The sequence below is a fragment of the Caretta caretta genome, chromosome 3 (genome assembly GCF_965140235.1).
Source record: "Caretta caretta isolate rCarCar2 chromosome 3, rCarCar1.hap1, whole genome shotgun sequence".
Classification (NCBI taxonomy): domain Eukaryota; kingdom Metazoa; phylum Chordata; order Testudines; family Cheloniidae; genus Caretta; species Caretta caretta.
This window is the reverse complement of record NC_134208.1, coordinates 28,910,197-28,982,285: the sequence shown is the minus strand read 5'-3', so window position 1 is coordinate 28,982,285 and position 72,089 is coordinate 28,910,197. Positions and strand designations below refer to the sequence as shown.

Below are 72,089 nucleotides of genomic sequence, written 5' to 3'. Positions count from 1 at the left end.
GCTTCTGTTTTCTACTTGGGTTCCCCCTCCCCCCCTTCTTCTTGTCACCTCTTCCTGAGATGGTGGCATCTCCTGCTGGGGAATAGATAGTAGCATTGTATGGTATGAAAGTTTTAGCAGCAAGAACTTGGAATGGCAGAATTACTCACAAATGAGTCGGTCTGCTTAACCCAAGAATTCTTATAACACCTTCATAGGTGCCAACTCCATGGGTGCTCCCTGACGTGTCCCCACTCCTCCGCCTACCTCCCAGCATTTCCCGCCCAGCCGCTGCCAAACAGCTGTTTGGTGGTGTTAGCAAGCTCCAGGAGAGGGTGGGAGGAGCGGGAACGTGGTGCACTCAAGGGAGCAGGTGAGGAAGGGGCGGGGCCGGTGTGGGGATTTAGGGAAGGAGTTGGAATAGGGGCAGGGAGGGGGCGGGGACTATGGGGAAGGAATTGGAATGGGGGTGGCAAGAGACTGGGCAGGAGCAGGGCACCTCATGGAAGGAGTGGAGTGGGGGCAGGGCTAGGGGCAGAGGTGGGGGTCGAGCACCCAGTGACAGGGGAAGTCAGCACCTATGAACACCTTGATACCAAACCACACCATCACATGTTCTGCATATGCCATACCTGTCTCAGAAACAAGAAAGGATAGCAAGACACTAGCTCTCACAAAAGGGTCTGTTCCTACAGCTCTGTAGTGGTCCCTTGTGTTCTGGCTCAGAGGGAGGCCACATGGTGATACTGTATCAGACAAAAAACAGTTGGTTAGTGATCTACAGCTCAAGCCCTCTGGATGGGGCACTGTCCAGAGCAGGCTTTCGCCTAAGCCTCCTGGTGAAGGCAGCCAGTAAACAAGCAGTCTGGGGGTCAGGCCCTCAGGCAGGGTGGAGCACCAAACAGTCCAGGGGCGCAGACAGGGCAGAGCACCAACCAGAGCATTCCTGTTGGCAAGCAGCTCTGGCAGCTCCTCTGGGTCCTCAGCGCTGTAAAGGTCTGTGTTGGGCTCCTGCTCCAGCAGCGGGTGAGACATCTGTCTCCCTCAGCATCTCCCCAGCCTAACTGAGCTGCAGGGCCTGCCTTTCATACTTCCTGTCATAAGGGCTGGAGCACCCATGGAAAAAAGTTGGTGGGTACTTAGCACCCACCAGCAGCCAGCTCCTCCCCCTCCCCCCAGCGCCTCTCACCTGCCAGCAGCCCCACCAATCAACTCCTTCTCCTCCGTCCCTCCCGCTCGTCGCAATCAGCTGTTCCATGGCATTCAGGAGGCACTGGGGGGAGGGGGAGGAGAGGGGATGGGGAGCACTCAGGGGAGAGGACAGAACTGGGCAGGAAAAGGCAGAATGGGGGTGGGAAGAGGTGGGGTCGAGTGGGATCAGGCCTGGGACATAGAGGGGGTTTGAGCACCTCTGAGGCCCGGAGGAAGTCAGTGCCTGTGCTTCCTGTCACACCCCTCTGCTTCAGGCACGTGAGCAGGGGTCCTTCTGCCTCTCCCACAGGGGAAGTGTAGTGATCCCTCTGGTTCTAGCTTGGAAGGAGACCATTCTGCCTCACTACAAGCTCTTCTCAGTGGTTTGAGCGTTGGCCTGCTAAACCCAGGGTTGTGAGTTCAATCCTTGAGGGGGCCATTTAGGGATCTGGGGCAAAAATTGGGGATTGGTCCTGCTTTGAGCAGGGGGTTGGACTAGACGACCTCCTGAGGTCCCTTCCAACCCTGATATTCTATGATTCTAACAATCAAGTAGCCTCACTGAAGTGTAATGGGGTTCCATACACGAGCAAGGACTACTTGCATGAGCAAGGATTTATAGAGTTGGACAACAAATCCAAAACCATTTCACTCACCACTAAAATGCAATCACTGCTTGGGATGCAATTCAGCAGCTGTTCAACAGTGTACAGCAACGTTACCCAATAGTTTCGGCTCGGACATGAAGAGTAGCACCATATTCCATTGAAATTGTGGCCACACAGAAGAAACACAAAAGAAAGCATTTCAATATAACTCGCCACCCTTGTGAATTGCCTAGTTCTGTTCACTCCCTCTGCATTGCAATTGCATCCAAAAAGTTATATTGCCAGTTTCTCTGAAAAATTGGTATAACACCAAATCAAAAATCACTAATTTCTCCATTACTGAAGCTTTTGAGTAGCATCATTAGAACATGGAGTGACCTATTCTATTCTGTTTGCAGTTAATAATGTGAGAGCTAAAATGGAGCTTCACTCAGTTCCTTAGAGAACATTATTTTACATGTCACATTCACAGTTTACTCAAACCCTTTGGAATGAATTTTGTGGTGCTTTGGGGAGCTGATGGCTTACTATGGGCCCAGATTCTGATGCCCTTACTCACACTGTGAATAACTTACTCCTCAAATAATTACTTCCAGAGACAGGGTGGTCCATTGTAGTGGGAGTCAGCAGAACAGACTCTGTTCCTGATTCTGTGACCTTGGGCAAGTCACTTTACCTTTCTCATTCTTTGTACTTCTGATCTATTTATATTGTAAGGGCTTTGGTGCAGGGACTATATCTTACTATGTGTTGGTACAATGGGGCCCTGATCAAAGTTAGAGCCTCTAGATGCAACTGTAATGTAAGTAATTGCATCCAAAAAACTACATTAAAAGAACATTATGCTTTTTAAGTGACATTTTCCATTTTTAGGAAATGTCAGAATTAAGGATGCCTGTGCAACCCTAATTCAGCCTCCTTGAACATATTCACTAAGAACATAAGAATGGCCATACTGGTTCACACCAATGGTTCATCTAGCCCAGTGTCCTGTCTTCTGAAAGTGGCTGGTGCAATATGTTTCAGAGGGAGTGAACAGAACTTAGCAATTCACAGGGGTGGTGAGTTATATGGGCCTGTGGTGCCTGGGGTTCAGCCAATTCAGGGCCTGGGGGGCCCAGCTCCACCAATATTCAGGGCCGGGTCTCTCCCCTGGCCGGATTTTAGCATTGAGAGGAAAGAAAACAAAGTAAGAAAGAATACAGCCGTGGGTAGGAGGAAGGGCAGTGTAGATACTAGTCTAATAGGTTATACTGGCTGTAGAATGACCATGCCTAATAGGGTACAGAATGTGAGTGAGGCCAAACAGCAAAAATTAAGATGTTTGTACACTAATGCGAGGATCCTAGGTAACAAAATGGAGGAACTAGAGCTACTGGTGCAGGAAGTGAAACCAGATATTATAGGGATAACAGAAACATGGTGGAATAGTAGTCATGACTGGACTACAGGTATTGAGGGGTATGTGCTGTTTAGGAAAGACCGAAATGAAGGTAAAGGTGGTGGAGTAGCATTGTATATCAATGATGAGGTAGAATGTAAAGAAATAAGAAGCAATGAAATGGATATGACTGAGTCCGTCTGGGCTAAAATTACATTGGGGAAGAAAACTATTAGAGCCTCCCCTGGGATAGTGGTTGGGGTGTGCTATAGACCGCCGGGATCTAATTTGGATATGGATAGAGCCCTTTTTAATGTTTTTAATAAAGTAAACACTAATGGAAACTGCGTGATCATGGGAGACTTTAACTTACCAGATATAGACTGGTGGACGAGTGCTAGTAATAATAATAGGGCTCAGATTTTCCTAGATGCGATTGCTGATGGATTCCTTCAGCAAGTAGTTGCTGAACCAACTAGAGGAGATGCCATTTTAGATTTGGTTTTGGTGAGTAGTGAGGACCTCATAGAAGAAATGGTTGTAGGGGATAGTCTTGGCTCAAGTGATCATGAGCTAATTCAGTTCAAACTGAACGGAAGGATTAACAAAAATAAATCTGCAACTAGGGTTTTTGATTTCAAAAGGGCTGACTTTCAAAAATTAAGGAAATTAGTTAGGGAAGTGGATTGGACTGAAGAATTTATAGATCTAAAGGTAGAGGAGGCCTGGGATTATTTTAAATCAAAGCTGCGGAAGCTATGGGAAGCCTGCATCCCAAGAAAGGGGAAAAATTCATAGGCAGGAGTTGTAGACCAAGCTGGATGAGCAAGCATCTCAGAGAGGTGATTAAGAAAAAGCAGAAAGCATACAGGGAGTGGAAGAAGGGAGGGATCAGCAAGGAAAGCTACCTTATTGAGGTCAGAACATGTAGGGATAAAGTGAGACAGACTAAAAGTCAAATAGAGTTGGACCTTGCAAAGGGAATTAAAACCAATAGTAAAAAGGTTCTATAGTCCTATAAATAAGAAGAAAACAAAGAAAGAAGAAGTGGGACCACTAAACACTGAGGATGGAGTGGAGGTCAAGGATAATCTAAGCATGGCCCAATATCTAAACAAATACTGTGCCTCAGTCTTTAATAAGACTAAAGAGGATCTTAGGGATAATGGTAGCATGACAAATGGGAATGAGGATATGGAGGTAGACATTATCATATTTGAGGTAGAAGAGAAACTCAAAACAGTTTAATGGGACTAAATCAGGGGGCCCAGATAATCTTCATCCAAGAATATTAAAGGAATTGGCACATGAAATTGCAAGCCCATTAGCAAGAATTTTTAATGAATCTGTAAACTCAGGGGTTGTACCATATGATTGGAGAATTGCTAACATAGTTCCTATTTTTAAGAAAGGAAAAAGAGTGATCCGGGTAATTATAGGCCCGTTAGTTTGACATCTGTAGTATGCAAGGTCTTGGAAAAAATTTTGAAGGAGAAGGTAGTTAAGGACATTGAAGTCAATGGTAAATGGGACAAAATACAACATGGTTTTACAAAAGGTAGATCATGCCAAACCAACCTGATCTCCTTCTTTGAGAAAGTAGCAGATTTTTTAGACAAAGGAAACGCAGTGGATCTAATTTACCAAGATTTTAGTGAGGCGTTTGATACTGTGCCATATGGGGAATTATTAGTTAAATTGGATAAGATGGGGATCAATAGGAAAATTGAAAGGTGGATAAGGAATTGGTTAAAGGGGACTACAACGGGTCCTACTGAAAGGTGAACTGTCAGGCTGGAGGGAGGTTACCAGTGGAGTTCCTCAAGGATCGGTTTTGGGACCAATCTTATTTAATCTTTTTATTACTGACCTTGGCACAAAAAGTGGGAGTGTGCTAATAAAGTTTGCGGATGATACAAAGCTGGGAGGTATTGCCAATTTAGAGAAGGACAGGGATATCCTACAGGAGGATCTGGATGACCTTGTAAACTGGAGTATAGTAATAGGATGACTATGAGCCGCCAATATGATATTGCCGTGAAAAAAGCTAATGAGGTCTTGGGATGCATCAGAAGAGGTATTTCCAGTAGGGATAAGGAGGTTTTAGTACCGTTATACAAGGCACTGGTGAGACCACACCTGGAATACTGTGTGCAGTTCTGATCTCCCATGTTTAAGAAGGATGAATTCAAACTGGAACAGGTACAGAGAAGGGCTACTAGGATGAGCCGACGAATGGAAAACTTGTCTTATGAAAGAAGAGTCAAGGAGCTTGGCTTGTTTAGCCTAACTAAAAGCAGGTTGAGGGGAGATATGATTGCTCTCTATAAATATATCAGAGGGAGAGGAGTTATTTAAGCTCAGTACCAATGTGGACACAAGAACAAATGGATATAAACTGGCCACCAGGAAATTTAGATAAGAAATTAGACAAAGGTTTCTAACCATCAGAGGAGTGAAGTTTTGGAATAGCCTTCCAAGGGAAGCAGTGCGGGCAAAAGATCTATCTGGCTTTAAGATTAAACTCGATAAGTTTATGGAGGAGATGGTATGATGGGATAAGATGGTTTTGGTAAATAAATATTCATGGTAAATAGGCCCAATGGCCTGTGATGGGATATTAGATGGGGTGGGATCTGAGTTACCCAGGAAAGAATTTGTAGTATCCTGGCTGATGAATCTTGCCCATATGCTCAAGGTTTAGCTGATCACCATATTTGGGGTCGGGAAGGAATTTTTCTTCAGGGCAGATTGGAAGAGGCCCTGGAGGTTTTTCGCCTTCCTCTGTAGCATGGGGCACGGGTCACTTGCTGGAGGATTCTCTGCTCCTTGAAGTCTTTAAACTACGATTTGAGGACTTCAATAGCACAGATATAGGGGTGAGGTTTTTTGTAGGAGTGGGTGGGTGAGGTTCTGTGGCCTGCGTTGTGTAGGAGGTCAGACTAGATGATCATAATGGTTCCTCCTGACCTAAATATCTATGAACCTGCTGCCGCTCGCCTCCCCTGGAGCGTTCCCCGTCCCCACCTGCCACCCCCAAGCACCTCCCCCGAGCGTCCCTGACTGCCCTGGACAGCTGCCCCCTGCAGCTCTGCACTGTGTTCCCTCGCTGGCCATTGCTGCTGCTGCTGCTGGCTACAATGGAGCGGCGCGCTGGGCGTAGGCTGAGGTGGCTGCTGTGCCTGAGGAGGGAGGAGGTGCATGGCAGTCCCCCACCCCCAGCAGGCAACTCTGAGTAGACTCCAAGGGGGGCAGGGGGCTTATCCCAGCTGGACCTCTTGAGCAGCAGCCTAGGGGGCTTGGGTGAGTGTCATGCCAGGGAGGGGGCCCCCTCTCTCCCAAAGCTCACTGCTGCTGCCGGGGAGAGGGATGGAGGGATTCCTCCTCTCTGGTCCCCAGCCCCAGGGCAGCCTGCCTGCTGCACCCCAAACTCCTCATCCCTGGCCCAGCCCCATGTCCTGTACCCCCTCCCCCACACCAACTCTGTGTCCCAGCCGAGAGCCCACACCCAGCCCCCTTCCTGCACCTAGCATCCCAATGCCCCTCCTGAACCCCAACCCAGCCCAGAGCTCACACCCAACAATCTCCCAGAACCTCCACCCCCTCCTGCACCCAAATTCCCTCCCAGAGCCTGCACCCCCTCCTGCACCCCAACCCCCACACCAGCCCAGAGCCTGCACCCAGCACTCAAACCCCCTCCCAGAACCTTAGGCAGGTGTGGGTCAGGCAGGACTTGGACCTGTTCAGGGCACCACCAAAAATTATAGAAACCTGCTACCGCTGGCAATTTATCATGTGATCCATCCCCTGTCATCCAGTCCCAGCTTTAGCAGTCAGGTTAGAGACACCCATCGAAGGAGGTTCCATCCCTGACCACCTTAGCCAATGGCCACTGATAGACCTATCCTCCATGAACTTATTTAATTTTTTGAACAGTTATACTTTTGGCCTTCACAACATCCCTTGGCAATGAGTTCCCCAGGTGGTTGACTCTGCATTTTGTGAAGTAGTACTTGCTTTTGTTAGGTTTAAACCTTCTGCCTATTAGTTTCATTGAGGGGCCCCTGGTTCTTGTGGTATGTGATGGGGTAAACACTTCCTTATTCACTTTCTCCACATGATTCATTATTTTAATACACCTCTATCATATCTCCCCTCAGTTGTCTCTTTCCTCAGATTAAAAAGACAGACTGTTAATCTCTCTTTATATGAAAGCTGTTCCATACCTTTAATAATTTTGTTTCCTGTCTCTATACTTTTTCCAATTCAAATAAAAAAAATGTAAGATGAAGCGACCAGAACTGCACACAGTACTCAAGGTATGGGAGTACCACAGAGTTTTATAGTGGAATTATATTTTCTGTCTTATTATCTATCCCTTTTCCAATGGTTCCTAACATTGTTCGCTTTCTTGACTGCCGCTGCACATTGAGCAGATGTTTTCAGAGAACTAGCCTGGGTGACTCCAAGATCTCTTCCTTGAGTGGTAGAGAAGAGAGCTTGGAAGAGATGGGATCCACCTAAATGAAGAGAAGGAAGAGTATCTTCGCAGGCAGGCTTGCTAACCTACTGAGGAGGGCTTTAAACTAGATTCTCTGAGGGGATGGAAACCTAAGCCCTGAGGTAAGTGGGGAAGTGGGATACTGGGAGGAAACACAAGGAGGGTGCAACAGAGGAGGCCTCCTGATTCATACTGAGAAAGTAAGACAATCAGCTAGTTATCTTAGGTGCCTCCACATGAATGCAAGAAGCCTGGGAAACAAGCAGGAAGAATTAGAAGTCCTGGCACAGTCAAGGAATATCATGTGATTGGAACAGACTTGGTGGGGTAACTCACATGACTGGAGCACTGTCATGGATGGGTATAAACTGTTCAGGAAGGACAGGCAGGGCAGAAAAGGTGGAGGAGCTGCATTGTATGTTGAAGAGCAGTATGATTGCTCAGAGCTCCAGTATGAAACAGGAGAAAAGCCTGTTGAGAGTCTTTGGGTTAAAGTTTAGAGGCAAGAGCAACAAGGATGATGTCATGGTGCGCATCTACTCTAGTGGGCATCTGCTATAGACCACCAGAACAGGAGGATGAGGTAGACGTGGCTTTCTTCAGACAGCTAACAGAAGTTTCCAGATCACAGACCCTGGTTCTCATGGGGGACTTCAATCATCCTGACATCTGCTGGGAGAGCAATACAGCAGTGCACAGACAATCCAGGAAGTTTTTAAGGGTGTGTTGGGGACAACTTCCTGGTACAAGTGCTGGAGGAACCAACTAGGGGCCATGCTTCTCTTGACCTGCTGCTCAAAAACAGGGAAGAATTGGTAGGGGAAGTAGAAGTGGGTGGCAACCTGGCCATCAGTGACCATGAGATGGACAAGTTCAGGATCCTGACAAAAGGCAGAAAGGATAGCAGCAGAATATGGACCCTGGACTTCAGAAAAGCAGACTGACTCCCTCAAGGAGCTGATGGGCAGGATCCCCTGGCAGGCTAATATGGGCGGGGGAAAGAGTCCAGGAGACCTGGCTTTATTTTAAAGAAGTCTTATTGAGAGCACAGGAACAAATCATCCTGATGTGCTGAAAGATAGCAAATATGGCAGGTGACCAGCTTGGCTTAACAGAGAGATCGTTGGTGAACTTAAGCACAAAAAGGAAGTTTACAAGAAGTGGAAACTTAGACAGATGACTAGGGAGGAGTATAAAAATATTGCTAGAGCATGCAGGGGTGTAATCAGGAAGGCCAAGGCACAACTGGCATTGCAGCAAGCAAGGGATGTGAAGGGTAGCAAGAAGGGTTTCTACAGGGTTTTTAAGAAGGGTTTTAGACTGGCATTAGAAAAGTTTCAGAAAAGGGCAACTAAAATGATTATGTTTGGAACAGGTCCCATATGAGGAGAGATTAAAGAAGCTAGGATTTTTCAGCTTGGAAAGAGGAGGGGATACAATAGACATATATAAAAATCTTGAGTGGTGTGGAGAAAGTGAATAAGGAAAAGTTATTTACTTGTTCCCATAATATAAGAACTAGGGGCCACCAAGTGAAATTAATGGGTAGCAGGTTTTAAACAAATAGAAGGAAGTTCTTCACTCAGCACACAGTCAACCTGTGGAACTCCTAACCTGTGAAGGCTAGGACTATAACAGGGTTTAAAAGAGAACTGGATAAATTCATGAAGGTTAAGTCCATTAATGGCTATTAGCCAGGATGGGTAAGGAATGGTGTCCCTAGCCTCGGTTTGTCAGAGAGTGAAGATGGATGGCAGGAGAGAGATCACTAGATCATTACCTGTTAGGTTCATGCCCTCTGAGGCACCTGGGAATGGCCACTGTCAGTAGACAGGATACTGGGCTGGATGGACCTTTGGTCTGACCCAGTATGGCCATTCTTATGTTCTTACAGGTATGTTAGCAACAAGAAGGTGGTCAGGGAAAGTATGGGACCCTTACTGAATGGGGGAGGCAACCTAGTGACAGATGATGTGGAAAAAGCTGAAGTACTCAATGCTTTTTTTGCCTCTGTCTTCAGAGACAAGATCAGCTCCCAGACTGCTGCTCTGGGCAGCACAGTATGGGGAGGACGTAAGCAGCCCTCAGTGATGAAAGAACAGGTTAAGGACTATTTAGAAAAGCTGGACATGCACAAGTCCATCGGGCCATATCTAATGCATCCGAGGGTGCTGAAGGAGTTGGCTGATGTGATTGCAGAGTCGTTGGCAATTACCCTTGAAAATTCATGGCGATCGGAGGAGGTCCCAGATGATTGGAAAAAGGCAAATATAGTCCCCATCTTTAAAAAAGGGAAGAAGGAGAATCCTGGTAACTACAGACCAGTCAGCCTCACCTCAGTCCCTGGAAAAATCATGGAGCAGGTCCTTAAGGAATCCATTTTGAAGCACTTGGAGGAGAGGAAGGTGATCGGGAACAGTCAACATGGATTCACCAAGGGCAAACCAACCTGATTGCCTTCTATGATGAGACAACTGGCTCTGTGGATATGGGGAAAAGCGGTGGACAGGATATACTTTGACTTTAGCAAAGCTTTTGATACAGTCCCCCACAGTATTCTTGCCAACAAGTTAAAGTAGTATGGATTGGATGAATGAACTATACAGTGAATAGAAAGCTGGCTAGATTGTTGGGCTCAATGGGTAGTGATCAACAGCTCCATGTCTAGTTGGCAGCTGGTATCAAGTGGAGTGCCCCAGGGGTCGGTCCTGAGGTCAGTTTTGTTCAACATCTTCATTAATGATCTGGATGATGGGATGGATTGCACCCTCAGCAAGTTCACGGATGACACTAAGCTGCACGGAGAGGTAGATATGCTGGAGGGTATAGGGTCCAGAGTGACCTAGAAACATTGGAGGATTGGGCCAAAAGAAATCTGATGAGGTTCAACAAGGACAAGTGCAGAGTCCTGCACTTAATATGGAATAATCCCATGCACTTCTAGAGGTTGGGGACTGACTGGCTAATCAGCAGTTCTGCATAAAAGGACTTGGAGATTACAGTGGAGGAGAAGCTGGATATGAGTCAGTGTGCCCTTGTTGCCAAGGTGGCTAATGGAATATTGGGCTGCATTAGTAGGAGCATTGCCAACAGATCAAAGGAAGTTATTATTCCCCTCAGAAAGAAAAAGGTTGAGAACCCCTGATATAGTCTTTAATTACAAGGTCACATGCTGTTTTTTTTCCACAGCACTTCTGCTTCATTCAGTGAATGGGTAGTCGCTATTTCTTTTCAACGTTCCTCATTCAGCATGTGTCCCAGGTATCATGTAACACACACAATCCAAACAGAGTATAATACTATTCATTTCCTCCTGGTGCTTCTCTCCATGTATTTGAATGTTTCACAAACATTAATGACCTTGTCTTCACAGTCCCCCTGTAAGAACAGTAGTATTATCCCCCTATTTCCATTTCACTAGGGCAACTTTAAGAACAAAATTTTCCAGTCATCTTCTCAGCCTGAAGTCCTTTAATTAAATTTTCATTAAGGCAACAACAGAGCAGAACTCAGTCTCAAAACAAAGTATCTCCTCAGTTCCAGCTGACTAGTCTCCTGTACTGGGCCTCCCTAGCTCACTACATGGCCTCCTGCCTCTGACAATCACAGATACTTCTCTAAACTATCCACTCCCTTTCTGAAGCTTCCTGCTGCCTTTCTACTGGAATCCCCAATTCCTTTCAGGTGGTCTTATCTCATCAAGATTGGCTTAGCTCCATGCTCTCCAGCCCAAGGTCAAGCCAGCCTGGATAGGGGGGCAAATTAAAGTGGCACAGGCAATCTGGTATTTCCTAATTTCTGAGTGCTTGACTTTGCAACCTTGATGTTTTTAACATAGCTCTTTTTGGATGTAAATTCCTAATTTAAAAAGATAAATTTAGAAATTGTTCTATCATGGTGATCCATACTAACCCCAACTTGGCTCATCAGCAGAGGCTGGACTTTTAGATGCATAGCACAGATCTCTACCACTTGGGTTAATCAAGTAACTGGTAGCAGTAGTTATCTTCAAGGTGGCCAGCCACTAAAGGGTGATGAGAGAGACACTGTCAGCAGGTATCACACCTATTTGCTAACAGCAGAGGAATGTCAAGATGGGACTCTGGTTCAGTGTCAGGTTCTAGAGGGGAGTACTCTAGTGATTAGAGACTTGTGGCTCCAACCTGTCCCCCTGTACTTTTATCAAACCCATCCCCTTGCTCCTTCTCTTATCCCCTCCTACAACTAGTACCCCATCTTTACTCCTATGCATCCCCATTGTGCCAAACACTGGCTCTTGGCCCCCTCTGCATTTGAGTCACACAGCTTCCTCCTCCACTCTGCCTCAGTGCCACAGAGAGCATAGTAGACATCTTCCTTGCTCAGTTCCTGTAACTGGCACCACAGTGGTCCCAGCTACCAGGAGGAATAATTGCAGGGAAAGTCATCCCTGGGCTGGAACAGGTTTACTGCAGACAGAACCTTCCATGAACTTAGCTACTAAAACTAACAAATCTCCGTTGAGCATGAGAGATTTTTTTTCAGAGGCTCATAACTTGGAAAATGTTGCCAAATTTGGCCATTCCCGTTAAAAAGGCATACCCAACATCAGAGCAATACCTCTTCCCCCAGTCAAATTTCAAGCCCTTGTTCCAAACACGGGGGAATTAGTGTCTCAATTATATGGTTGTAAGCATGTTGTGTTTTTTTTTAAAAAAAACACATGGGCAAAACAAATGTATTTTTCATAATCTCATTCTCAGAAATGGTTGAGCCATTTTAGCTGAAACTTTCATAATAATTATGAATAAGTTCAGCTCGAAGCAGACATATGGGAGGAAAAACTTCATCCCAAATGATCAAGTTCTGCAATACTATAAGTAACTGAAAATGGTCTTACAATGAAAAGCATTAGTTAACCTTAATTATAGTGTACCAGCTCCACTGATAATTATAATCAACTATTCAATGTAAGTATCAGAATCCTGCTTATCAGAATCTAGACCATAATATTTAAGTTCAGTTAGGTATCTTGAAACACCTTTACCCTCTTATTGTCTAATTTTGGTAAGGACAAAAATGTTTTAGATAATGAATGAGGCTTCATTTATAAAACAGCAGCTGAGAGGGTAGGTGGAGGAATAGCTGTTCCTACTTCCAAGCATTCATTTTTCATTTTTTTTTAAGTTGACATTTAGTTCTGATTGCTTAAAAGTCATCTACATGGACACTTAAGGGGTTGCTTACTGTTAAACCTTTCAGATTTTTTTCTGATTAACCTCTAAAGGCTGATGTGACCCACTCCAATTGCCTATCACATCTGTATTATTCTTTATAATCATTTGCTTTCTTTTTAATTCTCTAACATGTTGAGCTCTTAATTGAAGGCGTAATCTTCTTAAGGTGTTGGCAAGAGCCATAAAATTTGATAAAATTAAAACCAGTTTCTAACCAAGTACCTCATGCAAAAGACTTCCTAGGAGACCCACATTTGTCACAGCCACAGTATGTCGTTCAATATTATTCACTTGAATTAGCAAGGAAACAGAATTTGGGGGCTGGTGTACTTATTCAACTCCACAAAGGGGTTATGGAGATTGATCTCCTACAAATAATACAGTCTTTTGGCTATTTCAGGGTATGTCTACACTACGAAATTAGGTCGAATTTATAGAAGTCAGTTTAGAAATCAGTTTTATATATTCGAGTGTGTGTGTCCTTAATGCTCTAAGTGCATTAAGTGCATTAACTCGGCGGAGTGCTTCTACAGTACCGAGGCTAGAGTCGACTTCTGGAGCATTGCACTGTGGGTAGCTATCCCAGTTTCTGCAGTCTCCGCTGCCCATTGGAATTCTGGGTTGAGATCCCAATGCCTGATGGGACTAAAACATTGTTGCGCGTGGTTCTGGGTACATATCGTCAGGCCCCCGTTCCCTTCGTGTAAGCAAGGGCAGACAATTGTTTCGCGCTTTTTTTCTTGAGTTACCTGTGCAGACGCCATACCATGGCAAGCACGGAGCCCGCTCAGCTCACTGTCACCGTATGTCTCCTGGGTGCTGGAAGACGCGGTATTGCATTGCTACACAGCAGCAGCAACCCATTGCCTTGTGGCAGCAGACGGTGCAATAGGACTGGTAGCCGTCATCGTCATGTCCGAGGTGCTCCTGGTCGCCTGTGTGAGATTGATCAGGAGCGCCTGGGCAGACATGGGCGCAGGGACTAAATTTGGAGTGACTTGATCAGGTCATTCTCTTTAGTCCTGCAGTCAGTCCTATTGAACCATCTTATGGTGAGCAGGCAGGTGATATGGATTGCTAGCAGTCCTATTGTACCATCTTCTGCCGAGCAGCCATGAGATGTGGATGGCATGCAGTCCTTCTGCACCATCTGCTGCCAGCCAAAGATGTAAAAGATAGATGGAGTGTATCAAAACAAGAAATAGATCAGATTTGTTTTGTACTCATTTGCAAACACCCCCTCCCCCCCCGCCTAGGGGACTCATTCCTCTAGGTCACACTGCAATCACTCACAGAGAAGGTGCAGTGAGGTAAATCTAGCCATGTATCAATCAGAGGCCAGACTAACCTCCTTGTTCCAATAAGAACAATAACTTAGGTGCACCATTTCTTATTGGAACCCTCCGTGAAGTCCTGCCTGAAATACTCCTTGATGTAAAGCCACCCCCTTTGTTGATTTTAACTCCCTGTAAGCCATGTCGTCAGTCACCCCTCCCTGCGTCAGAGCAATGGCAAACAATCGTGCATCTGAGTTGAGAGTGCTGTCCAGAGCAGTCACAATGGAGCACTCTGGGATAGCTCCCGGAGGCCAATACCATCGAATTGTGTCCACAGTACCCCACATTCGACCCGGCAAGGCCGATTTAAGCGCTAATCCACTTGTCAGGGGTGGACTAAGGAAATCTATTTTAAGAGCCCTTTAAGTCTAAATAAAGGGCTTCATCGTGTGGACGGGTGAAGGTTTACATCAATTTAACGCTGCTAAATTTGACCTAAAGTCCTAATGTAGACCAGGGCTTAGTGTTTGACAAAGGAGCAAATTGATGTAGACTTGGCTCAGATGTTGTGGCAATGATACTGATGGACAAGGAAAATATCAGGTGAATGAACTTGGACTGAGAATTCAGAGACTCCGTTTAAGGCCAGAAGGGACCATGAGATCATTTGGTCTGACCTCTTTATATCAAAAGCCGTAACTGAGAAAAGTTTAATACCTGTAGTGAGCCCAATAATTTGGACTGTAGAACAGTGGTTTTCAACCTGTGTTCTGCAGACCCCTGGGGGACCCACAGAGTATGTCTAAGTTTTCCAAAAGAGTCCTCACCTCCATTCAAAATTTTTTAGGGATCTTCAAATGAAAAAAAGATTGAAAATCACTGTTGTAGAATATGACTTCTACTGCTGATGTATAACCACCCTCTGACCAAGCTTTCTTTGGCCAAGATGATGATACAAAACATGAGTTCTCAGGTGAGGTGGTGGTATATAGTGCCTGAAGTAGCTCTGAGGTAGATCTTGTTCCAAGCCATTGTGATCTGAAGGTAAAATTACTGTGATTTGTTTTCACTATGGCTATGTAACAAGCTGGAAGTGTTTGCCTGTGTGATGGCCACCATCTTGATTAACACACTGGGGATTGAACCAGAACTCCATAACTTTAAAATTATGAGCTGCCCCAGCTTGAGCCAAAGCTCTAAAGCTGGGGTCTGTAACAACTCCTATCCCCTGTGAATCAGCACAGACGGGGGACCAGTAACAGACACTAATCAGTGACTTACGCCTGGAACACCCCACCTCTTTGGGAAAAAGTAATTGGCTCTAATGACTTAGAGAAGCATTCTGTTCTCCCTCATATCCTGCTTCTAGAGTGATGATCTAGGACAGGAATCTGCAGCCTTTGGCATGTGGACTGTCAGGGAAAGCCACTCGCGGGCTGGGCCAGTTTGTTTACCTGCAGCGTCTGCAGGTTTGGCCAATCGCAGCTCCCACTGGCCATGGTTCGCCATTCCAGGCCAATGGGGGCGGCGGGAGGTGGCAGGGGCTGAGGGATGGGCTGGCCACCACTTCCCACAGCCCCCATTGGCCTGGAATGGCGAACCGTGGCCAGTGGGAGCTGCAATCGGCCGAACCTGTAGACGCTGAAGGTAAACAAACCATCCTGGGCCGCCAGTGGCTTTCCCTGATGGGCCACGTGCTAAAGGTTGTCGATCCCTGATCTAGGATGTGGGCTGAGCAGTCCTGAGGTAGGAGCCATTGAAGTAACTGAGCTGATTTTAATTGCTGTTAATTTCGGTTTTAATAGAGCCAAACCCCAGGAAGTGAGAGAGTTTGGACTCTGTAGTGTGTAGAGTATTTCAAAGCAGATTGGGAGTTCTACTTGCTTACAGGCTACCCACTGAAAAGGTCAAGAACTTTACCTACTGCAAAATATAATGATTTATCTCTTTAATAGGATGAGCCTTTACACTACACAACCCTTGTTACATGCTTGTCTCTATTGGCTTCCACATTCAGTTGAAGTTGTAGCTACAACATATAGAGCTATACAGTAGCTGGTACCCATTTACTGCCAAGATCAATCTTTTGCTGTATCCTACAGTGTCATTTGCTGGGGCTGAACTCTCCACAAGTGGCATTACATCATACTTGGGGGCTCCATATTCCGGAAGTCAGCCAGCGTCATGTTGGCAAGCTTCAGGGAGCAGAGTTATACTCTGCCATTCAACTAGACTCCTAGGACTTATCCACATGGTGGGGTAATGCAGATTAGAAATCTCACTGTCTCCATAAAGTGAACTGACATTCTGTGTATTAACTGCTCCATTTAGACCCTGATGGTGCACACTAAAGATTCTGTACTCAGCAGATAACCTTCAGTGAACACCAGCAGGATCCACATGGATCAATTAGTTTGCAGCATGTTAGTGCACTTTAGAAATCGCATCCCCATAGTCTGTATTATCCCACCATGTAGACAAGCACTTACTGACTGTTGCATCATTCTTGCAGCAGGATATTAAAAGCTCTTTAGTTTAATTTATGTACATCTTTTCAATGGTAATGATTTCTTACATCTATAAAGAAAAAGCAATATTCTTTCAGCTTCATAGCACTGCAAAAACACCGATTCTGACAACTGTCCTCTATGATATTCTTATCCACACCTTACAGATGGGCACACTGAGGAACAGAAGGCAACATAGCAAGTAAATGTCAGCTGGGATCAGCATGGAGGACTAGGTGACAAAAGTCTTTTAGCAATGTCTGTTTGAGACAGACCAAAAAGTGGTGTTCACTTCCTCAAACCACTCCATTTCTAAAGTTAACTGAAAGGGTTCCTGTAATAAACAAGTTATTTTAAGATCCTGAACTTATAGCTCTAACATCTTCTCCAAGTGTAAAAAGCCACCTGCTGCAGTATCAGATATGTGAACTTCAAAATAGATACAAATAAAAAAATACATTCTCTACATTTCAATCTAAAAATGCTTTGTATTTTCTCAAGTCAATGAAAGTACCACAGGCTTGTCCAGGATCCTAAGGTGGGGGTGGGAAGGGAAGGTCTTGTGTATTTAGTTGTCGACTAACTTGCAAACAAATGCTTATTGTGACCTGAAGTCTCCAGTCTGAGAGATGGAGTTTAACAATGTCAAAACTACAGTATCTTGATCATTTCACAGGCTGTTCAATGCTAGAAACATGGAAACTATCACTGAACATTGTGTTAGAAATCACATTAATTGTCTAGGAATCCTCAGCTTATGGTAACAGCTGAATGAAATGTTGCTACTGAAGTAACAATTTTCAACAACTTAAAAGACTTAATGGGTGAGCTATTAAAAAAATTATGGGCAAGTCAATATTTAGAGATCAGATGCATAACCACAGGAGTGAAACAACTGCTGTAGATGTGATTCAGAAAGTCTGTAGGGATGGATAGGAAGAAAATCTTCCATCAGCCAGTGATGCTGTGCATGAGTCACTTTGCTACTAGGAATATACTACAGCTCAGGACTCCTTAACCCCTGCATCTGCTGCACCCACCTTTCACCTTGACAAGGATCTGGGAACCTCACCTGATCCCCTCTGCAACAGTGAAGGAGTCCTTTCAAAGCAATACTTAGCAGCACACAGGACCAAAAGCCCTCTGTGCAGGTTTCTTGCATCTACCACAGTGGAATTGCATTGGTTCCACGGCACTTGGAGCTTTTTATGTCCATGGTGGGGAAATAGGGTTTGTCTTATCTTTAATATATTCATAAAATATTCTTGTAGGACATTGATTAGCAAGAGGACTGAATCATATCATAAACCTCCTATTCAAACATTTGTTTTATATGGCAATGGTATTAGCAACGTAAGTTTTGTGCACGGTTACTTCCTCACACACCCACTGAAAACTGAAAGCCAGCCTGTCAAAATAAGAATGTAAATTATAGATCAGCTATACTGCGCTTCAGACAGACAGTGTTCCAATTTAGATGATACATTATACTGTAATCCTGCTTTCCCTATGCATGTAACATTGCAGGCAGGGCCTGTGGCTCACTGCAAGCACCCAGGAAACTAGAGCTATTTCTGAAATTTTATAAAACCTTGTAGTGATATTTAGCTCTCTTCCACTCTTGCTCATTCTTTTGGCTTCTCTTGGAGACCCTTTAACAAACACTTTCCAATGAATAAAGGAAGAGAACATAAGGGGAAATAGAAGAGAAAAAAAGAAAGCAATGATAAAGCAGTCTCCCATGGTGCTGTCGGTTATAGCCAGGCTAGACTACGGGGGAAGGATAGCTCAGTGGTTTGAGCATTGGCCTGCTAAACCCAGGGTTGCGAGTTCAATCCTCGAGGAGGCCGTTTAGGGATCTGGGGCAAAAATTAGCTTTGAGCAGGGGGTTGGACTAGATGACCTCCTGAGGTCCCTTCAAACCCCGGTATTCTATGATTCTAGATGATCACAATGGTATCTTCTGGCCTTGGAATCTATAAACTGGTGGTAGCACAAGCAGGTAGTTTGCTGATGCATGAACACATCACTGCAAAAAAGTGCTTCTAGACGTGCCCCATATGTGCAGTATGCTGTAATCCAAACACCCCTGTACATGCTACCAAAACACAGATGCTGGAGTGGAAGAAAAAAGCAATAACTCTTCTCATGTTTTATTTCAAAAGTAGGGCGTATATATTACTAGAAGATGGATGGGATGTGCATAGTAGTATAAAAACCCATTTCACTGCTGTGTAGTAACAGTCCATAGTGGTGGGCTATAATGGCAGAAGTTGTAAGTTCTCACACTGGTAATGGATTCTAACCTACAGGTGAAAGCCTCAGATGATCAAATTCAGCCCAGGCCCCTAATTAAGAAAGCCTCCCTGTTCTATTGACATTAAAGACTCTAGTCACCAGTGCTAGTTACATTAGCAATGAGACAGATGCCAAATGGCGTTGAAGAAGTGGAACTGTATTAAACCCTGTGCATGACTCTGTCCATCTAGCTGAGTTGCTTCCAGCTTAACTCCCTGTTCTGGTGGTGTCCTATCCGTAAGTCTCTCCAGCAAACATGAGCCTTCTGACTCCAGTTCCATTGATCATGATATCGCCTCCCTATTTTACATACATTTTAATATAAACATTAAAAATAATTGACACTCAAAGCTCCCCTGCAGGTTGCTAGCACATAGCAAGTGGGAGTCTCAGTCTTTACTAGAGAATCAGCTTTGAGAGAGTTTGATCTTGTCAACAGGAGACCACGCTGGAAGTGACCTACCTCTGTCGGAGTCTGGCAAACTCTCTCTGTGAAATCTTTCTCCCTGTAGCGTTGGCCTCCAGATGGTTCTCGGTCTCTCCAGTCTGCAAGGATCTCTGCAGGCTTTTGCTGGGTGTTGTCTCTACTGGATCATAAGTGTCTCCGGTTGCTCTGGATGAGTCTCCAGTGAAAAACCTCTGTCACACCATAGTTTTGTTCTGCTTCAGGGAGCAATAGGTCCCCAGGGCTCCTAGGACTGCTGGGAGACTTGAGGCAGTGTTGAGCTTCATAGTAGTGCAGATCTTTCCGCTTTGCTCCCCAATAAAATAGGAGTTTTACTTTCTTGCAGTTCTCATCCTCCTGCATGGCCAGGTCTGTGTACAGCTCACAGTCCTTCCTCTGGGTCTATATCACTGGGCTAGATTTGAGTCTACAAAATCCAGAGCTCAGGAGGGGTTCAGACTGAGTTCCATGGCTTAGAACTGTTGAGCATCAGAGGATTCAAAGCTCAGATGCTGCCCCCATGTTCCATTCTGAAAAAGAAGGATGCTGAATGCAGGTTAAATTGAAAAGTGAACTTCTCTGTCCATGTGGCTTAGCTGCTTCCAGCCTAACTCCTCACATCCCTTGTTCCACTAGTGACCCATTAACAACAGTCCCTCTACACATAGGCACCAACTCCATGGGTGCCCTGGGCTGGAGTATCCACAGAAAAATTAGTGGGTGCTTAACACGCACTGACAGCCAGCTCCCCCCACCAGTGCCTCCCACTGATCAACTCCTCCCAGCACCTCCCATGATAAGCTGTTCCACAGCTGGGGGGGGGATGCTGAGGGGAGGGGGAGGAGCAGAGACAGGACACTCAGAGGAGGGGGCAGAACTGGGAAGGAAGAAGCAGGGTGGGGCCTTGGGGGAAGGTCCTGGGGTAGAGCAGGGGTTGAGCACCCCTAGGGCAAGGAGGAAGCAGGTGCCTGTGCCTCTAGGGAACATTGGCCTGGTCACAGGGCACTCACTCTCTCACCTAACCAACATGCCACTCTATCAGACCCATTTCTGTCACCTTTTCTGGGTCAAACACACCCAGGCTGTTCTTTCACCATGTGTATCTTCTACTCCTCTGCACTTCCACACACAATGTAACATAAGCCTCTTGTAATAGCAGCTTTGCACATCCTCCTTCCTCCACACTACTTACCTTCTGAGCTCCCTACCTTGCTTCCTGTTCCTCCTATTTATAGCCCCCCAATTACATCATTACTTCAACAATTGCCACCCAGGTGCTCATAATCCCCTAACAGAAAGTGCCACCAGCTGGGCCTACAGCCTTCTTCATGCTGGAGTAATGTCTGTGATCATGGTCCTGCTCTAACATTCTGTCACAGGCCCTCTGACTCCAGTTCCATTCATCATGATACAATGCTGATAGCCTCATATGATGGTAGGTACTTATAGAAGTTAATATAAGGTGTTTTATCCCAAATAACAATGGAAGTGGTTCAGATAGTCAACACCGACTGCTTCTGGATGTAGTATAACTTTCCAGATTAACCCTTTGAAAGCCTTTCACTACCTCTGACACCTTCAAACTGAGCAACATATGCTGGAGTTCTTCTGTAACCAGTACTAGTACTTGACAGATAAAGAGGAACTGACCACAAAACTAGAAGTTACTGGTTCCTTAGATGCAAATGATCAGAACTTGATTACATTTGTTATGTGCAAACAGAATAGAGTCCAAACCAGTAATAAATATTCTTGGTGCTTTAAACGGGCCAATTTCACAAAGCTGAAAACAGCTATGAGCCAGATCAGCCAGTAGAAAGAATTTAAACAAAAACATGTGAATAATAATCAGGAATTGTTCAAGAACATTATATTAGATCCCTTGAAAGACACAACTGAGAGAGAAGGCTACTCTGATCTAAAAAACAAACAAACAGCTTTGAGGGAAAGTGAAAGTAGCAATAAAAATAATTTTAAAATATTGGGTCGGGGAAAGGGAAGTTGATAGCAATGAATATAAATTAGAAGCAAGACACTGTAGAAATTTGATAAAGAAAGCAAAAGGACATAAGGAGAGCAGAGTGACCAGCAAAGTTAAAGATAATAAGAAGGAGATTTTGAGTACACAAGGAACACTAAAAATTGTATTGGTCAATTACTAGACAGAAATGGTAAAATGATCCCATAGTGCAGAAAAGGCAGAGGTGTCCAATAAATATTTCTGTTCTTTATTTGGGAAAAAGCCAGAGGATATATTCATCATATACGATAATTAAATACTTTACATTCTAACTGTGACTGAGAAAAATATTAAACAGAAAGCACTGAAGTTAGACATTTTTAAATCAGCAGGTTCAGGTAACTTGTATCTAAGAGCTGGCCAAGGTGCTTTCAGACAGATAATGTTGATTTTCAATAATTCTTGCAACACTGGGGAAGTTCCAGAGGACTGGAAAGAAGCTAATGTTATGCCAATATTTTAAAAGGGTAAACGGGATAACCTGGGTAATTATAGGCCTGTCAGCCTGACATCAATCCTAGGAAAAATAATGAAACTGCTGATACAGGACTCAATGGTACATCTACATAGCAACTCCAGCCACTTTGGCAGCAAGTCTCAGAGCTTGGGTCAACTGACTCAGGCTCATAGGGCCCATGGTATGGGGCTCAAAATAGCCATGTAGATATTTGGGCTGGACCCTGGGCTCTGAAATACAGCAAGCCCATGCCTGAACATCTACATGGTTATTTCTAGTCCTCTACCATGAGCCCAAGTCAGTTGTTCTGGACTCATACTTGCTGATGTGGGCTTTTATATTTGCTGTGTAGATGTATCCAAAGAGGGCAATATAATGCCAATCAACATGGGTCAGCTGGAAAACAGATCTTGTCAAACTAAGTTGATATCATTTTTGATGATGTTAGAAATTTGGTGGATAAAGGAAATTAATTATTATTATTACTATTACATCCTTCTTATGCCAATGTTGGCACAGAAGGTGGAAACCAGTCTCCTCCATCCCTCTCTGTCATTAGCTACTGCTTCAATCTGCTCTGTGGTATTGAGATCAACTGTTCTGTCCTACCTACCTGCAAAGGGTCCTTCCTAAGATCTCTCTTCGATGCTCTCTGTCTTCACACCAGTTGGTTTCCACTTGACAGCTTCATGTGGGTGTCTGTGTGTTGGCATCCAGATTACACAACTCAAATATGTCCAACACTTGGTTCTGATACTAGTGGAGATAAGTTGGTAGTTGGTAATTTGTCGGATCTCTTTGCTGGGTATAAAGTCTCTCCATCCAATGCTCAGAATCTTTCATAGACACTTATTTTCAAAGGCATCTAGTTTTTAGCTAACATTTTAATAGCTCTTCAGCTCTCACAGATGTATGTTAGCACTGAGATTACATTTGAGTTGTTTTGGTAATGTATATCTTTGATTTCCATATATTGTTGAGTTTAGTGCATGCTATGGCTATGTACATCGATGCAAAGTGTGCTTAAGGGTGAACAACCAGACAACAGAGTGGTTCAGCATGGACACTGGCATGAAACAGGGCTGCGTTCTATTTCTGCTGTTGTCAGGCATTACCATAGACCGGATAATGAAGAAGCATATAAACAACACAAACACTGTTATAGCGTGGGTAGATGGCAAATTCCTAGAGGACCTAGAGTTTGCTGATGATGTCACACTATTGAGCAAGACCCCCAGAAAGCTACAAACGAAGATGAACAGCTTGGCGAAATAGCAAGCCAATCAGGGCTCAAAATCAGTTACACCAAAATAAACATCCTTGAAACCCAGACATAAAGCAATAACATTATGTTAGACCAGTGTTTCTCAAACTTTTGTATTGGTGATCCCTTTCACACAGCAAACCTATGAGTGCGACATAAATTAAAAACTCTTTTTTTTTAATTTAACACTATTAGAAATGCTGGAGGAAAAGTGGGGTTTGGGGGTGAAGACTGACAGGTCATGACCCCCCATGTAATAACCTTGTGACCCACTGTGGGGTCCCAACCCCCAGTTTGAGAACCCCTGTGTTAGACGGTAAAAACATCAAGAAAATTGATGTGGGCAGCACCATACCCAGCCAACAGACACTTCAAGAGAGAAGTGACATCAAGGACAAAGGTAATAGTGTTGATATATACTTAGGCTTTATTTACATATATCACATAACATTTTGATTAAGAAACTAAATGATAAAAAATCAACATGGTGCACATTAAATGGCTAAAAACTGGGTAACTGTAATTTGGGAATTGTTCAATGAGCAGATGTGTTTCTAGTGGGGTCGTGTAGGGATATTGGGGAAGAGCCAACACAGCTTTTTGTAAAGGGAAATCATGCCTCACTAATCTATTAGAAGTCCTTGAGAGGGTCAACAAATACGTGGATACAGTGTGCTTAGTCTTTCAGAAATCCTTTGACAAGGTCTCATACCAATGTCTCCTAAGCAAAGTAAGCAGTCATGGGATAAGAGGGAAGGTCTTCTCGTGAATCAGCACCTGGTTAAAAGATAGGAATAAATGGTCAGTTTTCACAGTGGAGAGAAGTAAATAGCAGGGTCCCCAAGGATCTGTACTGGAACTAGTGCTGTTCAATGCATTCATAAATGATCTGGAAAAAGGAGTAAAAAGTGAGGTGGCACAGTTTGCAGATTAAACTAAATTACTTAAAATAGTTAGGTCCAAGGCAGATCGAGCAGAATTATAAAGGGATCTCACAAAACTGGGTGACTGGGCAACAAAATGGCAGATGAAATTCAATGTTGATAAATGCAAAGTAATGCACATTGGAAAACATAATCCCAACTGTACATACAAAATTATGGGGTCTCAATTAGCTATTACACTGAAGAAAGAGATCTTGGATTCATTGTGAACAGTTCTCTGAAAACATCTGTTCAATGTGCAGCAGCAGTCACAAAGATAACAGAATGTTACAAGCAATCAGGAAAGGGGTAGATAATAAGACAGTAAATATCATAATGGCACTGTAAAAATCCCTGGTATGCCCTTGAATACTGCATGAAGTTCTGGTTGCCTCATCTCAAAAAAGATATATTATAATTGGAAAAGGTACAAAGGAAAGGCAACAAAAATGATTAGGGGTATGGAATAGCTGTCATATGAGGAGAGATTAAAAAGATTGGGACTGTTCATATTGAAAAAGAGGCAACTGAGGGGAGATATGATAGAGGTCTGTAAAATCATGAATGGTGTGGAGAAAATGAATAAAGTGTTATTTACCCTTTCACAAACCATGGGTCGTCAAATGAAGTTAATAGACGGTGGATTTAAAACAAACAAAAGGAAGTACTTCTTCGCACAACACACAGTCAACCTGTGCAACTCATTGCTAGGGGATGTTGCGAAGGCCAAAATTATAACTGGATTAAAAAAATAATTAGGTAAATTCATGGAGGACTGCTCCATCAATGGCTATTAGTCAAGATGGTCAAGAATGCAACCTCATGCTTTTTGTGTCCCTAAACATCTAACTGCCAGATGCTGGGTCTTGACAACAGGAAATGGATCACTTGATAATTGCCCTGTTCTGTTAATTCCTTCTGAATTATCTGGTATTGGCCACTATCAAAAGACAGCATACTGGGCTAAAGGGACCATTGGTTTGACCCAGTTATGCACATTCGTATGTTCTTGTGTTCTTAGGATTGCCTTTTGCCTTGGCCCTTTGCTATTTAAGATTTTTATCAACGATCTGGAAGAAAATGTAAAATTGTTTCTGATACAATTTGCAGATGACACAGTTTGGGGGAATGGTAATTAATGAAGGGGATAGGTCACTGACACAGAGTAATCTGGATCACTTAGTAAATTGGGTGCCAGCAAACGTGTTTTTTAATATGGCCAAATGCATGTCTACTTACAAACAAAGAATGCAGGCCCTACTTACAGTTTGGGGGACTCTATCCTGGAAAGCAGTGACTCTGAAAAAGACATGGGAGTCACGGTAGGTAGTCAACTGAACGTGAGCTCTGAGTGTGATGCTGTAGCTAAAGGGTTAATGGGATCCTGGGATGCATAAACAGGGGAATACTGAGAAGGAGCAGAGAGGTTATGCTACTTCTGCACTTAGCACTAGTACAACTGCTACTGGAATACAGTGTCCACACTTGGTGATCATGTGACACATTGGGCTTCACCCAGGCCAGTAAGGGTTTCAGTCATCCCCTGCTTTGCAACTCTGGGTACTCAGAATGCTATGCTGCTATAGTTCACAGTCCTGACAGCAACAGCCAGCCTGCAAGCCTGGAGCTCTCATCCAGGCTTCCACCTCCCAGTGTCTCCTTGTAGAGGGATCTCAACAACCCTTCCACCCCTGAGTTTTCCCCAGAAATGTGTTCATGCAGTGTTCAGCCCCTCTTACTATAGAACTCACAAAACCTTATCAAGTTTGCTGCCCCTTTAAAGAGTCATACCCAGCACCCTATTAACTTAACTGGGGCTAACACACCCTTCCCTTCAATCACAGGACTGCGTTGGTTTATAGTAAAACAAATTTATTATCATAAGGACACAGTTTAAGTGATACCAAGTCGAAGCAATAGGGATAGAAACGGTTACAAACAAACAAAAGTAAAAACACATTTCTAGAAGTAAAGTTTAACTTAAACTAGAGTCTTTTGTTCAAGCAGGTTTCTCACCTATATTAGGTTTCCAGAGACTTTCAACCCCTTTGGTTGAAAGGTTCCACTCTTCTCCCATGTACAAGAGCTATGGCCTCTCATATCTGCCCAGTAAAGGATGCCAAAATGACTGTTTGTCCTGGCTGGTATCTTCCAAAGTTCAATGATCTTGCTTCTGAAGGCAGAAAGGTTTCCTTGAGCTGCAGCTTCCATGGCCTGCCGAGATTGTTAAGAAGTCACTCCCGTTCTGGTTTACTTGATGGCTTTGTCTACTTTGCATTTAAATGTAGTTTAATTGTCTCTCCTTGTTCAATTTACATTGGAGCCACATGGAACCACATTTCTTTGTCTAGGACAGAGTGACTTAAGCACCTTGGAAGAACATATTTCCAGCACATAGTTATTATTCTTTCTTTAACGTACATACATACACCACACAATAATATTAAAGACCAGCATGTTACCAGTTTGCATATGATACCTTATATGACACCTTTTGGATACAGATTATGACAATATTTGAGTTGGGTTGTACTGAGCTGATCAAGCCATCTAAGACTCACTGCTAGATACCAGGGAGCCTCTTGTCTTCTGGAGTTGTGGTATTCTCAGGGTCATAGACAACAATACAAGAAAGCTGATAAATTGCAGAGAGTGCAGAGAAAAGCCACAGAATGATTAAAGCACTGGAAAACGTTGTATAGTGGAGACTCAAGGAGCTCCATCTACTTAGTTTAACAAAGAGAAGGTTAAGGGGTGACTTGATTACAGTTTTATAAGTGATCAGTGACCGACACAGAGGAACATAAAATTGATAACAGAGGTTCTTCAGTCTAGTAGACAAAGGTATAACAAGATCCAATGGCTGGACGCTGAAGCTAGAAATATGTTGACTAGAAATAAGGCACAAATTGTTAACAGTGTAGGTAATTAACCACTGGAACAATTTATCAAGCGTTGTGATGAATTTTCTATTGCTAGAAATTTTACAATCAAGATTGGATTTTTTCTCTAGAAGATATGTTCCAGCTCAAACAGAAATCAATATAGTAAAGTCCTATGGTCTGTGTTATACATGAGATCAGCCCAATTAAATTATCACAATGGCCCTTTCTGGCATTAAAAATCTATGAATGAAAACTAAATTAATTTAAATGTTAAAAATAAAGAAAATAAAACTATTAGCATTCAGATTTCAGTCATATATTTCATATATTCAGCTGTTATGGTTCAGCATGGTATTGTTTGTGAATTATAAGAGTCTATAGTTTTAGCTATGTGCAGGGAATCCTACCTAAAGATCCCTCAGTGTCACCATGAAATTGAGCATGCAAATTCTAAAAGGGAATTTTTTAGACGTTTACCTAACTCTGAGTCCTTTGGAAATTAGCCTCAAGCTCCAAGACAATGATACAGATGGAAAGAATTAATGCCGGAAGAACCTGTGCTACCTAGGGAAGGACAGCTGGTTGCACAATCCCTGTAGAAAATAGCATAAGAGAATCTATTACCAAAGTGCAAAACCAATGAACAAACTTCCCTGAAAGGAGATAATTGGTATGAACAGGCTGGAAGAAGGTGAAAGGGTAGACCGAGAGCTATTTGAGTCTGTTCAAGCTACTATGTATATTTTAGAGTTAGATAAGATCCATTAAATCGTTATTTATAATTAGTAGTGGTGTTTCATAGTTTGTCCTGAATATTAAAAAAATGGAACAAGCATAAAAGGTATTTCCCTTCTGAATTTTGTGCACAAATTTGTTGTGTTCACTTATGCCGTTTTGTTACTAATAAAACAATATTTTTTCATTCCCCATTACCTTTAGACTGATTACTAATAACTATAAAAAGTATGGCCATCTTATTAGTGAGCTGATGTTGATAATGTGCAACTATTACATCTAATATAGAATAAGCAGAGGGTACCTTTTGCTTTTTGTAATTTTACACAGACAAACTAAGAGTTTGGAGCAACATTAAAAATAAAGCCTTTTTGAGAGAAAGTTCTGTCATGTAAGGCCAGTTGCAGCTAGTAGGGGGCTGACAGTGATATGGATATACGTAGTGAAACCACTTTTTAGCAGCTGTGAATGGTGCCATATGCTGATGGCAGAGTTAGTAGAGAGGGGAGAAGGGAGAAGTACAAGCAGCTAATAGTCCATAGCGTTGATAGATTTATTTTATGTTTATTTTATTTTTATTAATAAAGGTCACTGACCACGCCTCAGATGAGATGATGATTCTGTTATTTGACAAGGTAGTTTGATCTGTCCATGCTGATACTGTCCAAGATTCATTAACATGGATCTATTAACACAGATGTGGTTCCCAAACTATCATATAAGCAGTGATCCATCAGTGGCTCATAGCAGAGCAAAACTCCAGTGTTTCAGTACATGGTACAACAATATCCACTTCTAAAATTTACATCACTGGGGCTAGGACCCAGAGACCAAGATCACTAATTCTTGGGGGGAAAAGTCGGTTTCTTCCTCCTTAGTAGGAATTATATCTTTTTTGCTTTTTGTTTTGTCTTATAGAATAGTAATGTAATGTACTTCGTATATCCATGCTAAATAAATATGTGAAGACTATCTCCTGACACTTGAGCAAATAGCCTTTTTCTTTACAATTTCTATGCAACATCAAAAAAAAGCCGTTTGGTGAAATGTTGGACCTGCTTCTCTCTACCTCATTTAACTGGCTGCAGTACATAAATTACTTTGTATATTGTTTCTTTTTTATGCTCTGTAGTCAGCTGTAAATCTTGAACGGAGTTATTCAATAACACACTTTTTATTGTTCAAGTGAAGAATGGAGCCTGAGGCTTGATTCTCACTCGAGATATGGTACGCAAGTATATATCGTCACATGCTTTGCCAGATCCTCTACTACATGTGTATACACATGCATAGTAGCTGATTTGACAAGAAATGCACCCATTCACCAGAGGATAACATACAGGCCCCTTGTTTTAAAACTGCTGTTTGTCTCCATGGCTTTGAATCACCTGTTTCTCTTGTAAACTGTGGATCAACAACTTTTTTTCACAGTCTTCATCCTTGTGGGTAATTAGCATATTAGGAATATATGGCAAATTATTTTTAAAAAAATCAAATCTGATGTGGTCTAGAAACAATGATGATCCTGTATTAAAAATTAGGCTCTTGTGGACAGGTGGGCAGTGTTTACTAGCACATTTTGGCCTAGATTTATTTATTCATTTTTGCTGGAATGAACTGCCCTTTTCAATATGCAAGTTTTCAACACCTCCTGCAGCACCGTGTATGCTCTTAATCATTGCTTGAGGTTTCTGATAGGATCAATGCCACACCTTGTAAATCGGCAAAAAAAGAAGGTATTAATTTTGCCACTTTAAAAGTTATCATCCTTCCTGTTCTTGGTTTGTGTTTGCTTGCTGAATATTCCAAAGGGATAAAGAGCAGGTCGACCTTGAAAAGAGAATCTGTGCAAAACTGTCTTCTCAGCATTCATAAGATTTGTGACCTTATCCAAAACCCATTGATGTCAATTAAAAGGGGCTCCCATTGACTTCAGTGGTCTTCTGGATCATGTCCTTAGAGAGTCCCCGTATCCAAATACGAAAGCAGATGCAAAATAAACTTCTCAAGCTTAAGACAACTGAAAATGTTCAATGGACAAGAAACTCCTCTACCTCCCTTCCCCCAAATAAAATCTTTGATTTTCTGTTGATAAAGCAGCAATACACCTTTTTGCCTAATGTTTTAAAATCCAAAATACTATAAGAAATTCCAGTTTCTACATGCATGGTGCTTTCAGTCTGCAGTGATAGAAAATTCATGAATAAGGTTCTCCTCCCTTAAGGAAAAGGAAAGGTGTATACGTCCCCAAGGCAAAGTAGGAAAATATAAATTTCCTCACACCCCTGGATGGGAATGCGCTCTGAGATTGGGTGGTGGGAGGGAAACATGTCCCAGGGAAATTCCTCTCAATAGCACACTTTTAAAGAGCTGTTATGCAGGGAAAACTTAGCATCTTCTTTGAGGAAAAGTTCTATTGGGATACAGCTACCAAAGAAGAAGTCTCCACATGGAGACTATAAGTAGTGGAACAAAGAATTGCAGAGCCTGATCTAGACAGCGAAACTGCAGACGGGAATCTCTCCGCAGGTTAGTTTCCAGACAGAGTAGATCCATGGGATAATGTCCCAAAGATATAAAGCTACCTGGAAGCTACCCTAGAAATAGTTTTATAACAGATACCATCCCCAAATTAATTTACTTAGTAGAAGGGGGGACATGAGTTATATTTTTAAAGCGAGTTATCTTCAGAATTATTAGGAGATCATGATAATCTAAATATTTTCTTACTGGGCATATAATTTATGAGTTATTTGGCATTATTGTTTCCAGATATCATGGCCTAGCATAATGCAACACTGAAAAACAATGTCTATGTTATATTGGATGAGAAAATATAATAACACACTATTACCAAACACTACGAGAGCTCCCTTCTTACAAGAATCTCCAAGGACTTTACAAAGCTGGGCTAAGTATTGATATCCCAATTTGTGTGGACAGGGAGACTGAAGCCAAGACAAATTAAGTGACTTGTCCAATGACACACAGTAAATAGGAGTACAGTCAGAACTATAACTCAGGGCTTTTGGTCCCCAGTCTCCTGCCTGTCTCACTAATAAATAAATAAAGCAGAAGTTAGGAATTGTAAAAAAATTGATAAGGGAAGCCAACGGACACAAGGAGAAATCTATGGCCAGCAGAGATAAGCACACTAAGGAGTTTTTAAAAATATATTTGCAATAAAAAGAATTCTGACAATGGTATTAGATAGAAATGGTAGAATTATCAAGAATGATGCAGAAAAGGCAGAAATGTTCAATAAATATTTCTGTTCTGTATTTGGGGAAGAAACAGATTGTATAGTCTCAACATATGGTGATGAGATCACTCTTTCCATCCCAGTAGTATTTTTGGATGATGTTAAACAGCAGCAACTAAGGTCAGACATTTTAAAATCAACAGGTAACTAGCATCCAAGAGTTTTACAAGAGTTGCCTGAGAAGCTTGCTGAACTGTTAATGTTGATTTTCAATAAGTGTAGGAATACTGGAGAAATTCCAGAAGACTGGAAGAAAGCTAATGTTATATCAATTTTTGAAAAGGGTAAATGGGATAACCCGGGTGATTATAGGCCTGTCAGCCTGACATCAATCCTGGACAAGATAATATAGCAGCTGCTACGGAACTTGATTTTTAAAGGAATAAAGCAATGTAATCAATGCAATTCAACATATGTTTATAGAAAATACATCCTATCAAACTAACTTGATATTTTTTATAAGATTATATGTTTGGCTGATAAAGATAATAGTGTTGATATAATATACTTAGACTTCTGTCAGGCATATAACTTAGTACAGCAGAACACTTTGATTAAAAAACTAGAACGATACAACTGGAACACACTAAATGTATTCAAAACCTGGCTAACTGATAGGTCTTAAAATTAAATTGCCAATGGGGAATCATCATCACGTGGGTGTTTTTCCAGTGGGGTTCCGCAGGGATCAGTTCTTGGCTCATGCTAGTTAACATACAAAACATAAAATTGTCACTGATAAAGTTTGCAGATGACACACAAATTGGGGGAGTGGTACATAATGAAGAGGATAGATCACTGGTTCAGAGCAGTCTGGATCTATGGTAAAATGGGCGCAAGCAAACATGTATTTTAATACAGTTAGATGTAAATGTATACATCCAGGAACAAAAAATGTAGGCCATACTTACAGGACTGGGGTGGAGGTGTGTCTAACCTGGAAAACTAACTCTGAAAAAGATTTACAAGTTATAGTGCATAAAAGAGTTAATGTGATCCTGGGATGCATAAACGAGAATCTCAAGAAGGAGTGGAAAGGGTATTTTACCTCTGTATTTAGCCCTGGTGCAACTGCTGCCAGAATACTGTGTCCATTTCTCATGCCCGCAATTCAAGAAGGATGTTGATAAAGAGGGTTCAGAGAAGACCCACAAGAATGATTAAAGGATTAGAAAGCATGCCATACAGTGATAGACTCAAAGAGTTCAATCTATTTAGATTAACCAAGAGAAAGCTAATGCGTGACTTGATTACAGTCTATAAGTATGTACATGGGGAACAAATATTTAATAATGGGTTCTTCAATTTAGCAGAGAGAGGTATAACATGATCCAGTGGGTGGAAGTTGAAGCTAGACAAATTCCGATGAGAAATAAGATGTAAATTTTTGTCAGTGAGGTGATAACTCATTGGAACAATTTACCGAGGGCTGTGGTGGACTCTCCATCGCTGACAATTGTTAAACGAAGTATGCAGAGGCATCAACTTTGAGATTTCTCTGGGGGTGCTGGACCCCTGCTCCACCCCTTCCCTCAAACCTCCACCCCTGCCCTGCCTCTTCCTGCCCCTGTTCCGCCCCCTCCCCACCAGCCCCTCCCACATGCTGCTAAACAGCTGATTGTGGCGGGTGGGAGGTGCTAGAAGGGAGGTGGAGAAGCTGATCGGCAGGGCCACTGGTGGTGGGGGAGGCACTGGGCAGGAAGGGGGAGGAACTGATTCGTGAGGCTGCTGATGGGGCTGAGCACCCACTATTTTTTTCCTGTAGGTGCTCCAGTCCCAGAGCACCCACGGATTTGGCACCTATGCAAGACTGGATGTTCTTCTAAAAGATACGCTCTAGGAAGTTCTATGCCTTGTGCTATATGGGAGGTCAAACTAGATGGTCAAAATGGTCCCTTCTGGCCTTGGAAGCTATAAACACCACAGCTGTACTGCTAGAGAGGCAGCACTATCAACCTGGTTAGAGTAGAGAAATAAGCCCCAAGAGCTGAGTTGTGCTGTAGGCTATTCCCTTTACTTGCTCTCCAGCATTGGATAAGACTGTCACAGAGTGGCTGGCCCTTTAAAAGAAGTTGAGCCCAGCTTCACCTGTGACAGATCAACTACCTCCCAGCTAAGACTGATTGGCTTGGGATCATGTAATTATAAAAGCCAGCAACTAGGCAAGTGTGGGTTAGAGAGTTATAACAGGCTCCTGTAGGAGACTCAGGTTGGTCTCTGTGGTATGGAGAACCAGACAGACAATCAATAAGTGGATTGGGGAAGAATTTCTGGTAATGTGGGGGGCTCTGACAAGGAAGCCCTTGGGTCAGGGGAAGGGTAGCTGTGAGATTTATGCTGAACTCTTATTTTGGGGGTTGCTACAGATTGTTGGTGTAACCAATAAATGTTGCCCTGAAGAAAGGCTCTTAATGGACCTTGAATGTGATGTTTAATCCCTCCCGGACTGGGGAGACAGACCAGCAGCTTACAAACACTCAGTCTTCTATCAGTTCCACCAAGTTTTACACAGATGTTACTCAATGGAGTAACTTTCATGTGAATAGAGATTAAAAGAACTTGTTTATTTTAGAAAAGAAACAAATAGGAGACAGGGTAAAAAAGCATTAAAACTATGGCCCAGAGGGGAAGTAGGGTGGTAGGGTTAGTTCTCTCATTTTCACTACATAAGAATTAGGGGACATTGAGTGGATTTGAAGGATGGTAAATTCAAAACTGATTAAAGGAAATATATTTTCATTCAGAGCATAAGGAGACTATGGAACTCATTGCACAAGGTATCACTGAGGCCAAGAACTTTAAATACTTAAAGAGATTAGGCATTTGTATGGCCAACACAGCTATTCAGAATGATCCGTTTTAAAGCTACAGTTTTTGAAGGAATATAAAATATCATGTTTTAGGATGTAAAACACGCTCTAATTACTAGGAACTTGATTTTTTTTCTGGGGCAGAGCATCCCACATCTACCTGCTGAAAGATTTCTTACACCTTCTTCTGAAGCTTCTGGTGCTGGCCACTCTCAAACACAGCATACTGGACTAGATGGATCACAGGTCTGATCCAGCATGGTTATTTTTATGTTCCTATTATCCTCTTGAGGCAACCCCTTTAGGTCAAGGTTGATCTGTCTTGGCTTGACTTGCGATGCTGCTCCTCGCTTCTGCATCTGTTCTGTTCGTAGAGGATACCACCACTGGGCTGTGAATTCAGAACCTTCCCTGAATGGTAAATGAGCTTTCAGGTAATTTTTTATTTATAATAGACCCTCTCCCCAAGGTGCCTGGGGTACCAAACAATTTTAAACACATAATACAAGTTGCTATCATTAAATCTTCAGAAGAGAAGAACAAACTGACTAAGGGTCTAACGATGGAACATGGAGACATTGAGAAAACTTATACGAGTGGTGGTTCTAAACTGTGCGTGGTATTTCAGGAGAAATGAGAGGTGAACTTCACAAACTGTTGCAAATTAGCGGCTATCCTCTTTTCTCCCTTACCTCCTCCCCTAAACAAAGGAATTGTCACTAGTTTGTCACTAGATTTACAAGGGATTAAGCCCTGCAGTTTCCTCAGGCCTGTACAGGATTTTGGCCCAAGGTTAGGCATATTCATTTTCAATATTTTTATTATATCTACATTTTTGGTACATTAACAGGGGATAGCTGCAGCTCAGAGCTTTTCTGGGACAACACAAGACCCAAACCACCCTGGAGGGAATAAGTGAAGCGGAAGGGGTGCTGGCTTAGAAAAAGCTCTTGCTAAAATGTTTTCCAAATGTCTCTTTCCCCTACAAATACCAACACCTCCCTGTGGATCCATTTACAGCCTATATGCTGCATTCATTACAATGTATTTCTTGAGTGCAAAAGTCAAGATAAATTCTCCTATACTGGGGTTATTTAAAGTTTGTTAGAATACCCCAAGTTTTTGCCAAGAACTGTGTCACAAAGGTCATTGCCCCAAACAGTGGATGCTGTCTCCCAGTTAATAACCCTCTCATCTGTCACAACAAAATCCTGAGCAGGATTTGAGCAGTGAATGCCCAGTTTGTATTGCCCTACATTGCATCGCCTCACTGCTGCACGGCAAAACCATTTCCATTTTCTGTTGCATGCGGCTGCCTTTCACGCCTGGATTGCACTCTTCTGCTTTTAACACTGCTCCCTTTGCTGGCTCCAGAATTCTCAGGAAGCCAAACTCGAGGGAGAAAACATTGGGCTTGGGGAGCTATTCATTAAACTTTATATACATCCAAAATCAGTTGTAAAAACAGAGGCGTTTTAACAAGGAAAAGGAACCCCACTTGTGCTTCGAGGCTGACTCATTCATAGGTTCCTCTATGTAATACAAATGAGTTTGCTCTCGCTACCTTCCCCTCCCCCCACAACACCTTTCAGGGTTGGAAAGGTGATTAAACTAGTCCTGGAGTGAGGGCAACTCCTCCCACTTAATGGCACTGGGAAGTCACTGCTGGTGCTTGCTTCAATCTGTTAAGACCCACGTTGCTTGGAAAAACTGATTTCTTCATTGAGGAAAAAAAGAAAAGAAAAAGCCTTGGGCGCCTATGGCCGCATCTAACACACACACAGCGTTCATGCTTGCAAAGGGGGGAAATGGTGGGTTCTTATTTAAGGAGCGTTTATTCCGTTTTTATTAAGGACAAAATCTATTAAAAAAAGGTTAAGAAGCCACCCCCAACCGCAAGGTTCACGCAGTTTCCAACCAGACTATACCAGATGCCAGGCAAACAAAACGAGCGGAAAGCAGAGGTCAGTGAAACTCGACAGGCCCAGACCCCAGCATTGACTCAGGCAGCTCCAGTGACTTGCCAGCCGCAGCTACAAAGCGCTCACACAGCTCCTATTTCACAGCCTGCGCTGCGGAAGGATATTTCACCTTGTTTACCCTGAAACCGGCTCATTCAGTGAGAGAGTGAGTGGAGGTGGGGAGGGAAGAGACTGGGGGGCAGGGCGGGTTGGCAGGCTCGCTCTGTGATTGATGGTGCCTTGGCTCAATGAGGAGGCGGCTCAGGGTGGGGTGGGCTTCTCCTCTGAGCCAGTCTGCCGTGCGGCGGCGGGGATTGTGCAGTCAGCCTTTGCACTGGGGCACGGTGTAAATGTGCTGCGGGAGCTGCTGACATTGAGTAGTGAGGCATAGCGCGAGCTAGAGAGAGAATCCCAGCCACGTAAGTAGCTATTAATACATGGTGGAGGGATGATGCCTTGCTGAAAGGGATCGGCCCGGCCATCCCTTTCTTCCCCCTTCTCCTGCCTCTAGGAAATATATCAGATCCCGGCAATATTTTTTTTTTGAGAGTGATTGCAATTTCTCTTCCCCCGCCCTGCACATTCCCCCACCCCAGAGAAAGGAAACCACCAGGATTTTTTCCCCCTGCAGTTTGTTTTGTTTTCTTTTGTGCGTGAATTCTGTTAAAGCGCCTGGAGGCCCTGCGAGAAAACACACGGGGGGGAAAAAACAACAAAAAACCCCCTCGTGCAATGGATATCTAAGACTCTTGATCGTGTCCTTGATTGCACTTTTTCTTTGATTAAAACAACAAAAATCTTGCGTTGCACAATTGTGTGGATATTTGTGCATATTTGTTTTTGGTTTTGCAGTTCAGTCTGTTGGGGGGAAAAAAATCCGAGGCAAACCGAAGTATTTGTGCAGGTTTTTTTATAGCTATACTGTCTCTTTTGTCGGCTCTGCTGCTGCCGCTGACCGCTCTTTTAAGTTAAATGCTCCCTCTATTTTTTGGTGAATTTCTGGATAGCCCTTGCTATCAGAGGAAAGGTTCAGACGCCATCTACAGTTAAAACGTAGGCAACTTTCTTTTTTCCCCTTTCGCCTTGTTATTAAAAAGAGAGAAAGAGAAAGGACAATCCAGTCCTTTATGCAGCACGTTACTTAACCTTTTTGGGGTTGAGCGAATTAAAAATTTTAGTGGGCGTTTAGGACACCAGAGACTGATACCGAATCAGCCTCCCCCTTCCTTCCCCCCCCCTCTTTGCTCTATTTATATTGCAGCCTCCCTGCGAGGCTGGGTTCGAAAATCGAACGTTGCAGCTCTCCACGTTCTCAAATTAGTAACTTTGTTGCTCTCTGAAAAAGACAAAACCCAACAGTCAAACGAGTCTGTTGCCGTACAAGAAACAAAAGGACCTCCGGCTAAATCCTCTTTCTCTGATCACACGGGTCTCAGCACGCTGCTCTGAAGCTGATCCGCTTGCAAAACAATCGCTTTGATATTATTGTGGGTTATTATTTTTGGTACTATTAATCTACGTAACCCACCCCCTTTAAAAACAACAGAAAGGCAGCTGCAGCTGGACTGGCAAGTGACTGATCTTCTTAACTCAGGGGTTTGGTATATAACTTTGGTTGGTTCTTTCAATACCCATGAACATACAAAGGTCAACCCCTATCACAATAGCGCGATATGGGAGACCTCGGAATAAAAACCAGGATTTTGAAGAACTCTCGTCTATAAGATCTACCGAGCCAAGCCAGAGTTTTAGTCCGAACCTAGGCTCTCCGAGCCCGCCAGAGACTCCTAACTTGTCGCATTGCGTTTCTTGCATCGGGAAATACTTATTGTTGGAGCCTCTTGAGGGAGACCACGTTTTCCGAGCCGTGCATTTGCACAGTGGAGAGGAGCTGGTTTGCAAGGTAACACCTTTCTCCATTATTATCTTTTTAAACAGATCGTGTATTGATTTATATTTGACCGGATAGCCAACTAATATCGACTAGCTCGATTGTTAGATCAGTTTAAACCCAAACCCCAAACGAACAGAATTAAACAGGCACCCAGTAACTTTCCCCCTCACTCCAGACAATGGCCACGTTATAACGGTGGCCTGGAGCCAAGCTGCCTTCTACCCAAGATGAACTGTACTAGGAAGAACCATCTTTTATATATGTTTAAATGTTAGTTTGATCATGCTATAACCTGATCCTTCCCCATTCTCTCTTCAAAATGGAGCCCCCTGCTAATTTGAAGATACTGTATTGTGTCTGTCTTTATTTCTTCAGTTTGAAACCCTTGCAAGTTGTAGACAGCTTTGTCTGAAAAGTGATTAAAAATCCACCTGGAATTAATCCTGCTGAGCTCTGAGCCTTCTTTGTTGAGGAGGTTGGTTGTAAATAGCATCCTCCCCCGTTGCACAATTCAGCAAGAATAAAAGCTGTACACCTACGTTTTTTTAGAAGAGCAGACAAAATACCTAAGCCACTCTTTGTAGACTGCCTGCTTTTCAACACCCCCTCCCCCATTTTCTTTTAACATTCGAAGGTGACCCATGGGAAAAGGAAACCCACATGCCTGCACTTCTATCAAGCGATGCATTTCCCTTTCAAGCTGAGGGAATATTTCCCCCCCTTTGTTCCTAAACTGCACTGGTTACATTTTTCATTGTCTCTGGTGCATTATATGCTCATTCACGTAAGCAATAGTAGTGTGACTATATAGCAAATTGCAACCCTGCAACATGCACTTTAATGCTTGTATTGTTCCCAAAATATATGATTATGCCATTTAGCAATCTTTTTTAAATTTCTGGTGTTGAGTTGTCTCTGTAATGAACAATAGACAGACACTCATTATTTAAAGGATTGGTCATAACATTGTTGGTTATTGCATACTTTTAAATTTGATTCACAAGAAGTTATGGACTAGCATATATTGCAAGGGGGGTGTGTGCTAATTTACTCCTTGCATCTATTTGTAAAACATTTTGATTCAGAGGGTAATGTAAATGGACGCCCCAGTTATGAGTCATAAACCCTGATTTTAATGAAGATTTAGTTTACAATTGATTAGTTGGAGGAAAAAAAAGTCTTTTGTCCTTGGAAGCTGAGTGATATTGCATGTTGTACATATGCATACATTATGTTGCCAAAATAAATACAAGTTGAAATAGAATTTCTAGAATGAAAGCTCCATTCCTTACTATAGAATAGAGCTACATATTAGGACAGTTGCATTGTCTTATGAAATAAGGGTATCCTGCTGATTCTCTGCATGAAATTATATAAAAACTTGAATGGCCAGTAGTAATTTCATTGCTGTGCTCTATTTTTAGCAAGTTTTTTCTCCCTTATCTGCAAGCCTTGCAGCGTTTCAGGATATTTTTACGGCAGACTGCAGCAAAATTTCAGTTCCTCAAAGGGTTAATTTGTTTTGTTTTCCCATTGAGCCGTACACTCTTAAGATGCTTGAGTTTTTTAAAACTTTACACCATTCAATTAACTTGCCTTGAATCTCTAGTTTGACTGAGGAGTTATCACATTCCTAAATTTACCTCAATTAAGGCATACTTTAAAACACCCTACAGTTGCATGACTCCTATTTGACAAATATCCTCCCTGTTAAGAAAGCTAACAAGTTTTACTGACTGGTATCCTACTGAGATAGTCTTAAGTAATTTCTTGCGTGGGCACAGGGTGAGATAGCACACACATCCTGATAGTGGGTGCAACCAAATGAATCTGAACATCAGTTGTACAAATGCCATTCATTAGTTGCTTCTGGGTTCAGTGGCATTTGAACAATATGTGTGCTCACTTCCCCTTGCTAACAAGAACTAAATCAGACTGCTGTTTATTGAACTGTGTTGAACTGTGTCCAGGGATATTACATAGGTTGATTACAAAAAAGCCCTTTATAAAAAAACTTCTGGATAGTGACAGTATGATAGTACTTTAAAAAAAGCAAAACACATATGGTCTCTTGTCTTACATCAGAGATCTACTTGATCAGTGTTCCCTCAGAACTATGGAGTATAACATAGGTGGTGGTTGATGTTTTTTTAAGGACACTACAATTGCATAAGAATTGTGGAAATGGTATTTCAAATGAAGACAGTTAAAATACTGGGAGGTTATGAAAGTCCTTTTTCATTGTTATGATAGCTACTTTTTAGTAATTCCAACCATTTCTAATGTGGTAGTTACTAAGTTTTTGAGACCTCAGCACAGATCCAAGTGTCAGTGAGTTTCCCTCTGGAATGAATTATGCAGTGGGGTTTTAGCAACAAACCCTGAGTGCTGCCTTTGTGGTTTATCATGTCACCAGAACCCCTTGATGCTAATCTTCCCTCTTATAAAATGAGTGGGGTCAGTTGGGCGTCTGCCTGTCTGAATGAATGTTGTCTGTGGTGGAGTATAGCAATACAGGTAAGTATTTTTTTGGCCCATTTTGTCAAGTGTTCTGCCATCTTGGAATCTCTCCTGCGGAAGGAGTTTGTCAAAACTGTGCTTTGAAGCACTACAAACGTTAGTTTTGTTTTAAAAGCTTTTTGTAAATTGTGGTTGAACCATGTCAGAAGATTTTAGTCTTAAAAGCTTTTAAAGCTTCAGAGGAAATGACAGTGATTGCCCCCCAAGGAGGCAAGCTAGGATATGAAAAACAATCATATTAATGGGCATTTGGTTTAAGGATATACTAGCTTCTCTCAATGCTGTTAACTAAAACAATACAAAGAGTAGCCAGTTGCATCTCTAGTGGGACCAGATTACTGTTATGAAAGTAGCAGTACACCCCAGAGTGTGTTAGACAGTAATAGTGTTTCTCTGGTGCTGGAAACACTCACCCCTTCCTTTGTATCCTACAGTGCATCTGGGGCAATATAATAGTATAACAGTATAATATAATACACTCTTTGTCATCTGTTGCTCTACAGTAAGAAAGTGTAAGCATTCCATTGTTCTCTATGGAATCTTTCCACTGCTTTAGAGTTTTTAATTGACTCAAATACTGATTCATTCATAATCACTAGACTATAGTAACATTTTATATTTGGATTTCCCAGCATCCTTTATGCATTTTTATAGCCCATTCACAAGATCACTGATAACCTGCTTACTGTTAAAGCGACACTCAACTTTTAAAGGGACACTCAATTATATTTGCCCCAAGATTTAATTTTTTTTTTAAAGAAAGCTTGTATAAAGTCTAAAACCAGTATTTCCATAAAGTTTTTCTGACCTTTAAAACACAACTATTGCAAAACTGAGAATGTGAAAGTGAAACTGACTTCTCTGATTTTTCTTGTCAGCGATGAACATAAGTAAGAGGAAGTAAACAATATTAATGGTGACAGATTTGATTTTAAACATGAAAAATGTTAAGGCTTTAAGGAGTTAGTAAAATAGGTAGAGATTTGTTGGCTTTAGTTTGACAAGATCTCTTTAAGCACAAATCTCCACAGGTTGCTCATGGTCCCTGAGGTCTTAGTTGGCTTTCTTCAAACGGAAGGTTAATTTGATTACTTTTGAGGCCTGACATCTTTATATATAACTATGGCCCTCAAACCATAATGTAGAGTACAATTTGGGTTTAATCACATATTGAGTCTTCAAGCTATTCACTCTATTACTTCTGGAGAAAAACTACCTAGCTTAGCATTCCCTTCCATGTAATGAGGTATAGTCTCTGGGTTGTTTTTTTCCCCAACACCGTGCACAAATGCACATCTGACAATTCCACACATAGCAAGAAGAGTTGTAAAAGCAATGTACATACACAACAACAAATTTCTGTACAGTGTTGAGTGCCAGATATAACTACCGCTTTGTACCTTTACGCTATCTTTAACCCTTGTTTTACTGTCATTGTCTTCTAGGTATTTGACATTGGTTGCTACCAAGAGTCATTAGCACCGTGTTTTTGTTTACCTGCACACAACAGTATCAACCAAATTACTGAAATAATTCTTGGGGAGACAAAAGCATACGTGTTCTTTGAAAGAGGCTATGGGGATATGCATTCTTTTGTTCGTACCTGCAAGAAGCTTAAAGAAGAAGAGGCAGCAAAACTGTTCTACCAAATAGCTTCTGCTGTTTCGCACTGTCATGATGGTGGACTGGTTTTGCGGGATCTCAAACTGCGAAAATTTATCTTTAAGGATGAAGAAAGGTAAGAATCTTTTGCATGTTGGACTTGGGATTGCTGTTTGAATGGGTTAGTTTCTCTTCTCCTTGCTCTTCTACAGCCAGCAAATTCTAGGTTAAGGTTAATATTGCACTGGGTTCATTACTGTAACCCTATTTCTCTGTGGCTGATGAGGAGAAAAACCCTGCAGATGTGTGGAGGGAAGCCTGGTAAGGAAATCCTTTATTTAGGACAGTTTCCCTCCTTTCCTCATGCTCTACTAACATTCTGTCCTTGGAGCTGGGGAGCCATATTTGAAGTGGGTATACTTTTCCTCTAACAACTATGTGAGGATTTTGGAGCCAAGTAGTATGGATGTTTAGTATTGTTTCCAGAACCACCACCTCTGCACTGTGGAATCTCCATTGTCCTGAGTAGGGATTGGCTTCTGGAGGAAGAGGCTGGCTGCATAGAGAGAGGTTGTGTACATGGAGGAGAGAGTGTGCAGAGGCCTGTGGCAGATCCCCAAGATCTGTAGGATTTGGAGACTAAAGTTGCTGCCCATTCCTAACAGGGGTGGAGGGAAGAATTGGCTTAGTGGTTAAGGCACTGCACTGGGAAGTCTGTTTTCTCCTTTTTGTGGCACAGACTTCCTTCGTGGCCTGCATTTACATAAAAGGTCTATGGTGGTTGGGTGTGTCAACTTTTGAGTGCTCAACTTGAGATTCATGAGGCCTGATTTTTCAAAGCTGCTAAGCATCCACAGCCCCCACTGACTTCACTTACAGTTCAGGGCCCTGAGGCCCTCACGGGATTTGGCCTTTGGAGATCCACCAAGAAGGGGATTGAAGCTGACAAGAACCCTAGACTCTTTGAGGAGAACTCTCAGCATTGTTAATACCGTTTGACCAGAAGTGGCAAGGACAGTGCAGTGATAGCGTTGCTTCTGTATGTGTCATGTGACAGCAACAAAGTTAGACTCCTGCACTGTTTGGTGGGTGGCGCACTTGAGGAGCAGAGTTGTTGTAATGCTGGTTTTGGAGGACCAACTTTTTTTTCTTCCTATCTCCTTACTTTTGTGGTGAGATGGTTCTGGATATGAGTAGATGAAGGGGAAGCAGACTTCAGGCCCTTGAAGGTTAGAATCCTTTCCCTGTGGCTACCAGTTCCCATTAATTGTGTTCCATCATGCATTTCGGTAGTGATTTCTCATGCATTGAGCCCTGCTGGAGCAGTGTGGAACATGGGAGAAATATTAAACTTGAAGGTGACTTTCAAAGGATTTAAAATAAAAGGGAATGGAAAGAGGTGGAGCTTTGTGCGTTACCTTTTTTATGATGTGTATTGTGTTGGTTCCCCCCTTTTTCTTATTTCATGCAGAGGATTTATGCCTACTTAGCTGCAGGCTGACCCAAAAGATGGAGGGGCCACACCAAAAAGGCATAGAGGCAACAGTCTGCTGAGAAGTGCAGTCCTCATCCCCAGCTACTGGAAACAGGGTGTGGGGGGTGTTATTCCCAATAGGCTGTCCTTGATCCTGTTTGGGGGGCTTCCTCTTTCAAATCAGTCCTGGCTGATAGACTTCTGATTAGTTTGAAACCCTTTAGCTGGCTCCTGGGAGAGAGAGGGAGTTCTCTTTCTCTACGCCAGAGTCACTTCTAAGTTTTCTGTTTCTCTAACCTTCCAGTCCTGTGATTCTGTTGAGTGTTTGCCTGTTCTTCTACTCAAGCTGTAGCAGAGTGAAATTGGCATTTTCACTGCTGTGTGTAGGATTTTCAGTTGCTTTAATGGAATAGGTCAGTGTCTTGTCAGTTTCATTTTTGTGGCTGTTCAGGAAAGCTATGAGTAGCAGTAAAGGCACTTGAGAGATCCATCTGCAGGCTGAGGAACACAGTGCTGCATCTATTCAGATTTGTAAGTTTCTCCTCAACTATGAGGAATAGAAATGTTCTCTTTTTTCTAATTAGAGTTTTATGGGTACCGTCAACTTAAAACTGAAATTTTAAATTTTGTAAAAACAGGCTTTTAATAAAACCTAAGACAAACAGAAATATTTTCATATTTAATTCCCACATAAACAATTATTTAAAAACAAATAGCTCTTCTCCATTTTCCCCACCACTGCAATACATAAGTTCCGGGTGATGGAGCTTCTAGTCTTAAGGGAAAGGGGCACTAGTGATTAACACTGGGTCCAGTCTGAGATAAGTGCAAAATGGAAACAATTGGGTTTTTGGAATTGTCACTGTTAATTTTATTATTAATAAATAGTTATATCACGATAGCACATAGAGGCTTAGTTTACAAGTATAGTAAGAAAACTTACATATGGTATTTTAAATTGGCAGTCTCATTTTTACTCTGTTAATAAAAAAAAAATTTGCACAGAGAATATAATATGCTCACAACAGGCGTGGTTATATATTGTAGTCAGTGGATGTTGATCAATGGGAGCAGAGTTACTATGGAACTTTGCCCTTTGGAAATCCTGCACTAAACGCTTCCCAAGATCTGACTACATTATAAGGCACAAGGCCAAGTATAGGTATGTGCTACAATAGCACTGCTTTATTGTTAACATTAACTGGAGGGTCAAAAAACGGTCAATTATTAACTAAAAGAGAACGTTCCTTCTAGTTTTTAAAATACCATACGCTTAGAGGTTAAAAGGCTGTTGCTAGTTACTTTTAAGCCAGTAATAAGAAAATTAATTTTCATCCAGCTATGTCAGAGTGATTTACAAACATTAAATGTATTATAACCATTCCTCATCCGAACAAATTTGAGACAGTCGGGTGAAACAGATAGTGAAAGGCAGAAAGAGAAGAACTAGATTCTGTTTTTATTTTTCTTCACATGCTCCAAACCATCAGAACGCAATCAGTCATCAGTTCCAGTCTGCTGCTGCTGCTGTATTTGCTCAACTTCTTAGTTCACTGAAGATGTTGCAGAGTGTGTCATTCGGTGACATCCAAAATACCAGGCATTTCAAACAAGGTTGCTAGTGCTTGTGATGTTGCTTTCTGAGAAACATCATCACAGAAACCAGCAGCCTGCTTGGAATGCATGGTATTTTGGTTGTCGCAGATTGCTGCTGTCTGCGACATTTGTAATGAACCAGGAAGTAGGAGAAGGCAAATCTTACAATTTTACATCTTTTTTTTTTTTTTTTTTTTATGTCTGCTAAATAACTTGGGCTTCTCTTCTCTCCTCCCCCTCCCACTGTTGTTTAATTGGGATCCTTCTGCACAGATTTCTGTTCCAAATTGTTTTCATGTTTGTTTTTGCAATTCATCTTTAATATATATACACACACACACACACGTACCCCTGTTAAACTTTTCCGTAGTTAAAAGAAAAAAAAAAAAGGGAGCATTTGTGGCACCTTAGAGACTAACTAATTTATTTGAGCATAAGCTTTCGTGAGCTACTTCATCGGATGCATCCAATGAAGTGAGCTGTAGCTCCCGAAAGCTTATGCTCAAATAAATTGGTTAGTCTCTAAGGTGCCACAAGTACTCCTTTTCTTTTTGCGAATACAGACTAACACAGCTGCTACTCTGAAACCGTTCCCTTAGTTGAAGACCATCTGACCTTTTTATTTCTGTAGAAACAAGATCGGAACAGTAGCATATAGCCAGCACTTGAGTGAAAACTCTCCCACTTTTTGGCTGCTTTTAGCTGAGAGCTGCAAAAGCAACTGATGACTAGGAACCAGATCAATAAATCTATGTATTCTTCAGAAATAGTTCAAATTCATTTTAAAAAAAAAAAATCAATTTCAGAGTTTCTTAGTGCCTACTCCTCTTTGGGCCTAATGATGTCTAGGAATACATAACCAAGTCCTAACACTTGAAGTTCTATTAAAAACATGCACAGTTGGAACCTTTCTTACCCTTTCTGAACCTGTATAACAGCTGTAAATTAGAAAGATGTAGGGTTTCAATCCAGCAAGGTGTACTGAGTGCCCTTAACTCCCACTGACCTCAGTGGCAGTTGAGGGTGCTCAGCACCTCATAGGATTGAGCCCTAATTCCATTAATGACAATCTGGTGATATTCTAAAGCAAAGCTAGAATGTGATGGTGCATTAAGTTTCACATGTTGTGCTTAGGATTCAATTTAAAGACCTCATAATCTACAATTACTGTTGCACAGTTAAAATTAAACAAAAAAAAATGGGAAGAGTGATAGATTTATTTTCCCCCAGTGGTTATTACATCTGTCAACTTCATTTGGAGTTTTGGGGGCTTAGCACTTCTGCAAATCCGGCCCTAGGGTCTTACAGCTGTGTTAATTTATCCAGCTTTGAGAGCCTACGTATTTGAGCATTGTTAATTGAATTCTATGAGATATACAGATATGCACTGTAGTCAGGGTAATGTTACGATAGAGTACAATAGTACTTTTGCATTTCCTGACCTGAACTATGCAATCTAACTGTTTTATTTAACATAAGATTTTTTGCATTTAATTTATCCTTTTTAAATGCAAATTGTCAGGGTGAAATGGACTGAGCTTAACGTTAGGATTTCAAAGTTAGACTTTTAAATTCATACCTCATCTCTGAAGAAGTAAAGCCCTTTAAGATGCTGCTATGTGGGTGGAAACACTTAGTAAGGCTGGGTTAGAGAGCAGCTTCACATCTGTTTACGTAGTGAGAGATGTGACTTTGCTATATACAATTCAGGGCTAGACTTTCAAAACAGTTCAGCTTTCATGTAGGAGCTGACCAACTTTTTTTTTTGTTTTGGCGCCTAATTGGGAGCTCCGTTGGGTGCTCTGTGCTTTTAAAAATGGTCCTTACATTTTAATTTTAAAAAAATGGACTGCTGTGGAATACCACAAAAATAGTTGACACACACTAACAGCATAAGATGTGCAATACCACCTCTCCCTCTTACACAGAGAGAGGCAGGCAGGTTGTTGTTTTATAGGTTTGTGGGGCTTTATGTATGCTCATGTCATGAGATGTTTTTCACCTATAAACTGACCTAGCAGCATACTCTGTGCCTATGGGCAGAGGATATGTGCAGTTCTCCCAGCTGTTTCTCCCCCCTAATGATGTCACAGAATGGTAGAGTCTTCATTGGACTGTGCTAAAAACTGCTGTGTGCCCAGTATTGCTGTATATGTATTAAAGTAATTCATCAGTTTTATATAAAACATAATTGTTCCAGGAGGAGCCACACTGAAGATTTAAGAATCAAATCAGTCTGTGTATGGAGCATGCTCTTTGCATTGGCTTTCCTAACACAAGTAACACTTCTCCTGTCAGGGAATTATTAATTTCTTTATAGCATTTTAAAGACTTTAATTATATTAAAATATTAGCAGTCATAATGTTTGAAGCATAACGATCTTGCACATTAATCATTGTTGTTGATAGGGAAAATTAAAATAATGTTGGTATTCCAGATATTGAATTTTTCCTTATTCTTCTAGTAAATATGGGAAATTGCATGCAGGTGAGAGTTAATCAAAATAAATATAACTTGACACTTCATCCTATACCAAGGCAACACATTGAGCACAATCCACTAATTTAGAAAGCCTGTGCTAGTGTAATAGGTATTTATTTGGTACAGTGAGCAGTTTTGTTTTGTTTTCTGGAACTGCTCATTTCCTTGGGGCTAGTGTATGCTGCTTTAAGGTAACCTAGTTCTGTTCTTTGGCATCCTAGCGCAGTAAAACTGATCCCACAGAAAATTGGAGCAGAGAGTTATTTTGCTGCATACTTGTTGTTAAGGCCAGATCTACACTACAAATGTACATTTGGTATAACTACGTCACTATAATTCACATCCCTGAGTGACACGATTATACTTACCTAGCCCCCCCCCCCCCCCCCGTGTAGACAGCGCTATGTTAACCGGAGGGCTTCTCCTGTCAACATCGCTACCGCCTCTCACGGAGGTGGATTAACTATGCTGATTGGAGTAGCTCTCCCATTAGCACAGTAGCATCGTGACTGAAGCGCTGCAGCCGTACAGCTGTCCCGCTGTAGTATTTTAAGTGTAGACCTGCCCTAAGTGACTGTTTCTCTTATTTTGGGCAGTGCTGTTTCTTCGTCGCTCCACCCACCGTGCGTCCTCCCCCCATACTCCTGTCGAATTGCATTGCAGTCAGCTGGTTGGATTCTGGTGTTAGCAACCTTTAACCTTGCTTCGAACACACAGTGAACAAGTTTCAGAGTAACAGCCGTGTTAGTCTGTATTCGCAAAAAGAAAAGGAGTACTTGTGGCACCTTGGAGACTAACCAATTTATTTGAGCATGAGCTTTCGTGAGCTACAGCTCACTTCATCGGATGCATACTGTGGAAACTGCAGCAGACTTTATATATACACAGAGAATATATTCCACGGTATGCATCTGATGAAGTGAGCTGTAGCTCACGAAAGCTCATGCTCAAATAAATTGGTTAGTCTCTAAGGTGCCACAAGTACTCCTTTTCTTACAGTGAACAAGCAAGCTTTCTAGCAGTTAGGGAAACTGTTTAAAGAACTTTCCGTTGTAGCAATGGCAGTTGTGTAAACAGCTTTCTTAAAATAAAGATGCAGAAACAAAAGTAGGTTTCTTTTATCGGCTGCTCTATCATCCTTCATTAACCTAAACTGAGAGGAAAGGTGTAGCATTAAATAGTGTAACTTGAACTGTGGAGGGTCTAAGCATAGATCAAATTTCAACCCAGAAACTGAGGCTCTTCCTAATTATTTTGCCTTTGACAGTGTGTGGGAGGGTTGGATTGTGTCTTCCCAGGCAGTAAATCTCATTCATCAAACTTCAGATAAAAACCGGAACAGTTAAGTAACTTCTGTCAGCAGCGAGCTTCATAGACGTGAATGTGGTCATTGTGGTTGAGTGATTTGGCCAAGGACACAAACGAGGGAGTAGCAGAAGCTGGAAATAGAAGCCAGCAGTCCCCTCTGCTGTTCTAATCACAGTACTGAAGCGCTGGTTACTGGAAGAGCATGGGAGCTCCAAATTGACCGGACAGTGATTAGAGAAGACTGGGTCCTCCAACAGGAGTTGACCCTCCCTTGTGGAATATCTGCACCACTCCCACCTAGTTGGAAGGTGTTTTCCCCCTTTCTCCCTCCCACTTCCTCAGACCACCTCCCATCATTCCCACCTCCATAGCTATTTACCCCTTTCTCTTAGGGGTTTGTTACTCTTTAGTGCCTAGGTGTCTCCACATTCTGTGCTTGAAGCACATAGACTGAATGAAGCATCATTTATGGGCACTCTCCTGTGATTGGCAGTCCTCTTCTTGGGTGTTTCAGACAAGTCAGCAAGTGGTGTACACCATGTTCCCTGAGAGGGCTGCTCTCCCTCACCTTGTGCTTAGGTGATAACATTGAATCAGTAGATTCCTGAATGAACTGTGTAATTCTGACCGTTGCTCAGCATTTTGTTTTGAATTCAAGTCAGTCACGTTTTAGTTACATTGCTGACTTTCTGCAGGGTTTTTGATGATGATAGTAACTAATCCCCCCCCCCCCTCGGCAGGTTTTGATTACTGGACATTTGTTTCACTTTCCAAAATAAATATTTGGCCAGTATGCATGGCCTACATTTTCAGAAGTGACTAGTGGGTTTTTTTGGTTGCCCAGCTTGAGACACTGGAAAGGCGCTTGATTTTTCAGGCCGTCTGCAGAACAGCACCCAGCATTTTGTGAAAACCAGCCTCTTGTAAAGTGTCTCAAATTGAGCACCCAAAATCTAGCCATTTTTCAAAACTAGGACTGTTTTGCATAGATCCAGTTTTGCTCAATGTAAGCTCTGGGTGCTCAGCACCTCTGAAGATCAGGCTGCTTATTTAGTGTGTCTCCTGGGGCAGTAAACTTGGGGTTAGTTCTTATGTTCCTTGTGGACAGCTATCTTAACTAAACCAAATGCCTGTCTTTGTTCCTTCCTGCCACTCCTGGCGTAAAAGGCTCTGGACAACATGGTGGATATAGGTGCATAGAGATGCAAGTGGAGCCTTTTAAAACCATTGACCTCTAATGCGATCTAAGGAAGATAAAAGTGAGTTCAGGTAGCCACTTTATCCCAGATGCTTATCAAATAATGGAATCTTTGTGGTCTTGTAACAAAGTCTTATCCCTCACTAAAAATAACCTGAGATCCTCTTCAGTTAGAAAAGTACAGAACTGGAACTACATTCCCTTTAGTGAAGGTCTTGTGTCCTAAATCTATAAGAACACAGACAAATGCATTATAAGGTATTCCTACTGCAGTATGCACTTGCAGACAGTACCATTGCATGGAATTCTGTTCAGATGCTGTACAAACAAGATAGTGGGGCCACGTCATCCCTCCTGTGGGTTTATCCTGCATGAAGGGCAATCTGGGTCTGATTCTCGGCTAATGTGAGCTCAGCTGAAGTCAGTGGAGCTATGTCACTTTATACCAGCTAAGGGTCTGGCCATGCTCATCACTCTGGAATCTGAGCAACTGGGTTGAAGTTTGTACTTGCAGAGGCATTCTTCTAGGGATGGTGAGGGAATCTGCACAGTTCCCATCCCTGCATGGTAGTGGGGTGGTGGGAGAATCTTTCCATTCCTTTGGTAACAAGTATCCTCCTGCGCTGTCTGATCCCCCCTCCCTCTTGGAAAGACACAGGGACATTTTGTCAAGGATGAAAGCAGGTATGTTCGTTCTGACAGCATTAGTCCGAGTTTACTTGCTGTAGTCTGCGAGTGGTGTGGGGTCAGGCCAGTGGAGCTGGAGAGCTGCCAGCCTGTGCCTTCACTGTGTAGCCTAATCCCTACCAAAAGGGTTCTGTGACATAGGGGGAAGGAGGATTAATACTGAGAATGCAGCACTTGCCCTTCTGCACTCCATTGCTAAGTTGTTGTAGGGAGAGGGAAGGGGCTGTCCCCTTTGCCCTGGGTAAGATAGCATGCTCTTTGGTGCAGAGATGAATTTTGAACTAAATTATGATATGCTCACTTTAGCAAATGTCAGGATTTAATAGTGCGTGTATCTAAAGTAGACATTCACTTCAAACTGCTGGCCTGGTTTGTTTAGAAGAAGTTCTTTTCTCTTATTTACAATAGTTCGCCACAGAGAATAGTGAGCAGTGCCAGCATTTTCTCACTAATCTGATGGCACAGTCAGTTTGTGCTCAATTTTTACCTTTTATAGTGAGCTGCTACTGAATTACCTTGATTGGATTTGCTTATTGGCTATGTGGGAGCAATTATTGATCCTGCCTGAGTAGTCGCTGTCCCTGGAGTGGGGAAAGAGTATGGCTCAACAACAGTCTCTCTGTCCAGCGAGAGCCAGGTCTGTGGGGGCCAAAGGAAATGCCATTCTATCCTCAGCCAGAATGATGTTGCCTATGACATATGGTCATGTGAATGCCTTGTGTGTGTGGTCTAACCTAGGAAGGAGTCTTAAGATGGAAGACGTAATCTTTTCTCCTCCCCCCCAAACTGTCATTTGATATTGGTTTGCTCTCTGGTGCATAACTATAGAGATGTGAACAGATAACAATAGAAATTGCTTTCTGATCTCTTGGAGCACAGGGCTACTGGCTAAATTACTGTCATTCCTGAACACCCACTCCCAACAGTGCTTCACTAGCAAGTGGATAATGTACCTATCAAGTTAAAAGTGAGAGTAGTTTCTTGCTGCTTCCTTGGAAGCAGCTAGTCTTGGCTACTGGTGGGCCACTGGTCTGGTGCAATATTGCAGTCCCTATGTTCCTAAAACGTTAACGCTAGGTTCAGCTGCTGCAGCCAAGAAGTCCGTTTCAGTATACGCTGTTTTGGAGAAACATGAGACAGATGCCGTACTGATCACCCCTTCAGTTCACGCATGCCCTTCCGAGCTATAGGGCACCTCAGAAATACTCTTTCATTTCACATCTGATGAAGTGAGCTGTAGCTCACGAAAGCTCATGCTCAAATAAATTGGTTAGTCTCTAAGGTGCCACAAGTACTCCTTTTCTTTTTGCGAATACAGACTAACACGGCTGTTCCTCTGAAACCTGTCATTTCACAGTGTGTCTGTTGAATGTTCAGGTTTTTCCCTTAGTGGTAAAAATGAGCTTTGAGGCCTCTGAATAATTCCACTGATTCTAGTTCTGGAAATCCTGTTTGCTTTTTGGACAACATGAGAGAAGCTGGAGTGTGATTGCAGAGTTTTTGTGGCCCTGGCTTCTGTGTTAAAAGGCAGTGTAGTAATTTGTCAGTAATCCCCAAACTCTGCAGGGAAGAATAATGTGAATCACTGTGAAAAAGTGTAGGCTGTATGATAACAAAGCTGTCTGCCAGGAATTGATGCCAACTCAGGAGGTTACATTGAAGAATCTTCTAGAAGAGGTTTAATTGATCAGGTTTTGTTACATTACTGAAGAGCAAAGTCTGAATGCAGTCAAGTAATGAATGGCATATTGATAAGAAATTCAGAGTGGTATTGTTTTTCTTGGGTTTCCCTGACGGTTTCTATGGGGACAAAGACGCATTTCCCGTCTGAGTACCACTGCTGCCCTCTGATTGCACTTCTGTGGTTTCATTCACCAGTAATGGGAAAGCATTCATAGGCAGAATAGCTTCCCCTTTTTAAGTAGCCTTGATTCAGGGTTGCATTTTTTTAATGCATTAGGCTAATGCAGTGTTTTATCAATGATCTGATAGATGCATAATGTTCTTTTTCCAAGTGCTTATTCAGTCTCTGCATTAAAACTTGAAATTATGTACTGTAATTATGCAGGCCTTCACAAAAGTCTTTGTTGCACTACAGTATATGTAGAAAGTGACTCCCATCCGTCTTTGGCAATTGTGTACATCTGAACTTTTAGGGATTAATTTCGCATCAGCTATTCCTATAGTAATGTTTAAACATAGCTCCTTCTTCGGTCAGTAGTGGATTTATTGGGAGAAAGGAAGGATTTTAACTGCAAAATTAATATTTTAATTTTCTTTTATTCCAAATTGGTAACAGCACAATGTGAAGAGTTTCAAAACTAATAATGAATTCTTTTTAAAATATTAGCTTTGAGAGTGTCTCTTGCCTGCTAAGAATCAAATTTAGGCTTGTCTGTTTACTCTGAAACTGGATGACTTTCCCACCCTTTATGCAGAGACCTATATTTTCAGGAATGACTGGACACTCCAAAATTGCTATTGTGATTCTCCTTAAAAGGGCAAGTACTCATGCCTTCTGAAAATCAGGTCCCCTTTTAAAATGTTTTAAGTTAGACGCTCCAAAACTGAGGCATCCGAAATCACTTGTCACTTCTGAAAATGTAGGCCAGAATGTTTTTCTCCATGGCTGCTTTAAGTACTTGGGAGGTCGGGTTTCTCTCTTTTCTCCACTGAATTCACTGATTGTGAGTCTTGGCATCTAAAGCATTTGGAAATACCTGCACATGTTCTCTGTCTGAGCGTAGACAGCTTTATCATAATGTGTTCTCCAATCGGTGAAAAATGTTCATTGTTGTAAATTTATGCTAGTCTTAGTGATCTTTCACAAAAGCAGCCTAGCTAAATAAAATGTCCAAGCAGTTCATAGTATGTGAGTAGGTACTAATTTACATTCAGTACACCTGATGTGTAAGAGCTTAAGAAAGCAAGCTGCTAGTTTTATACAAAGTGAAATGCAAATGTACTAGCTTGCATGTTTGTTGATCACCTTCACAGAAGCACTGCCTCTAGCAAGGCCACCGTTTTGTTGCTTTAATCATAAATAAAAAAAGAGAGTGAATGAGTGTGGGTGTAAAATATATAAGATTTCAAATCCACTCTGTTCAGAAGGATGAAAACATGGCTGTGTGCTTCATTCAGTCACAGATTATGGTGGAACAAGCAAAAAATGGCCAGTTGCTCTTCAGTTTACTGGCTTAAACCAAACCTGCAATAGCATGCATATAGGGCTTGATCCTGTAATGCAGGGCACCTTGCATAAGGCTCAAGGTCATAGTACGGTTTTCCATTTCCAGCATGTGTGTGCGTTGCTTGCTTTTATAATAAAGGAAGCCTCTTCTCTCATTGGATTCCTTATGAATCAAATATTTTTGAAGGGAGAGGAGCAGTCTTTCTGGTCCCACAGTGTCAGTTTTGTACGGCACCACTCAGTCACAAGAACATAAAGGCTTGGGAATTCAAATAACTTGGTTTTAAAAAAACCCAAAAAACAACAACACAAAAATACTCACTAGTCTCTTTCTCTTTTTAATCCATAGCTCTATTGGAAATGTAAAGTACGATAAGAGAATAAATACCATCTGAGTGTCAACAGCAGAGGGAAACGCATAGGGGTGTGTGTGTTGGATTCCCTCCCACAAGTTGCTTATAAATAGAATACGCCTCTCCAACCTGTGTGTGTGTGTATTTTACTCTCCACGAAGATGAACTGATGGCTTTGCAGCTTGGCAGTTTGGTGACTGAAGTGCACATCTGAGTAACTCTGCTCTACATCTTGGTGGAAAATGTGACAGGCTGCAGTGTTGGGACCACCTCTCATGTCTCTGCCTTCAGTTTCAGTCCCACTTTGCCCTCTGCTTTTCTCTCCTCTCTCATCTTCCCTCCTTTTCTATTCTCTTGTGTAGATATGGGAACAAGTGTATATTTAGGATTGCAGAGGGAATCCTACCTGCATGTTTAGTCAGCTTCCCTCTTCAGCCCTTTTGGGCATAAAGAGCTTCTGAACTTGACACAGAAGGAAATTGGTTGTGGTCTCGTAACTTTTCCTGTGTGAAGTATTACTGCGGTAGATTATTGTTTGGAGTGCTAGAGGTTGGTTGCCTGTCCATCGCCACCAGAGGTGTCTATAAGCCGGCAATAGGTAGTTAATCAGGAAGCTGATGCATGGCACACATCCCATCACTGTGAACTAAGGGAGAAAACATTGGCCTATTTAATCATAGAATAAGGTGCCTTTATGTCCTGTATTTGGGAGCCAGGGATTCTGAATTAGGTATTTATGACTTCCTTATTCAAGGCACATTGCCAAAAGGGCTTTGACCTCAACTAGTAAATGTCTCTAGATGTTGAAATGGTCTCAGGGTGTTTGGAGAGTTTATAGAGCAGTCTGCTATATAGCACGTTTCAACAGTCTGCCCTGGTTGGTTCTACATATATAGCCCTGAACTGTCCTGGATCCAGTTCTAAAGCCAACGTGGGTCACGCTTGCCTTTACTACTCAAGCCCAAGCTAAGTTCTCCTCAGTAAATATTTAAGAACTAGGACTCCCATTTTGCGTCCTAATACTTATTAAAAAAGGTGTTTTCTAATGAGGGTCTGTGGCCTGCAGTCTGTTCGCATCCCCACCTGTGAATGGTACCAGGGGCACAGCGCATAGAGCAATGATGGAAAGAGACTAGGACCATATTAGCTAATGTTCGGTTATGATCCCTGATGTGAATGTTTTACATTGAACACTGTCTCATAAAAGAAAATCCTGATAAATGTTATGTTTCTGTTCCATTCAGAGAAGGAGGATTCCAATGTGCTTGCATTATACTAAAACTGTTCCTAAACGACCTGTCATTACTGGCGAATAAAATCTATAGCCTAAAGAGTAACTAGTGTCAGTGTCCCCTCTGTCAGTGAAAAGGGATCTCAACTTTAAATGTTATATAGATATGTATAGTTAGACTGTACTAATATAGTAATGTAACAAGGAAGCTTGGAGTCATTTTTCACTTTAGTTTGAAATAAAAGAGAATTTGCCATTGCAGAGTTTATTCTTGCATTGTACTAACAAGTGCATGACACTTCAGACATGAAGAGCTTCCAATCTAGATACGCCATTTCTATGGTCGTGCTGAAAATCATTTTTTGTTAACCTGTCCATCACAAAGAACTGTATTGCTTTATTTCTCTTGATTTCCCCTAAGCATAATAGTCTTGTTTTAATCTGTTAAATACCATTGTAACATACCTAGCTAATGTGATGCCATTTAAAGGAATGGTTGGGAAGACTTAAATTTTATTTGTATAGTTCATTCTTCCTGTATTGTGTGTTGGGGTTAAAGAGAAAAGATATTTTAGGGTGAGATTGTGACTTCATTACTCCAGTTGACTTCAGTGGAACTACTGATGTGAGTGACTGCTCACCAGTGTCAATAAGGGAGTTGTACTCTAGCCCTTAGCTGGTATGTCACTTTGTGGTCTGTATGAGGAAAAAGTTTTGTTCTCCTGCAAGTAGATTATTATTGTACCAGCTGCTCCTTGATTCTGAGCTTTATCCCTTTCAGATGTTACTTCAAACTCCCCTTCACCAAACACAGACTGTATGTAAATGCTTCCTCTGAAAAGTGTAGTCAATTTGTAATAAAAGAATTCTCTAGTTTTCATAAGCTAGAAGCTACCTCCTGACTTTCAGTGAACTCGGTAATTTCCCTCTGGAAACAAAGAAACTACCCTAACTTGCGTAATGAAAGGGGAAGAATCAATGCCACAAGAACAATCTAAAACACACTCCACTCCCGTTTGTTAGTTACAATCTTAGTGAACTTGGCAATGAAAGACTCCACCATACTCCTTTTAGCAAGAGCTTTGAAATGACTTCTCATGCGTGCCCTACTGTTAACTTAAGTCTTGTTACTAGAAAGTGTAGGCGCGTATGATTGGGGTTATATTTATTCTCTCAATAAAATCAAATGTCTGAGTGGGAGGGAAGAGACAATGCACACGTTACTGCAAATAAAGGAAATCTTAGCCTAGGAATGGGGATTCCAAACTGATGCACCTTTTTTGATGATTGATTTTTCTGACGTATTATCATCATCATGTAATTGCAATAGTCTGGAATTCATCAGTGTGTTTAATGGTTGCCTCTATTTTCTTGCCCTACAGGACTAGAGTAAAATTGGAGAGTCTAGAAGATGCATATATTTTACGAGGAAATGATGACTCTCTTTCTGATAAGCATGGATGCCCGGCCTATGTGAGTCCAGAGATCTTGAACACAAATGGCAGCTACTCTGGCAAGGCAGCAGATGTATGGAGTCTAGGTGTCATGCTTTACACAATGTTAGTTGGACGCTATCCTTTCCATGACATTGAGCCTAGTTCTCTCTTCAGCAAGATCCGTCGTGGGCAATTTAACATTCCAGAGACTCTCTCCCCCAAGGCAAAATGCCTTATACGTAGCATACTGCGCCGGGAGCCATCGGAACGGCTGACTTCACAGGAAATTCTGGACCATCCCTGGTTTTCTACAGATTTTAATGTCTCTAATTCAGGATATGGTGCTAAGGAAGTATCAGATCAGCTGGTGCCTGATGTCAACATGGAAGAAGATTTGGACCCATTCTTTAACTGAGCACAAAGACTGGTGTTCAGAAGGTACAATGACGAGATATCCACATGAAGGAGTCCTTCCTGGCCATGTTAAATCACATCCTGCATCAGCCTAGCTTGGTAGCGAAAGACACAAAAGATTCCTTGGTTTGAGAAGGAATCTCCACAAGGAGCTAATATAAACAAATGTAGCATGGGGACAGATTTGGGGGGAGGGAGCCTTGCTATCAGGTTAGATTGATTTGGAGGGGGACGGGGAAGGCAGCATGGAGCAATTGTAGCTTCTCACCTTTTGGAGCCAAGGAGACTGACTGCACATGCCAATTCCAGTGCAGCTGTATCACTCCTATTTCTGTTTCATTAAAATAGTTGCAGTTCACAACAAGTAGAGAAACTTTTTGCCTCAACACGCATCTTGGCATCGCACTGTTAAATGTTTAACTTCAGCCATTATTCAGGGAAAGTACAATTGGCTATTTTTTTTTTTTAAATCTGATGTCTAATAATTAATGGGATTCATTTAAGAAAAAATTAAATGCACATAGACATGAAAGTGGGTGCTAAAAAAATAAACAAAAGTTCAGTTCATGTCTCTTGATAGCTATTTTCAACTCATATTTCTTCTAAATATACTACTTAATATTCTTGTCAGGAAATGACATTTTAATGCTTTGTTCCCTTAAGGGGAAGTAACTGTCATTTAACAAGCTGTTCTGTTTTGTGTCAAATGGTTTGTTGCAGGAAGCTATTATTACCCAAGCTTCCAGATGCATTACTGCTATAATATTAAAAGAAGAAAAGAAAACCTATGTTATTTTTAAAAGGGTTTGAAATACTGGCTGCCATGTTTGCCATGCTGCACGTATGTGACTGTAGAGGGCAGAAAGCCTTTGCATCAGTTCTAGATTCAGAACCAACCTTTTGTTTAACTGACTGGCCCACATGTAAATAGAGGGCTCTTTATTGAAGAAAAACATTAACGTTTTTTCTTTTGAATTTCTCTTGAGATGGCAACTGTTGTTTTTTCTTTGTTTTTTTGTGGGTTATTTTGTTATGCCCTGAATAAGAAATAAAAGGGTATTAATAAGCTGAACATTATTATAATATGGATACTTCTCCCAAAACATATGCAGTAATATGCACCTTTTGTATTGTCAAGACTTACTCTATTTATTGAAGAAAATGTCACAGTAGTGATGTATTAAGCCAGTACTTCAATTACGGGTTGACTTGGGATGACATGTTACATGCTGTAGTTAACACATTTCTTTTCTGTTCAGGTATTTCTGTCCCTGAATAACTTTTTATTTAGCTTTTTTTTTTTTTCTAGATAGCTTTATTTGATTTAGACTGGCAAATGTTTTTAATTACTGCTTTTATATTGCTGTATGATATTGAAATCTCTTTGCATAAATATTTGTGTTTCCAGTACCTCAGTTGTTCTGATATTACTGCCTGTATACGTTTTGTGAAGTGGTCATGTTTTTTGGGTAGGTACATGTGGACTCTGTAGTATGTAAATGTTACTTGAATTTGTGCTCAATTATAGTATGTGGCATGTGCGTACAGCTGCTTGGCATTTGACGTATGGATGCTATTTGCCTGCCCTGCAGGGAAGTTACGGTCCCACTCTTGAGGATGTTTCATGGGCCTTTATCAAAAGATGAAGCTAGCTGCAGCTGACCTGCCTTGGTTCTATTTTGGTAACTAAGAATATAAAGGGAGTAATGATTTTATGCTCTGAAGATGGTGCTGTGTCAAGAAGGACTTTTTTTTTTAATTTTAATTTTATAAGTACCTTGTAGGAGGAAAGATTGGTGATGTGCATGGTGGGGTTTTACTGCCTCTGGTGCTTTGTCATGTATTTGGTTTAATGTTTTTGTCCTAATCTCTTCAATAAATAAAATTGTGCATATTTAACTAAACCACGGTTGTGAAGGATTTTTTTTGTATGTTCCACACTGCTGCAGCAGTCTTGGCCATTTCTCATCATTTAGCTTATATAGTCTCCAAACTGCTGCTATGTGCTCATTAAACCTATAAAGACAGGCCTCAAATAGCTTATCAGAGAACTCTTAAGTCTTCAGACATAAATGTCACACTGTTAACTTCTGCGAATGAAATTAGTTTTCTTGAGGCCTGTTAGGATGTCCGGATAAGCCAGTTTTCTTCTTGGTGCACCTGAATAGCTTCCATTAATGAGAGTTACGCTGCTCCAGTGAGACAGTGTAATTTCTTTGCAGGATGAATGTGCTATCTTGCTCCTCAAGTCCTGAGGGAATGCAGATGATTACCAAAGTCCTACATGTCATGTTACCCCTAAATTCCATACCAGAGGTGCTAAAGCCATGGCTGAGGAAACGACTATCTTTGTTTGGGGCTTGAGTCTCATACCCTTACTCATGTTGATCAGTACTTTACTCCTCAAATGCTTCAGTTGATCTCAGTGGAAGGTGCATTTCAGGGTGTGTGAGTAAGGGTGTTGGAATCTGAGCTTTTATGTAAAAAATAGTGCAGGGTTCTGAAAAAAGCAGGACTCATTCTTTTCTGGGCATGTCTACTAGTGTGAAGAGCCACTGCTAACTAGAATTCACACTTAGAGTAACACTTCAAAATAATGGTGCATTCAGTGAAAATCCACTCCTTGGTACATAATACAGCCATTAACATCATGTTGGCTAATTCTGTACCATGCTGGTTCATCCTAGTTTATTTTCTGGCACACATCTAATACGCTGGGTGGTGGTTGTTTGAGAAATACAAATTGATCTTCGTAATGCCAACCTACAATGTCATTAATATATGGAAACTCTTGGAGAAATTCGCTTTTAAATGATTTGTGCGTCTGCAGCCAGAGTTTAAATTACTTGAAACTCTTTCAAATGAAACTCCTACAATAAATGTGCTTTATAGGAAAAAGCAGATTGTGATCCCGCACAGAAAAGATTTGGGGAAGTGTGTGTGTGAGGGGGATTATCTCTTCCCTTCCCCTTCCTCCCACCCAACACTCCCATACACACCCACCAACCTACCCCGAAACTTACGCAAACAGCTTCTGTTCTGTTTGGGTGGAAATAGTTGGATTTAATTTTACAACAACCTGTATGCTTTCTTTTTCGGTGCCAGTAATTATATGAAAAAGAAAGGTGGCTGACTAATGACTGCTCATTTGCAGTGATTTATATTAAACAAGAAAGTATGCTTGATGCTGCTGTGAGGGAAGCCTTTGGCACTGGGAGTCAGTTTCTTTACGCAATGGTGATGGAATGCCTTATCCTTGTAGCCTGAGTTCTGAACTTTCATGAACCGAGAGCTTAACCTTAGAGGGGTTGGTTTTCAAATAGTTGATCTTTGGCTTTTTTCATTTTAATCTTTTAGGTGCATTTATTGTTCCTGAAAGTAGTAGTAGTTAGGGATCAAGCATCGTGGAATCTTCCCAATGGCTTTGCTAATACTGGTCATGCTTGACTTGGATGCTAACTGCTATCCCAGACTTGGTACACTCCTGAGCAAAGACTGCCAACCTTGTTCAGTGAAGTGTTGGTTCGTTATATGGGCAAGTGTCTAACAAACTAGAATGAAAAGCCTCGTTCACAAATGAAATCATTCATGAGGACACAACCCTACAGCAGGCTTTCAGAGACAAAAAGTTACCAGTATTGCAGTATTTACTGTGGTGGTTTTTAATGCAGCACAATTTTTCTTGTGACTTTCTCATCCCAGGGGACACAAACAACTTAGTCATTCATTCAGCACAGTTGTATTATGTATGCTGATCACATTGAAATAAGGAGGTGCACCAACTTTGTGAATAAACATATTTAAATTATAAATAGTCTCTTCGTGAATAAAACCATAAAACCTGTTACTTGTGCTTCCAAAAAAAAAAAAAATTCTCTTTAAAAAAAAAATATCCCACACTTTCTTGGCAAGCAGCAAAAGGAAGGGTATGTAGTGTGATGCCAAGGTAAAATTATTGGGAAGGGAAAAAAATACCGTTCACCCTGAAATGATTATGTAGGAATTGGAAATGCATGAGTGAGCTTTGTGACTAATAGCATAATGAATACCAAAAGAATTACTAATGATTGGTTCCTTACTCTTTAAAATTTTGCCTGAGCTTTCTATGGAAGAAACTCACTAATTTAATAACTGTCAATATAGCCAACAACTTGACTAACTTTTAACTGTCCTGTCCTTTCAGAAAAAGCAAATGTTAATTATTACTAATATGGTGAGGCAAATTCAGAAGCAAGTCTGTGAACCACATTGTAAGACACCTGTAATGTGATATAATTCTGCCTGTAGCACAAAAAGCATTTTACAAGAGGGAATAATAAATTATAGGTTAAAATAGACCACTTAACATCCCCCTATTAGGTACTTTTCCCGTAACATCCTTGTCTTCCAGTTCCTTGACTTTTGAGTAAAACTCATTGGTTGAAATCCTGACTACTGAAGTCAATGAGAGTTTTTCTATTGACTTCCATTGGGTAAGGATTTGGAAACTCATTGGCCCAAATTCAGGGGATGTGTGAGTTTGCTTATGTTGGTAAATGGGTGTGAATCTAAGGGACAAATTCTGCTCTGAGCTATACCTGTGTAAATCCTTAGTAATTCCAATTAAATGACTTATGTCAGTGTAACAGCACAGAAATTTGGCTCTTGAGTCTAAACTGGTATACCTAACCAGCAGAGTGGGCAGGAAGAAAGTGTTGGTTACTGCCACCATCTGGACTAGTGAAGCGTTGTCACTGCCTGCCCTATAACCCTGGGTGCCTGAAATGAGGAGGGAAGTGTGACCCTAAACACACCTATATTCACATCCTACATGCTATTGTAATAACCTTTGAACAAAATATGCCTTGAGGTATCATTTGAAAAACTAATAACTCACTGATCATTAATATTCTTGTCTGATGTATGTACGTGGTATGTGTTATGAATTATGGATATATGCTGTAATTATGACTAAAGTGTGTTTAAACCAGGCATGTCAGAGAGATTTTTTAAACAGGTCTATCCTAAACAAAAGAATGTAGGGTTACCTTACTTTACATATAAACAGTAAATAGAGCCATCAAACTAACAGAACAATTTGCTGTTTAGCAAACACCAGCAGGGGAAGAAAGAATGTGGAGCTTCCTTTACCACCAGACTCCAGGTTACCTTCCTCACAGCTTGAATTAACTTTACTTTGAGGGGCAACCTTCAGAAGAATCAAAGGTTTGCTGGCTTATAAAAGAAAGGGGCAGAAAACCCCAAGTTTTCTCTTTCACCTAAGAAAACAGAGGAACAAGCACTTTGGGCTTCTGGAGAAGATCCTGACAAGGTTGGAGGATCAGCCATTTTGCTGGAAGACTGTGGGTGAGAAAAGCATTCATGAACAAAGCCTTGCTAGATTGTTTTGTGTGTTTTACCTTTATTTGCTTGTAACAGCCTCTGATTTTATTTCTTTTACTTGGCATCCCTTAACCTATATCCTATGATTAATAAATTTATTTTATGTTTACTATATATAGTAAACCTATATCAGTGCTATGTTTGCAGGGAAGGGTGTATTTACCCCAGTTAAGTTAATAAGCTGTGTTGTGGTTTTGTCTCTTTAAAAGAGCAAGTGAATCTTATTTTCTTCTTCAAGTAGTGTCCCTATGGGTGCTCCACCGTAGTCATGGTTGTGTCCCTGCGCTGCTGATCAGAGAACTTTGGTAGCAGCGTCTATTAGGCCCACACATGTTATGTCTCTCTAGTCAGCGCACGTGAGCTAACCCCCTCAGTTATTTCTCAATGGCTAGAGACAGAGCTGTTCACAGTCCATTAGGATCATTGTTCTATATTTGCATTTCTATAGTTAGCCTGTTAGTATAGTACTTGTGGCACCTTAGAGACTAACCAATTTATTTGAGCATGAGCTTTCGTGAGCCACATCTGATGAAGTGAGCTGTGGCTCACGAAAGCTCATGCTCAAATAAATTGGTTAGTCTCTAAGGTGCCACAAGTACTCCTTTTCTTTTTGCGAATACAGACTAACACGGCTGTTCCTCTGAAACCTGTTAGTATAGTGTAATTGTAGTTCTTTACCCCTTTTTTCTCTTAAATAATAATAGTAAAAAAACCTTTATTTTCCCCCCCACTTTTTTTCTTCCTTGTTGGGGACTCTTCCCCCAGTGTGGTATGCTTGGTTCACCGGGCTTCAAGAAGTGCCTCACTTGCAAGGAAGCAATCCCGATCGCAGACCAGCACTACCAGTGCATTCGCTGCTTTAGGGAAGGTCACATCCAGCAGAAGTGTGGGCTCTGCCAGCAACTCTGGTCGCCATCACATAAGGCGAGAGATCTCAGGCAGAAGATTATCTTCATGGAGGCGGCTCTCAGACCTTCTCAGGACCCGCACCACAAGTCACCTGGCAGATGGGAGTATTTCCTACAGCCGTCTACAGCTAAAGGCAGTGGGTCAAAGAAAGAAGCTGTTGTCCCCTCTCACAGAGTGGGAAGTCCTCACAGTATTATTCAGTATTTTTGGCACTGTCAGCACAGAATCCATTCCAGTCTAGTACCCATGGCTCACGGAAACTGACAGCAGCCAGCAGAGCTGTCCCTTAGGTAGGGCAAATCGGTTTGTCCACACCAGGCCCTGTGCTTTGCGGGCCCTGCAGACCAGTGCAATTGGTCGGCATGGTTGATCCCGGAAAAGACGAATCCTCCATTTCTACCCCGGGGCCCACCCCCCCCTAGGGATGGCCCTGGCAGCCAGTACTGTTGATGTGCTCACAGACAAGATGGCCATGGGCACCAGGGGACAGGAGTAAGCATTCCGTGAAAAAGATACTCCCAGTACACGAGTCTATATCGGGCTATCATTGTCCTCAAGAGTATTTTCAAAGGTTCTTTCAGTGGTGGCTGCTCACTTACGCTGCCAAGGGATCATGATTTACCTCTATCTGGATGGTTGCCTCATCAGAGGTCTCTCCAAGAGGCTCACCAAAGCTTCAATGCACTTGTTTACAGAACTGGGCCTACAGATCAATACCCAGAAATCAACCCTTACTCTGGTACAGCACCTGGAATTCATAGGCACTGACATCAACTTGCTATGGGCAGAGCTCTCCTACCTCACTACAGACTCCTCTTTCTGGCTGCACTCTCAGAGACCATTCAAAACAGCCCACAAATATCAGCCAGACACTGCCTACAACTTAGGGCACATGGCAGCGGGCATAGCTGTAATACCACAGGCCAGGCTTCACATATGGTGCCTGCAGATGTGGCTCAGCACAGTTTACAGAACAAACAGGAACAGACTAGACAAACCTGTGTTGCTACCCACCAGGATCAAGAACTGATTAGACTGGTGGAAAGACTCAGCCAACGTTTACAAAGGAATCCCCTTCTTGCAACCCCCCGCACCGTTGCTTCTCACCACCAACGCGTCACTCATAGGGTCTTATAGTCTTACTCATAGGGTCATAGTCTTACTACACAGGGCAAATGGTCACCCATGGAGATATCCCTTCACATCAACATCCTCAAGCTAAGGACAGTCAAGAATGGCTGTACCTACTTCCTCCCACTGATGGAAAGGATCACACATGAGAGTCCCAAAGACAATGTAGCCTGCATGTTCTATATAAATCAACAAGGGGGAGCTTGATCACCCTCCCTCTGCGTGGAAGTGATGAGACTGTGGAACTGGTGTATCTTCCACAATGTCATACTGTCAGCAGCCTACTTTCTGGGCACACTGTCGATAGCAGACAGTCTGTCACAAATTCCCACTTGACCACAAGTGGGAGAGAGACCCAGTCGTACTTCATGATTTGTTCAGGTGGTTGGGGACGCTGACCACAAACTTGTTCACCACTTACCTAAACAAGAAATTTCCACGCTACAGCTCCAGAGCAGGGATTGGACAGCACTCCCTGGGCGACGGTCTCCTTATCCTCTGGGGCAGGGACCTTCTCTATGTCTTTCCTCTACTGTTGAAAGTCCTGTTGAAAATAAAAAGGGAAGTAGCACACATCGTGCTGATCGCTCCTACTTGGCCAAGACAGACCTGATACTCTTACCTGTCACAGCTTGTGACATGCCAGCCAATTTCTCTCCAGGCCACTCCATACCTCCTCCCATGGAACAGATGACACATTTTACATCCCAACCTGGGGGTTCTTCATCTCAAGGCCTGGCTCCTTCATGGTTCCGACACCTAGAGACTCCTATTCAAAGAAGATACAAGAGGTATTGCTACACAGCAGGAAATCCTCAACATGCAGCATTTACCTGCAAAAATGGTCCAGGTTCCGTATTTGGTGTACCTCCCAACAGATCTCCCTGACACCCGTGGTTCTCCTAGGGATCTTAGACTATGTGCTGACCCTAAAAAGATTGGGACTATCTCTTAGCTCTCTGAGTCCACGTGGTGGTTATAACAGCCTCCCAAAAGCTAGTAGAGGGATACTCAGTGCTGTCACACCTGACCACTAAAAGATTCCTCAGGGGTATAGTAAATCTTTTCCCACAACCCTGACTGCCTACCCCTCATAGGATCTAAACCTGGTACTGAAAGATCTGACCAGGATCCCCTTTGAACCTATGGCCACCTGTTCGCAGACATCTGTAGAGTGGTGACATGAGCGTCAGTCCACACTTTCACAGAACACTATGCCATCACTGGGGACTTCACCTCTGATGCCACCTTTGACCCCACAGTGCTGTCATCTGTAACTGACCCAACCCTGAAGTCCCAGCCCTCCATGAGGGATATTGCTCAGGAATCACCTACAGGGACGCACCCATAGGTAGGCCCCTACCAAATTCATGACCATGAAAAACACGTCACGGACCATGAAATCTGTATAGTATAGGGTAAAAGAACAAAAAAGACCAGATTTCATGGGGGAGATTAGTGTTTCTCAAATTGATGATCATGACCCAAAAGAAAGTTACTTGGGGTTTGTGGTATTATCACCCTTACTTCTGCATTGCCTTCAGAGCTGGGTGGCCAGAGAACGGCAGCTGTTGCCTAGGTGCCCAGCTCTGAAGGCAGTGACCTGCCAGCAGCAGTGCAGAAGTAAGGATGGCAATACCATACCGTGCCACCCTGACTTCTGTGCTGCTGCTGGTGGCGGCTCTGCCTTCAGAGCTGGGATCCCAGCCAGCAGCCACCACTTTCTAGTGAGGCAGGGATAGCTCAGTGGTTTGAGCATTGGCCTGCTAAAACCAGGGTTGTGAGTTCAATCCTTGAGGGGACCATTTAGGGATCTGGGGCAAAAATTAGGGATGGGTCCTGCTTTGAGCAGGGGGTTGGATTAGATGGCTTCCTGAGGTCCCTTCCAACCCTGATATTTTATGATTCTCTCCAGCTGCCCAGCACTGAAGGCAGTGCCACCGCCAGCAGCAATGCATAAGTAAGGGTAGAAGTACCAGAACTCCCCCTACAATAACTTTGCGCCCCCCCCAACTCCTTTTTGGGTCAGCACCCCTACAATTATAACAGCATGAAATTTCAGATTTAAATAGCTGAAATCACAAAATTTACAATTTTAAAAATCCTATGACCGTGAAATTGATCAAAAAGGACCGTGAATTTGGTAGGGCCCTGATCATAGGGATACTACTCAAAGAAGAAGTTGTTACTCAACTTGTGCCGTGACAAGGATTCTTTGAGATGCCTTTCCCAGTGGATGCTTGTAGTGAGGTGGACTGGCCCTCCCCAGACACAGCGGAAGAGGGCAGCTCCACCCCCTTGTGGACGGAGCCTTACCCCACCCCTGGAAGTCAAGGGATGGGGCCAGAAGTATAAAGGTGGGACCCAGAAGCTCAGTAAGGGCCCAACCACTGGAGGGGACAGATGCATCCCCTGAGCACTCGCCCTGGGAGGTGGCAGCAGGCCCGCAGAGTGCAGATGACTGGCCCAGACCACCCGGACCCCGGATGACCCGGCCCCACAGGAGACAGATGGCTAGTCCGGACCGCTGGCTGGCCCAACCCCGGCAGAGTTTCTGCTGGTAACTGAGGTCCCTGCCAATCACCTTACCTCACCAGACCAGCAGGTACCCTTGGAGGGGGATAGTGGAAGTGGCTCAGGGGTAGTAGACCTCTGTTTGGCTGCAACACTGGCAGAGGGTGAGTCAGCGTGTTGCAGCTTGGATCCCCACTAACACGGTGGCAGACCCCTCCGCCACCCTTCGGGCCCTGGGCCAGGACGCAGTGGAGTAGGAGGGCCTGCCTCCCCCCTGCCACCCAAGCGGTGGGTGGCAGTCTCCCCCTTCCTCAGGCTAGCTGAAGGAAAGCCTGAGTTAAATGACTTTGTTTGCAGCCCCATCTGAATGCAGGTTGGAGCTGGGTGACTTCGTTTCCCACCCTGCTCTGAACCAGAGCCTGGGCTCGTTAATTGCATGCAGCCCCACCTGAGTGCAGATTGGAGCTGAGAGACTTTGTTTACTGCCCAGCTCTGAAGCAGAGCCTAGGCTGATTGACTATTTGCAGCTCCACCTAAGTGAAGGCTTGAAGAGGTACTAGTGCTGCAGGGAGGCAGCCAGGGCAAGAAAAGGCAGGTCCAACCTCCTTGCCAGTGATGAGGGGCCATTTCAGACTGCAGTTTGCCACTGAGAGAAGTGGCTAGATGATGATTGGCAGTAGCCACTGAGCCTAGGTGGGAATAGGGGGTTGGGGTTCCCCTGGGAGGGGAGACCCAGAGTGTGGGGACACTGCCATGGGGAAGCACCCCAAGGTAAGGGGCACCATAGTCCGGGAGGCCTGAACTGGTGGAGATACAGCAACTGCAGAGGGGCAGGTAAAGGTAGGAGAGAAACCGGCCAGAGGAGGGTGCTCCTGAGCTGGATGAGCTAACCCAGACTGACCCAGCAGGAGGCACCGTGGCAGTGAGTGCCCTGCCCTGCTACAGTGCTCCACAACCCACTTTCCTCCCCTCTACCTCATAGTTCTTGTCAATGACTGTGGTAGAGAAGGAACTAAAGGGGGTTAGCCTGTGCGCACCGACTACCCTCATGGCAGGGCATGAGGAGAGACCGTGCATGTGCGGGCCTAACGGACACCGCTACCAAAATTCATCAATCAGTAGTGCAGGTATGCAGACACGCTAACAGTGGAGCCCCCATAGGGGGACACATCTCGAAGAACCATCATTACTGCACAAGGTGAGTAACTTCATTTCTCTGAATGGAAATGACTGGACACTTCAGGGCACACAGTTTGGGGAAATTCATGACTGGGAGTGCGTTGGGGTCACCTTGCTGGTTGTAACCCAGGCAGGTAGAAGCCCACATGGTTGTAAACAGGCAGCTGGGGTCAGAGTTGCTGAAGCAGGGCTACCTGCATAGCACACAGACACAGAGTATGACATGCATACTTGTTGCTGATTGTAAGTGTCCCAGGCAGAGACCTACAGTATGAGCATTATGAGACACTCGGGGTAAGAGGTGACAATCTCTCACTGGTCTGGATTGCACCCCAAAGGGTTAAAACTTCCCCAGCCTTCTCCCCCTTGTATCCTGGGACCAGCATGGTTATAACACCACTGCAAACATTAAATGCATTTCTCAAGCAGGAGTTGGCAACCAATAAGTACAAAAATAAAACTTCAGCCAGACTTACAATACCTCACAAGATGTTTATCTTCATCTGATTAGGTTAGCAAAATACGTACTGCAGAGCGAGCATACAAAGAGGGAAATGGTATTTTGATCACTGCTTCACATTTTGGCATCCCAACAGAGCAGTCACTTATGGGAAAGCCATGATACTTAGTGTGAAATACAGGATTTTGCAAGATGGTGGAATTACACTAGGAATAAGTTTGGACCTACAGTGTCTCCAAATATTTCTGTAAAACATGTACATTTAGTTTTTACATATAAATGTTTGATTCTTCATGGCCTTTCTTCACAGGTTGTCATGCAATTTCGATTTTTCTTTTTCTAATTACTGAATCCAGGAAGAAAAAATAAAAGGCAGAAATTGGAGCCTGCAATCACCTGAATGTTATACCATGAAAACAGGGTATAAAGGCTACTCACTTTTGATTTGGCATGTTTATTTTAAGGGGCGAGTAGTGTGGGGGCAAAATAATCTACATAAGGCTTGGAAGGCAGCACACACACAGCAATGGAAAGTGACTAGATTTCTTTCCCCGTTTTTCTTTCTAGACACTGCTATGGTAAACTTGTCTTTAAGAGGTCACTTGCATCTGCACCTATTCATAGCTATGCTATAAGAGACTTCAAGATGGCACACTTTATATAGTTGTACTTCTCAGGGCTCTTTAAGATGTCATTTGCTGATGATAACATCAGGTTAAAGACTTGCTTTTGTGTATGTGTGTTGTGGGGGAGTAAGCATCTTATTTTTTGCTCCTTATGGGCCTGATACAAAGCCTATTAAAATCAAAAGAAAGACCTCAAAGGTTTTGGATCAGGCCCTCTAACTGTGGAAATTTCAAAATAATAGCTTGGTCTATCTGTAAAAAGCTGTTCTCTTAGGCCCCAACTCAATAAGCGTAGATTTAAGTGCTTTGCCAAATAGGAATGGACTTAAGTATGTTCTTAAATGCTTTGCAAAATTGGATAAGGTAGTTCATAGAATATCAGGGTTGGAAGGGACCTCAGGAGGTCATCTAGTCCAACCCCCTGCTCAAAGCAGGACCAATCCCCAACTAAATCATCCCAGCCAGGGCTTTGTCAACCCTGACCTTAAAAACTCTAAGGAAGGAGATTTCACCGCCTCCCTAGGTAACCCATTCCAGTGCTTTACCACCCTCCTGGTGAAAAAGTTTTTCCTAATATCCAACCTAAACCTCCCCCACTGCAACTTGAGACCATTACTCCTTGTTCTGTCATCTGGTACCACTGAGAACAGTCTAGATGCATCCTCTTTGGAACCCCCTTTCAGGTACTTGAAAGCAGCTATCAAATCCCCCCTCATTCTTCTCTTCTGCAGACTAAATAATCCCAGTTCCCTCAGCCTTTCCCCATAAATCATGCGCTCCAGCCCCCAACCATTTTTGTTGCCCTCTGCTGGACTCCTTCCAATTTTTCCACATCCTTCTTGTAGTGTGGGGCCCAAAACTGGACACAGTGCTCCAGATGAGGCCTCACCAATGCTGAATAGAGGCGAATGATCATTCCCGCAATCTGCTGACAATACTCCTACTTATACAGCCCAAAATGCCATTTGCCTTCTTGGCAACAAAGGCACACTGTTGATTTATATCCAGTTTCTCATCACTGTAACCCTTAGGTCCTTTTCTGCAGAAGGTCCTTTCAAGAAGTTCAGAATTTCCTTTCAAGTACTTGATCTCACCACCTATGCATGCTTGTAACTCCCATTGAAGTAAATGGGAATTTTGCATGTGAAAAGGATTTCAGGATTCATACCCTAACTAGTTCTCACTTGACTGATGCATGTCATTTCAACTCTTTTTTTTTCTCCCAAAGTTTAGTTATATTGAATTTTTCTTATATAAGATCTGATGGTTAAAATTTCCCTCTAAGTTCATGACCAGGTGTAAAACAGGGTAGAATCTGGCCCTATATTTCAGAAATCAGAATATTGAACAGAAATTAGTATCTTGAATCTAAGTGTTTTTTGTAAAGTACAATTTGATGTTTCATGTTGTAAACATTAATTTTAAAAGTCTAACGTGAGCTCTGTCTAGTCTTAAGGAAGGAAAAGGAGAAAGAATACTTACTGGACTCCAGCTGACTAATCCATGTACCTGTATCAATGTGTTTCTTATATACTACCCAGTCATATGTGTAATCACAGTAACTGCAGATTATATGTAGATTTTCCACAGAGTTTGGTTACATTGTTCATTAATCATGTTGGCTTTTCCACTTGTTCTGATGAAAGGTGCCTGAGACCTATCAGTTAGTAGATCCTTTTATAATGGGGTATTATGGAAGGTGGAATGTATATGTGGAGGAAGGGTCCAACTTCTTGGTGTCTAGTATAGATGCGGAGGTCAGGCTGTATTGGTTTATAGTTCAACATAACAAAAACAGCATGTGATTAAAGTAACCATACACTTCAAAATACTAGTTGCATTAAGTACCTGCACTGCTTCAGTAATTGAAGGCCACTCAACATATCCAAAGTCACTTGCATGCTATGCCAGATGTTATTTCTTACGCATTATGTGATTTGATCAAAGGAATAATCCTTGAACTACTATAGCATAGATTGCAACTGGGATTTTACAGCAGAATAAAAATGCCATGAAATAGCTAATTGACTAGGAACTAGTTGTTGTCTTGCGTAATGCGAGCTAGGTAGTCACTTTCACATCAGGAGAAATCCTTGAGGTTCAATTGACAAATCCGTAGAACTGGGCCTTCAGTTCTTGTAGGATGACTCTGGAAGCAGCCATTGTTTGAAGGGTAACTATTTCCATTGCTGTTGAATCCAGGACTTTGCTGAGTGATATTCACATGCTGGTTTGATGATGATGGTGCCTTAGCACGTAACAGGACAGACCACAAGAACATTGTCATCACCTGTCCCCATGATTCAGAGAAATCCACTGATAGCTTGGTACCATCCACAGCTGATGAAACTGGAATTCTGAGATTCATATACAATTTTGTTCCCATGCCATCAACATAACTATGACTACTTCATAGGATGAAAACTCACCCACGTGCAGAGAACCAGCACAAGGACTCATCACCAGAGAAGTCCTAAAAAAATTGGCTTATTTGGAACTCAGGTGGTGCAAAGGCCTTGCTCTTTTCACGTGCACAGGGGTGAATTTCATTGTGTGTGAAATCTGTCTACTGCTGTTTAAATTTCACCATTATTTTGGGATCCACATATGTATGTGTAAGTAAAGCATCTGGAGACACAGGGGAAGGCTAAATATAAAGAAAAGTTCTACTGCAGTGTCCTTTCCCACAGTAAAGGCAGCAACTGAAGCTGGAAGTAAAATACAGGGGATTGAGACCCACTGTAGCCCTTCTACTCTCCAGCATCCAAAATGGCTCCAGTTGC

At 42.5% G+C, this 72,089-nt stretch overlaps 1 protein-coding gene across 3 annotated transcripts; it reads left to right on the top strand.

The window, feature by feature from the left end:
* The first annotated feature begins 36,010 nt into the window (after positions 1 to 36,010).
* TRIB2 (tribbles pseudokinase 2) lies at positions 36,011 to 59,009 on the top strand. Of its 3 annotated transcripts, XM_048845536.2 has the most exons (4): positions 36,017 to 36,139; positions 36,982 to 37,623; positions 41,580 to 41,872; positions 56,638 to 59,009. In XM_048845536.2, the coding sequence occupies exons 2-4, from the start codon at positions 37,354 to 37,356 to the stop codon at positions 57,104 to 57,106; spliced, it is 1,032 nt and encodes a 343-aa protein (XP_048701493.1). In that variant the 5' UTR covers positions 36,017 to 36,139; positions 36,982 to 37,353; the 3' UTR covers positions 57,107 to 59,009. The 3 variants fall into 3 exon arrangements, with proteins under 3 accessions (XP_048701494.1, XP_048701492.1, XP_048701493.1); XM_048845537.2 differs by lacking the exon at positions 36,982 to 37,623 and having other exon boundaries at positions 36,011 to 36,139; XM_048845535.2 differs by having other exon boundaries at positions 36,016 to 37,623.
* Positions 59,010 to 72,089: the final 13,080 nt, after the last annotated feature.

Excerpts from the sequence above, each read along its gene's own strand:
- TRIB2 (XM_048845535.2), top strand. The coding sequence starts at position 37,354 with ATGAACATACAAAGGTCAACCCCTATCACAATAGCGCGATATGGGAGA. Across the intron at positions 37,624-41,579 it reads GAGAGGAGCTGGTTTGCAAG|GTATTTGACATTGGTTGCTA; the intron begins GTAACACCTTTC and ends ATTGTCTTCTAG. Across the intron at positions 41,873-56,637 it reads ATCTTTAAGGATGAAGAAAG|GACTAGAGTAAAATTGGAGA; the intron begins GTAAGAATCTTT and ends CTTGCCCTACAG.